The 72,089-nt window shown below is 48.0% G+C and overlaps 2 protein-coding genes and 1 long non-coding RNA gene across 3 annotated transcripts; 1 reads left to right on the forward strand and 2 right to left on the reverse strand.

Moving 5' to 3' along the window:
* Positions 1-26,255: 26,255 nt before the first annotated feature.
* Positions 26,256-28,172, forward strand: LOC109744243 (uncharacterized). Its single transcript, XR_002228267.3, has 3 exons — positions 26,256-26,609; positions 26,721-26,781; positions 27,681-28,172. It is a non-coding gene; the product is annotated as an uncharacterized lncRNA (long non-coding RNA).
* A 314-nt stretch (positions 28,173-28,486) lies between these two features.
* LOC109744238 (NAC domain-containing protein 90-like) lies at positions 28,487-29,824 on the reverse strand. Its single transcript, XM_073498630.1, has 3 exons — positions 29,632-29,824; positions 29,255-29,544; positions 28,487-28,950 (listed from the first exon to the last, which is right to left on the reverse strand). The coding sequence occupies exons 1-3, from the start codon at positions 29,786-29,788 to the stop codon at positions 28,636-28,638; spliced, it is 762 nt and encodes a 253-aa protein (XP_073354731.1). The 5' UTR covers positions 29,789-29,824; the 3' UTR covers positions 28,487-28,635.
* An 8,277-nt stretch (positions 29,825-38,101) lies between these two features.
* LOC109744227 (NAC domain-containing protein 90-like) lies at positions 38,102-39,426 on the reverse strand. The gene is made up of 3 exons (XM_040394735.3): positions 39,205-39,426; positions 38,811-39,121; positions 38,102-38,717 (listed from the first exon to the last, which is right to left on the reverse strand). Exons 1-3 carry the CDS (start codon positions 39,359-39,361, stop codon positions 38,412-38,414), a joined length of 774 nt encoding a protein of 257 aa, XP_040250669.1. The 5' UTR covers positions 39,362-39,426; the 3' UTR covers positions 38,102-38,411.
* Between the last annotated feature and the right edge of the window lie 32,663 nt (positions 39,427-72,089).

Genomic DNA, 72,089 nt, shown 5'->3' on the forward strand with positions numbered 1-72,089 from the left:
TATAGGGGTTACAAGAGTCGATCTACCTCGAGATCGTAATGGCTAAACCCTAGAAGTCTAGCCTATTGATTTGTGATAGCCTCTACGGACTAAACCCTCCGGTTTATATAGACACCGGAGGGGCCTAGGGTTGTACAGAGTCGGTTTACAGAGCAAGGAAACTACACATCCGGTCGTTAAGTTTGCCATCCACGCAAAGGAGAGTCCTATCCGGACGCGGGGGAAGGCCTTCTACCTTGTATCTTCACGGCCCATCAGTCCGGCCCACAGCACACGGGCCGGACTCCTGAGGACCCCTTAGTCCAGGACTCCCTCAGTAGCCCCTGAACCAGTCTTCAATGACGATGTGTTTGGTGCGCACATTGTCTTCGGCATTGCAAGGCGGGTTCCTCCTCCGCATACTTCAAAATAGTCTTCTGAGCAAGAGAACTGTATCCGGCTCTGTATAACAGTTAAAACCCTCAACCACAAGGGCACAATACTCAATCAAAATAAGGTATGTCCGCTGACAGCTTTTTCGGCGAGACGTTACGTCTGGCCTCTTTATTATTTCAAACCGTTTTTTGGCCTCCCGCTTCGCGTTTCGAGGCACAGCCTCCATTGACACATCTTGTCAAAGCAGACATCGTGTCCCCTTATTGCGGGATTCTCATCAATACGGGTTTGGGTAATCCAACCGTGTCGTTCGCACGACCCCTTGGGAATAGGCGAGTTTTAAGGCTAGTGGGGCGGGCACTTGACATTCACTGCCTATATAAGCGGATAAAGACACATCTTTTGACCCCACGCCTTCTTCCCTCCTCAGCCTTCCCATCCTCGAGCTCCAGCGCCCAAGCTTTGATCTCCCCCACCGCCACCAACCTTTCCAGCCATGTTCGGATCTAGTTCTCAAGGCAAGTGGGTGGCCTCCTCCGTCACGGAGAAGGACGTCAAGGAGCTCCGGGAGGTGAGGTACTTGACCGCAGAAATCGCACATAGGCTCCCTGCCAAAGAGCAAGTCATCCCCACTCCAGAGCCCGGCGAGAGGGTTGTGTTCATCCCTCACTTCCTCCGCGGGTTAGGGTTTCCCCTCTACCCCTTCGTCTGTGGCTTGATGTTCTATTGCGGGCTAGATTTCCATGATCTAGCCCCGAATTCATTCCTCCACATCTCGGCGTTCATCGTCGTATGCGAGGCGCTACTCCGCATCCCCCCACACTTCGGCCTCTGGATAAAAGTCTTCAATGTGAAGCCGAAGATGGTCGACGGGAAGCATGCGGACTGCGGCGGCGCCATGGTGAGCAAGCTCTCCAACACCACCTGGCCCAAAGGGGCCTTCGTGGAGACCGTGAAGGTGTGGCAGCAGGAGTGGTTCTACATCACCGAACCCCGTGGTACCAAATGGGCGGCCGCTCCTGAATTTAGATCCGGACCCCCTATCCGACTCGCGTCGTGGACCAACAAGGGTCTGGACTAGGGGTCGACTGACGAAGTGATGATGCTGCAAAAGCGCATCAAGAGTATGATAAACAAGAACACCAGTCTCACCGACGTGATTCAGGTGATGCTCTTTCGCCGGATCCTCCCATGCCAACGTCGGCCTCTCCGCATGTGGGAGTTTAATCCGGAGGGCCCCCGGACCCTGCAGCGCTTCTTCAGCACAACGCATGAAGAGATCTGGAAACTGCTTTTCAAGGCCCAGAAGACGTGGCCGGAGAAGACCGAAGACATCGGTCTCGACAGCGCGAATCCGGCTACTGAGGTAAGTATTTTACTTCCGAACACAATTTCGGTCCATAAGTCAGAGGGTATACTGAGATGTCCATTCCTCATTCAGGGCTGGACAGCGAAGGCGGAGCGGATCAGGTGTACGGCCCCGCTACCCGAAAACCCAGCCACTCCTCTGCTAACGAGGATGCTGGTCCCGGCGCCCTATCAGGCGCCGGAGAAGAAGGCCAAGAAGAAGAGCAAGGAGGCCAAAGGTGGCCTCCACCGTAAAGGTACTTCGGATGCCGTGTCCGGAGAGACCAAAGCTCTCTCCTCCCACGAGGGAGATGAAGATGACGAGGAGGAGGAGGCAGAAAGCAATTCTCCCCCTAAGGGGAGGAAGAAGAAAAGGGCGGACTCCATAGGCCTAGAGGCGGAGGCGTCCAAGAGGGGGAAGATATCCCTCTCGGACAGCTCGGATTCGGATGCCGAAGCCATCCCCGAGTGGCGCCCCAGGTCGAAGCCCCTGGCCGCATCGTAAGTATCCGTGGATGTCTTACATGTATCCGGTCTTTATGATTGTAGTCTAACACATTGTATGGCGTGCTTCAGTCCGTCCCGCGATCTCCCTCAATAATCATCATCGGAGGGGAACTCTCTGGAGCTGGGGATGGTGGAGAGCGAGACGCCCCCGCGAGCCTCCCGCCAACCGCCACGGACAATACCGAAGTGTTGTCCCAAAGGGCCTCTCCGGACCATGGAGAGGTGCGGGAGGCCGCCAAGACGGCGCCAGAGGGTAATGCCTCGGCTTCCGAGAATATGGGGGGCGTAATCCCCATGGAGACTGACGACGGGAGCCCTGAACAGTCCGGCCCCCAGCCGAATACCATTCCGGAGACCCAAGTGGCTCCGGAATCGAATGAGCGACCCCCTTCAAAGGAGGGGGGAGTGGCAACTCCGGCAGCGACCTCCACTAATCCGGAGGCGCCGAATACTCTGATGGAGGCACTGCAACGTGCTTCCGTCGTGGAGGAGCACCGCACCCTGATGGGTGTGGTGGTTGAGAAGGTTCAGTCCGCCAAGAGCGGGCTGAACAAAGCCTTCACCAACCTATTAACAGGCTTTGAGGTATGCGATGTAATACTCTTAGCCACTTTGCATATGCAAAAATATGCCTGTGTATAGATAGTAGCCCCTGAGACTCTGTTCGGCTTTTGAAAAAAAAGGCCGAACAGAGGATCAAGTAATATTCGTAGGAGATAATATACTTGTCTATTTTGATAATCAGGCTTCACTGTTAGCGGCGACCTCCCAGGCGGCCAAAGTATCCGAACTCCAGCAGAAGTTGGAGCGAGCCGATGAGGATCTCGTCCGCATCAACAAGCAGTTTGATGAGGCGCAAGGTATGTTTTGAAAAATTGTTTACACACCTGAAGTAATATGCCCATGCAGAGTCTAATCTCCTGTGTTCCCCTGATCATTATTGCAGGTAGTGCGGCCGAGGTCGAGACCATGAAGGGCGCCCTTTCCCAAGCCAAGGAGCAGGCACGGGTGAGCCAAGCGGCCGCTAACAAAGCGGCCGCAGATTTAAGGGCCGAGCAGGTTGCCCGGCGCCGATATGAGGAGTGGGTGACCGAAGTGGAGCAAGAGCTCAAGGACGCCGCCGACAAGTGCGACGCCTTGGAAGAGAAGAATAAGGCCCAAGCGGCCGATCTTACCAAGGCTCTCCAGGGGGGCCAAGGAGGCGTGGACCGAGTCTCGGGCGGCTCGCAAGGAGATCAAGTAGGCCGAACAGATAGCGGCTGGTAAGCCCTTTCTTTTGCAGAGTAAATTCGGCGGTCAGAAGTATGCCTTGCTCACTCGACTATGGAGTTCTCCGGATGCCTTTGCAGATCTTCCGAAGAGCGCTGCTGACGCCGCACAGTATTTCCGAGCCCAAGAGGGGGACACGACGGAGAAGCTCTTCTGGTCACAGTACCTGGCGCCGGAGCGTCCAACGCTGTTGAACAACCAGATGATGCAGCTGGCAGAGCTGCATAGGATGTCCGTTTTGGCCATGAAGGACGTCATAGTCCGGCTCTGGCCAACCGAACTCATTCCTAGCAGTTACTTCGGCCTGGTGAAGCGACTTGATGACGCGCTGCCCCGACTTGAAGTTGTCAAGCGCTCGTCTTGCATCGAAGGTGCATGGTTGGCCTTCGCCCGCGTTAAGATGCAATGTGCGAAGATGAAGGCCACCGTCATGGCGACCGAGGGCCCGCCCGAAGGCAAGGACCATCGCAAGCTGGAGCGGTATTTTGACGACGTCTTGGAGGGTGCCCGGATAGTAGAGGGCCAATGCTCGAAGGATATCACGTTTGAGTAAATGTATCCGAGTTGTCCAGATGTTGTTTTATGAACTAAGGCTTTGTAATATATTTGTGCCTTTATCTGAAATTATTTTCCTCCTATGCGGCCGTTTTTATTTCTGAAAGTTTACCAGTTGTCGGCTTCAGCCCCCATGTAGATACTACGGGGGTGTTCGGAATAGCACATGACCACACTTGACCCAACGTCTTGGTCCGTAAAGGAGGTGTCAGTGCTGCGAACCAGGCAATCAAACTATCTGGCTTTATCACTCTCACTTAGCCATAGGAGTTTGACAATGGGACTATGAGCTAGCCCCTGGTGCGTGTGCGGCTATCCGAACTTGGATGCCTTAGGCGCGTGACTGGGTGGAGGCCAGTCCTTCGTACAATACGAAAAAAATCGCAAGAGATTTAGTAAGTCACCGAATCGCTGACCATCTCTCGCTGTATCATGACAGTCAGTTTTCGGCTTTCTCTACTAAGGTGTTTGACCGGACGAATCAGAAACACAATCGCAGTAGTTCTCCCTTTACTACCTTAGCCGAACAAGTGGAACGTAAGGTGGTAACCATCGGAGCCGGGCAACCCAACTATTGAACAAAGACATGATTCGAAGCCGATGCATATAATGCAATATTCGAGACGCCGAAGTATACTATAAAAATGTTCGGACTTATTTGTTGAAAAATATATGTGGCCGAATAGAGCCCGTGGCAATTGAAGTTGTACCAGAATGTATATGTGGCAATCTTAGCACAAAACAGGAGTACAGATTATGAAACAAACCAAGACCGAACGAGGGTTGGTGAAAACTGTTTTTATTGTAATCTATTTTAATACGTCAAGGCGTGCTATTACAGACAGTGCCAAGGCTATTTTACATGCCAAAATTTGTACACAAGGGAAAGCTGTATATGGGGCCTAAAAAGTTGGTCTTGAAGATCTCATTGATGCCCTGCCGCACGTCTGCGTCGCTTTCACCTTTGTTGGAGAGATTCCTTGAGAGGAACGGCCCACGGCCGTCTGTACAAACACGGGCTCGGAAAGAGTCCTTGCACGACCTTGGAGTAGCTAGGTTTTAATGCACCTGTGGTATTGAAGAAAAAAAAGATCAAAGGAAAAAGGTCAAGGTCATATAGGGTCGAGCCGTACTATAGACCTATCTGTATTGTGCCTCCGTCGTTGCCCAGAGTATTTTGAGTGCGTAATTATGCACGCACGGCACATGTGCCATGGATGTGTGTGGCGATCGACGGAGGCAAAACTGCTAGTCTAGCTCTGGAGTCGGCGAGCTGTCATCATGCAGAGTAGTCCAGACGTGTTTAATAGTGTCCGGGGGCTTGATGGCCGATGAGGTGTTCGGCCGCAAGGGCCGCGGTATGCTCCTCAATGCGGAGGGAACGCTCCGTGTTTCCATTGACTGTGATAACACTGTGGGGCCCGGGCATTTTAAGCTTTAAGTAAGCATAATGCGGGACCGCATTGAAGCGAGCGAAGGCGGTTCGTCCGAGCAGTGCGTGATAACCACTGCGGAAGGGGACGATGTCGAAGATCAAGTCTTCACTTCGGAAATTATCCGGCGAGCCGAAGACTACTTCCAATGTTATTGAGCCCGTGTAGCGGGCTTCTATGCCGGGTATCACTCCTTTAAAGGTGGTGTTAGTAGGCTTGATTTTAGACGGGGCAATACCCATTTTGCGGACCATGTCTTGATAAATAAAGTTAAGACTGCTGCTGCCGTCCATGAGGACTCGGGTCAGATGGAATCCTTCGATGATTGGATCAAGGACCAAGGCTGCCGAACCTCCATGACGGATACTGGTCGGGTGGTCCTTACGATCGAAGGTGATCGGGCAAGCCGACTAGGGGTTGAATTTTGGGGCGGCCGGCTCTACGGCGTAGACGTCCCTTAGTGCGCGCTTGCGTTCCCTCTTGGGGATATGTGTGGCATATATCATGTTTACTGTTTTCACCTCAGGGGGAAATTTCTTTTGTCCTCCTGTATTCGGTGGGCGAGGCTCTTCATCGTCCTCGCTTGGTGGCCCTTTCCCCTTATGTTCGGCATTTAACTTACCGGCTTGTTTGAAGACCCGAGAATTTCTATTGGAATGATTGGCAGGATTGTCAGGGGTTCCATGAATCTGGCAAGGCCGATCGAGTATTTTGTCCAAACTGGATGGACCATCCTTGTTTCCTTTGAATGGCTTCTTCCGTTGACCGGATTTAGAGCCACTGAATCCGGCGTTGACCGCCGTGTCTTTGGTATCTTCATTGTTGCTTCGACGCTTGTGTTTGCTGCGTCGTGGCCTGCCATTGCCATCTCTGGCTTCGGAGGTGCCAGGGTCGCTGGTACCGTTGCTTCTACGAGCCAACCAACTGTCTTCTCCCGTGCAAAAGCGGGTCATGAGTGCGGTAAGGGCTGCCATGGACTTCGGCTTTTCTTGGCAGAGGTGTCGGGCAAGCCATTCATCACGAACGCTATGTTTAAAGGCCGCGAGGGCTTCGGCGTCCGGACAATCAACGATTTGGTTCTTTTTAATTAAGAACCTAGTCCAGAGTTTTCGGACCGACTCTCCGGGTTGCTGGACTATATGACTAAGGTCATCGGCGTCCGGAGGCCGGGCATAGGTACCTTGGAAGTTGTCTCTAAAGGCATCTTCCAAATCTTCCTAACTAGCAATAGAGTTCTCTGGGAGGCTGTTTAACCAGTGCCGTGCTGGTCCCTTTAGTTTTAGTGGGAGGTACTTGATGGCGTGGAGATCGTCACCGCGAGCCATGTGGATATGGAGAAGAAAATCTTCAATCCATACTGCGGGATCTGTCGTTCCATCGTATGATTCAATGTTCACGGGTTTAAACCCTTTTGGGAACTGGTGCTCCATTACCTCATCGGTCAAGCATAAGGAGTGTGCGGCGCCTCTGTATCGGGCAACGTTGATGTCTACTACGCAACCTTCTTCTTGTAGACGTTGTTGGGCCTCCAAGTGCAGAGGTTTGTAGGACAGTAGCAAATTTCCCTCAACTGGATGACCTAAAGTTTATCAATCCGTGGGAGGCGTAGGATGAAGATGGTCTCTCTCAAGCAACCCTGCAACCAAATAACAAAGAGACTCTTGTGTCCCCAACACACCCAATACAATGGTAAATTGTATAGGTGCACTAGTTCGGCAAAGAGATGGTGATACAAGTGCAATATGGATGGTAGATATAGGTTTTTGTAATCTGAAAAATATAAAAACAGCAAGGTAACAAGTGATAAAAGTGAGCGTAAACGGTATTGCAATGCTAGGAAACAAGGCCTAGGGTTCATACTTTCACTAGTGCAAGTTCTCTCAACAATAATAACATAATTGGATCATATAACTATCCCTCAACATGCAACAAAGAGTCACTCCAAAGTCACTAATAGCGGAGAAAAAACGAAGAGATTATGGTAGGGTACGAAACCACCTCAAAGTTATTCTTTCCGATCAATCCATTGGGCTATTCCTATAAGTGTCACAAACAGCCCTAGAGTTCATAGTAAAAATAACACCTTAAGACGCACATCAACCAAAACCCTAATGTCACCTAGATACTCCAATGTCACCTCAAGTATCCGTGGGTATGATTATACGATATGCATCACACAATCTCAAATTCATCTATTCAACCAACACATAGAACCTCAAAGAGTGCCCCAAAGTTTCTACCGGAGAGTCAAGACGAAAACGTGTGCCAACCCCTATGCATAGGTTCATGGGCGGAACCCGCAAGTTGGTCACCAAAACATACATCAAGTGAATCAATAGAATAACCCATTGTCACCACGGTTATCCCACGCAAGACATACATCAAATGTCCTCAAATCATTAAAGACTCAATCCGATAAGATAACTTCAAAGGGAAAACTCAATCCATTACAAGAGAGTAGAGGGGGAGAAACATCATGAGATCCAACTATAATAGCAAAGCTCGCGATACATCAAGATCGTACCACCTCAAGAACACGAGAGAGAGAGATCAAACACATAGCTACTGTTACATACCCTCAGCCCCGAGGGTGAACTACTCCCTCCTCGTCATGGAGAGTGTCGGGATGATGAAGATGGCCACCAGTGAGGGATCCCCCCTCCGGCAGGGTGCCGGAATAGGGTCCCGATTGGTTTTTGGTGGCTATAGAGGCTTGCGGCGGCGGAACTCCCGATCTCTTCTGTTCCCCGAAGGTTTTAGGGTATATTGGTATATATAGGAGGAAGAAATATGTCAGGGGAGCCACGAGGGGCCCAAGAGGGTGGAGGGCGCGCCCCCCTGCCTCGTGCCCTCCTCGTTGATTCCCTGACGTGCACTCCAAGTCCCCTGGATTGCTTCCGTTCCAAAAATAACTTTTCCGAAGGTTTCATTCCGTTTGGACTCCGTTTGATATTCCTTTTCTGCGAAACACTGAAACAAGGGAAAAACAAAAACTGGCACTGGGCTCTGGGTTAATAGGTTAGTCCCAAAAATCATATAAATGTGCTTAGTAAAGCCCATTAATCATCCAAAATAGAATATAATATAGCATGAAGCAATCAAAAATTATAGATACGTTGGAGACGTATCAAGCATCCCCAAGCTTAATTCCTGCTCGTCCTCGAGTAGGTAAATGATAAAAACAGAATTTTTTATGCGGAATGCTACTTGGCATAATTTTTTTAATGTAACCCTATTAATTGTGGTATGAATATTCAGATCAGAAAGATTCAAGATAAAAGTTCATATTGACATAAAAGTAATAATACTTCAAGCATACTAACTAAGCAATTATGTCCGCTCAAAATAGCATGGCCAAAGAAAGTTCATCCCTACAAAATCATATAGTTTAGTCATGCTCCACTTTCGTCACACAAGAATGCTCTTATCATGCACAACCCCGATGACAAGCCAAGCAATTGTTTCATACTTTAGTCATCTCAAACTTTTTCAACCTTCACGCAATACATGAGCGTGAGCCATGGAGATAGCACTATGGGTGGAATAGAATATAATGATGGGGGTTATGTGGAGAAGACAAAAAAGGAGAAAGTCTCACATCAACGCGGCTAATCAATGAGCTATGGATATGCCCATTGATTGATGTTAATGGAAGGAGTAGGGATTGCCATGCAACGGATGCACTAGAGCTACAAATGTATAAAAGCTCAAAAGAAACTAAGTGGGTGTGCATCCAACTTGCTTGCTCATGAAGACCTAGGGAATTTGAGGAAGCCCATTGTTGGAATATACAAGCCAAGTTCTATAATGAAAAATTCCCACTAGTATATGAAAGTGACAAAACCAGAGACTCTCTATCATGAAGATTATGGTGCTACTTTGAAGCATAAGTGTGGTAAAAGGATAGTAACATTGTCCCTTCTCTCTTTTTCTCTCATTTTTTGGGCCTTCTTCCTTTTTTATGGCCTTTCTCTCTTTTTTTCACTTGGGAGAATGCTCTAGAAAATGATGATCATCACACTTCTATTTATTTACAACTCAATGATTACAACTCGATACTAGAACAAAGTATGACTCTATACGAATGCCTCCGGCAGTGTACCGGGATATGCAATGAACCAAGAGTGACATGTATGAAAGAATTATGAATGGTGGCTTTGCCACAAATACTATGTCAACTACATGATCATGCAAAGCAATATGACAATGATGAACGTGTCATGATAAACGGAACGGTGGAAAGTTGCATGGCAATATATCTCGGAATGGCTATGGAAATGCCATAATAGGTAGGTATGGTGGCTGTTTTGAGGAAGATATAAGGAGGTTTATGTGTGAAAGAGCGTATCATATCACGGGGTTTGGATGCACCGGCGAAGTTTGCACCAACTCTCAATGTGAGAAAGGGCAATGCACGGTACCGAAGAGGCTAGCAATGATGGAAGGGTAAGAGTGCATATAATCCATGGACTCAACATTAGTCATAAAGAACTCACATACTTATTGCAAAAATCTAAAAGTCATCAAAAACCAAGCACTACGTGCATGCTCCTAGGGGGATAGATTGGTAGGAAAAGACCATCGCTCGTCCCCGACCGCCACTCATAAGGAAGACAATCAAAGAACACCTCATGTTTCAAATTTTTTACATAACGTTTACCATACGTGCATGCTACGGGACTTGCAAACTTCAACACAAGTATTTCTCAAATTCACAACTACTAAACTAGCACAACTTTAATATCACTACCTCCATATCTCAAAACAATCATCAAGCATCAAACTTCTCTTAGTATTCAACACACTCATAAGAAAGTTTTTACTAGTCTTGAATACCTAGCATATTAGGATTAAGCAAATTACCATGCTGTTTAAGACTCTCAAAATAATATAAGTGAAGCATGAGAGAATAATAGTTTCTATAAAACAAAACCACCACCGTGCTCTAAAAGATATAAGTGAAGCACTAGAGCAAAAACTATAAGCTCAAAAGATATAAGGGAAGATCAATGAGTAGTTGAATATTTATGCAACTATGTGAAGACTCTCCCATTTAATAATTTCAGATCTTGGTATTTTATTCAAACAGCAAGCAAAACAAAATACGATGACATGATGCTCCAAGCAAAACACATATCATGTGGTGAATAAAAATATAGCTCCAAGTAAAGTTACCGATGAACGAAGACGAAAGAGGGGATGCCTTCCGGGGCATCCCCAAGCTTAGGCTCTTGGTTGTCCTTGAATATTACCTTGGGGTGCCTTGGGAATCCCCAATCTTAGGCTCTTGCCACTCCTTATTCCATAGTCCATCGAATCTTTACCCAAAACTTGAAAACTTCACAACACAAAACTCAACAGAAAACTCGTAAGCTCCATTAGCGAAAGAAAACAAAACACTACTTCATGGTACTGTAATGAACTCATTATTTGTTTATATTGGTGTTAAACTTACTGTATTCAAACTTCTCTATGGTTTATAAACTATTTTACATAGATTCATCAAAATAAGCAAACAACACACGAAAAACAGAATCTGTCAAAAACAGAACAGTCTGTAGTAATCTGTAACTAACACAAACTTCTGGAACTCAAATAATTCTAAAATAAATTGGTGGACCTGAGGAATATTTCTAATAATCATCTGCAAAAAGAATCAACTAAATATCACTCTCCAGTAAAAAGTTTTTGCTAATCTCGTGAGCGCTAAAGTTTCTGTTTTTTACAGCATGATCATAAAGACTTCACCCAAGTCTTCCCAAAGGTCCTACTTGGCACAAACACTAATTAAAACACAAAACCACATCTAAACAGAAGCTAGATGGATCATTTATTCCTAAACAGAACCAAAAATCAAGAAACTAAAATAAAATTGGGTTGCCTCCCAACAAGCGCTAACGTTTAACGCCCCTAGCTAGGCATGATGATTTCAATGATGCTCACATAAGACATAAGAATTGAAACATAAAGAGAGCATCATGAAGAATATGACTAGCACATTTAAGTCTAACCCACTTCCTATGCATAGGTATTTTGTGAGCAAACAACTTATGGGAACAAGAATCAACTTGCATAGGAGGGTAAAACAAGCATAACTTCAAGATTTTAAGCACATAGAGAGGAAACTTGATATTATTGCAATTCCTACAAGCATATATTCCTCCCTCATAATAATTTTCAGTAGAATCATGAATGAATTCAACAATATAACCATCACATAAAGCATTCTTTTCATGATCTATGAGCATAGAATTTTTACTACTCTCCACATAAGCAAAATTCTTCTCATTCAGAATAGTGGGAGTTTCATAAGAGACTTGAATACTATAAATTGTTTCCACATTAAAAGAGTAATGTTCAGAAGAATGGTAATCATAATCATGACAAGTTTTATAAATATAATCATCACTACTTTTTATAGCATAAGTTTCATCACAATAATCATCATAAGTAGCAACTTTGTTCTCATCATAATCAATTGAAACCTCTTTGGAAATAGTGGATTCATCACTAAATAAAGTCATGACCTCTCCAAATCCACTTTCATAAATATTATAAGATTAAACATCCTCCAAAATAGTGGGATCATTACTTCCTAAAGTTGACACTCTTCCAAACCCACTTTCATCAACATAATCATCATAAGTAGGAGGCATGCTATCATAACAAATTTGCATATCAAAACTTGGGAGGCTAATAACATCATCTTCATTAAACATAGCATCCCCAAGCTTGGGACAAACATTAATTGCAGCAAATATATTCTCAAACACGTCATTCTCATCAAACATAGCATCCCCAAGCTTGGGCCTTTTCATATCATTAGGATCATGGGTATTCAAAGAATTCATACTAACAACATTGAAATCATGCTCATCATTCAAATATTTAGTGCCAAACATTTTAATGCATTCTTCCTCTAGCAATTGAGCACAATTATCGGAATCCTTATTTTCATAAAAGACATTAAAAAGATGAAGCATATGAGGCACCCTCAATTCCATTTTTTGTAGTTTTCTTTTATAAACTAAACTAGTGCTAAAACAAGAAACAAAAAGATTCGATTGCAAGATCTAAAGATATACCTTCAAGCACTAACCTCCCCGGCAACGGCGCCAGAAACTGCTTGATGTCTACTATGCAACCTTCTTCTTGTAGACGTTGTTGGGCCTCCAAGTGCAGAGGTTTGTAGGACAGTAGCAAATTTCCCTCAAGTGGATGACCTAAGGTTTATCAGTCCGTGGGAGGCGTAGGATGAAGATGGTCTCTCTCAAGCAACCCTGCAGCCAAATAACAAAGAGTCTCTTGTGTCCCCAACACACCCAATACAATGGTAAATTGTATAGGTGCACTAGTTCGGCGAAGAGATGGTGATACAAGTGCAATATGGATGGTAGATATAGGTTTTTGTAATCTGAAAAATATAAAAACAGCAAGGTAACAAGTGATAAAAGTGAGCGTAAACGGTATTGCAATGCTAGGAAACAAGGCCTAGGGTTCATACTTTCACTAGTGCAAGTTCTCTCAACAATAATAACATAATTGGATCATATAACTATCCCTCAACATGCAACAAAGAGTCACTCCAAAGTCACTAATAGCGGAGAACAAACGAAGAGATTATGGTAGGGTACGAAACCACCTCAAAGTTATTCTTTCCGATCAATCCATTGGGCTATTCCTATAAGTGTCACAAACAGCCCTAGAGTTCGTAGTAAAATAACACCTTAAGACACACATCAACCAAAACCCTAATGTCAACTAGATACTCCAATGTCACCTCAAGTATCCGTGGGTATGATTATACGATATGCATCACACAATCTCAAATTCATCTATTCAACCAACACATAGAACCTCAAAGAGTGCCCCAAAGTTTCTACCGGAGAGTCAAGACGAAAACGTGTGCCAACCCCTATGCATAGGTTCATGGGCGGAACTCGCAAGTTGATCACCAAAACATACATCAAGTGAATCAATAGAATAACCCATTGTCACCATGGTTATCCCACGCAAGACATACATCAAGTGTTCTCAAATCATTAAAGGCTCAATCCGATAAGATAACTTCAAAGGGAAAACTCAATCCATTACAAGAGAGTAGAGGGGGTAACATCAGAAGATCCAACTATAATAGCAAAGCTCGCGATACATCAAGATCGTACCACCTCAAGAACACGAGAGAGAGAGAGATCAAACACATAGCTACTGGTACATACCCTCAGCCCCGAGGGTGAACTACTCCCTCCTCGTCATGGAGAGCGCCGGGATGATGAAGATGGCCACCAGTGAGGGATCCTCCCTACGGCAGGGTGCCGGAACAGGGTCCCGATTGGTTTTTGGTGGCTATAGAGGCTTGCGGCGGCGGAACTCCCGATCTCTTTTGTTCCCTGAAGGTTTTAGGGTATATTGGTATATATAGGAGGAGGAAATACGTCAGGGGAGCCACGAGGGGCCCACGAGGGTGGAGGGCGCGCCCAGGGGGGTGGGCGCGCCCCCCTGCCTCGTGCCCTCCTCGTTGATTCCCTGACGTGCACTCCAAGTCCCCTGGATTGCTTCCGTTCCAAAATTAACTTTTCCGAAGGTTTCATTCCGTTTGGACTCCGTTTGATATTCCTTTTCTGCGAAACACTGAAACAAGGGGAAAAAACAGAAACTGGCACTGGGCTTTGGGTTAATAGGTTAGTCCCAAAAATCATATAAAAGTGCTTAGTAAAGCCCATCAATCATCCAAAACAGAATATAATATAGCATGAAGCAATCAAAAATTATAGATACGTTGGAGACGTTGGAGACGTATCAGACGTCACGACGGAGTTCGGATGACATCCGTGTCCGATTTTCAACCGGAGTGAGATTATGCTTATCGCGTCGGGCCTGATGGCCGTCCTCTCGCGTTTGAGCACGCCCCCTTGATCCGTAGATTGATCTGGTCTGACCGGCTCTATTGTCCAGGTCCTTGCATAGGTCGTAGGTGTATCCCGGAGCCGCTACCTCCTTGCCTCGACGGCGGGGTGGTGCGGGCTGGTGTTTGGCGTAAGTAGCCGCTCTGTCCCGTCCACGTGGTGGTCGGTCAGGTTCGTCATCAGTTTTATACTTTGGTGGTATTGGCTCAAGGGCCTCGTCATCAAATTGTGGTAATAGCTTGCGCTTCGGGTAGCTCTTTGCTGGGCGTTCGAGGCCGTATTCTTCGGCTGCCAGGACTTTAGTCCATCTCTCATTGAGCGTATCCTGTTCGGCTTGAAGCTGATGATGCTTCTTTTTTAGGCTTCTCGCTGTTGTGATTAGCTGGCACTTAAAGCGCTCTTGCTCGAGGGGTTCCTCTGGCACGATGAAGTCTTCGTCGCCGAGGCTCACATCATCCTCGGAGATCGGTAGATAGTTACTATCCTCTGAGTCCTCGTTTCCGACCGGATCGTCGGGGTTAACTTGCCCCTCCTCCCAATCATCCTGTTTGGATGTGGGCTCGACGGGGGCTTCGGGGTCTTCGGCGTTCTCTGGAGTGTTATTGTCTCCGGTGCCGGTATTGCTGTCTTTCTCGCAACACGATTTTGAGCGGCGTCGCTGACGTCGATGCTTCGGTGGTGCCTCAGCAGGCTTGTCCTCAACCGGATCCTTCCTACCTTCGTCGTCATCCTCTTTGGGTGTATCCACCATATACACGTCGTATGTGGAGGTGGTTGTCCAACTCCGGTAAACGGCGGGTCTTGGCCTTGCTTGTCTTCGGCATCGTCGTCCATGCCGTCGATGTCTTCGGAGGCGTAATCCAGCATGTCGGTTAAGTCTTCGACGGTGGCTATGAAGTGGGTGGTGGGTGGGACGTAAAATTCCTCGATTTCAGCCCCTAATCCGGGCAGGGCATAGTTCGGAGGTGATTCCTAGGTAATGGCGAGGGGTCGCATTAAGTCCAGAGCCTCGTTTAAGAGCGAGGTTTGGACGGGGAAGCGAGAGTCCGCGGAGCTAGGCAGGGCAAAAGCCTCCTGGCCATGCTCTCTTGGCGTGGACCTCGATAGTTCAGAGCTAGCGTCCGGGGGTGAGTCCGGCTTTCCAATGATAGGGGGAACCCAGTTTGACTCCGGGCTTGCCGATGAGACAGTCGCCTCCGGATCTCCGGTAGTGAGCTTCATAATTGCAGAGAGTCCGGTGGGCTCCAAACTCCCATCTTCGGACCCGGCAGTTTGCTCCGGATCTAAGGCCAGAGCAGTGGTCGAGGCCGCGAACCCTTCGAAGATCAACTCTCCTTAGATATCAGCGACACAATTCAGGTTCCCAAAACTGATCTGATGACCAGGGGCGTAGCTGTCAATCTGTTCGAGGTGGCGAGTCAAATTGGCACGCATCGCGAAGCCGCCGAACACAAAAATTTGACCGGGGAAAAAAGTCTCCTCTGAAACAACATTGTTGTAGATGATCGAACGAGCCATCGAACCTTCTGTCGACGGCAGAGCGGAACTCTCAATGAAAGCACCAATGTCAGTGTCAAAACCGGCCGATCTCGGGTAGGGGGTCCCGAACTGTGCGTCTGAGGATCAAAGGTAACAGGAGACAAAGGGGACACGATGTTTACCCAGGTTCAGGCCCTCTTAATGGAGGTAATACCCTACTTCCTGCTTGATTGAATTTGATGAGTATATGGGTTACAAGAGTCGATCTACCTCGAGATCGTAATGGCTAAACCCTAGAAGTCTAGCCTATATGATTTGTGATAGCCTCTATGGACTAAACCCTCCGGTTTATATAGACACCAGAGGGGCCTAGGGTTGTACAGAGTCGGTTTACAGAGAAAGGAAACTACACATCCGGTCGTTAAGCTTTCCATCCACGCAAAGGAGAGTCCCATCCGGACACGGGAGAAGGCCTTCTACCTTGTATCTTCATGGCCCATCAGTCCTGCCCACAGCACATGGGTCGGACTCCCGAGGACCCCTTAGTCCAGGACTCCCTCAGCGCCTCTTACCTCGCTATCTCACCTTGACCAAGATGCACCACTCCCGTCGTAGTCCTTGACCCGTGCGGCCCCAGATACGGTAGCATCTGGCATCCCCCAAAGGGATTCTCCTCTAGTATTGCCATCAGTCCCTCCCGCACGGCCTGGTCCACCATCTTACTAGGCCGACATGAGGTTGTTGGTCTTTTAGGGGTGCTCCCGCGAGTCGGTCCACCCGCATAGCGCCACCCAAAGAGCATGATGGTTCGATATTTTGTCACATATAGTAGAGGGTTTTGATGCATTTTTCATTAAGTTTCCCATATTTCTTATATCTTTCTAGAGTTAACACTTCGAGAAAGAAGAAAACTTTTTTTTCTTTGTCATGGAAAAAAATATTTTCGGAAGGAAACCAATCAGGATCCCATCAATTTAAGCCAAATGGAGCAACTTTCATATTGGGAAATTTTGCAACAGCACATCCAGAGTGCAAGATGGGGTCTGGTATGAGTGCAAGCACTCATACCATTGATCGTACCAGGCGCTGCCAGCTCCGTCTCATCTACAGAAACAAATTTGTAAAGGGAAGAGGATGATCAGAGAGACACAACCGTCGCCAAACCATCTAGAATAGAGGGAGAAGAGATTCCGACAGTAAGAAGCACCGGAGGTCCATTACTTCTCGTCCATCTGACTTTGTCCCCATTCACCGCAACATCACCATGGAGAGAGTAATTCTAAGTTGTAAGATTATGGTACATAACTCTGGTTGAATTCATCTTGAGACTAAGACTTGTTTAATCATTCATCTTATTTCCGATCTTCATGACATTATCTATATGATTTCTCTTGAATTATTCTGTGAGATGTTTGATGATTCTCCCCCTATGTGTAGGTAATTTCCCTTAGGCATGGGAGATGGAGGTGATTGTTCAGATTTATATGTGCCCATTCTATATGTCGTCATTTATGATTATAGTTTTATGGGTTTTTTAGTAAGTTGTTTATCTGCAGTGAGTGTAATGTGTGATGTCCAATTTAAGGGTCGTCCGCTCGGTCGTTTGAGGCGCCCGGCTATAGATGCACTTAGTGCTTGATTTATAAACTCCCCCTCCCTCTAGAAAACAATGTACATGTTGTGTTGTGCTGAATGTTTAGGTTTACTCGTACTCAACACTTTCCACATAGAAAGAAACCCGCAAAAAAATCTTGGTCAGCAGGTTTTGTTTTGCTAGAAGGCCAAGGTCATATTAAAATTGTCCGACCCTTAAAAGTCATACTTACAAAAATAAAACATTAACATATGTCTTTGGGTATATTGATGTCATATTCCACCTGCACTCGACAAATGGTGCATCATGACAAAGCTGAGTGCCGACGGATCTCTAGAACACCCTTGGAGCCAAGGTGTCTTTGTTGATGAACGACTAGGAAGTCACCGGTCGAAGCCAAAAGAATCCGATGACATCGAACTGGAGATTAAATCGTCGTCCTAAAGAAAAAACAAAGATGAGGGTTGGCCAATCATCACGATCTATCCGAACATAAACGATGAGGTCTAACCTTACTAGCTCACCGGCGGAGCCAAACATGGTCGTGCTTCGCCAAACAAAGAAGACGGAAGACCAAAACTCGAATGGTCGTCGTCCACTATGTCGAACAACACCATTGGAGACTACCTAGCCGAAACATGGACAAAAATGGGGCCAGATCTGGTCCTGACCAATGCTCCACATGCACTCCACAGACGCTAATCAAAATATTTGTAACTACGATAGGTTTGGGAAAAATTATTCCGTCGAGCTGGTGGCGCCATTATCTCTGGAGGTTAGACACATAGGCTAGGCCAATGCAAACTCCACGGTTGATCTCTACCCCCCCCCCCCCACCACCACCACCACCTCAATGGCGCCGAAGCGCACTGAAAGCGAGGGAACTGATGGCGGCGTCTACGTGTATAAAATCTTGTTGAATAGTTATTGGCGTCTCACAACATCACACCGTAGCAAAACGGTTATGACTCTCGGTAAATAAATACACACCACATCCACATTTTGGTTGGACCTGAATTGTGTAGCATAATATGGTCCAAAATCATGGGGTATAAGTTTCAAAATTTAGAAAAAAAATCATGCACATAGAGGACGGTAAAGCCAAAAGGCCAGTCTTGGGCTTGACTTCTCCGCCCAAAGCCCGGCCCAAAAGCCTGAAATGATTTAAATACATACTCCCTCAGTTTCTTTTTAGCCCGCATATAAGATTTGTTTAAAGTCGAATGTAGTAAAGTTTGACTAAGATTATAAGAAAAAAATATCAACATTCACAATATAAAATCAATATCACTAGATGCATATTTAAATTAACTTTCATAATGTATATCTTTAGTATTGTAGTTGTTGATAATTTTGTATATAATTCTATAATTTTAGTCAAACTTAAGACAAATATTATATGCGGAGTAAAAGAAATGAAGGGAGTATTTTATATGTTGTACTCACCTCCCTTAATATGCTTCACCCAATCACTTGTAATTTGTGGTGTACTCACCTCCCTTAATATGCTTCACCCAATCACTTGTAATCAGCAGATACTAATTGGTATCTTCGCGATATTAATATACTCCCATTGTTGAAAAATCAGCAGATACTTTGATTTGAAATAACCTCCACACGAAAAAAGATTCACATCAACTTTGTAGTTCCATTACCGCAATCAGTTGCTGGTTTTGTTGACTGTAAATCTTTAATTTCATGTTTATGTTTGGAGAATTTTATACATTTTTTGCATATTTGTTGCGCACGGTCGACAGTTTGGAATTTTCTTTAAGGAATAGCTTCATTTTGTTGTTTCACACAAGTTTGCTATAAGTTTTTTGTTAGATAGTCGTAGACGAGTAGATCTATATCTCCCTATTGCACTGTATTAGCGTGTTTATGCGTACATGTTATTTTAGATGAATTTCAGCAAATTCATCGCACACGATCGATCGTTTGATTTTTTTTCACCACTAGCTTCATCTGGTTGTTCAAAACAACTCTCATGTTGTAACTTTTTGTATTTCGACGCTCATAGAAAAGTTGTTCAAGTGTGGTTGCGTGAGGCATATTCACCATGTGATGTGGACAAGAGGTGAAATTAACCATCTATGCACACGTAAGCAAACAACCGAACAATGCATATGGGAAGCACATGTGCAATCACACGTCATGCTTCTGATCACTCGCGGAGCGTCGGCGGGACCAAGGTCCCGGCCCCCTTCCAAGAGAAAAATTGCGAGGATATGGTCCCGCTATGCCTAAACGCCCTGCTAATCTCCAAGCCTCTCTAATCTCTCTAGTTGTTTTGACCCCTCCTTGGATTTCACTCACGCTCCGCCATTGCTTGTGATCCCGCTCTCATACAGCATGGCGCTTTGTGGGCAATCAAACGCAAAGCACAACATGCACTCCCTCTATAAACTAATATAAGAGCATTTAGATCACTACGGAGGGAGTATTTACTTTTTTTCTTTTGCGAAAAAACTTCTGATCTGTTTTTTTAATCATGGCAGTACAATGAATACCAGAAATGATAGAAATTACATCAAATCCCTAGACCACTAGCGGCGATTACAAACACGGAAGTGAGCCGAAGGCGCGTCGCCGTCATCGCTCCTTCCTCGCCGGAGCTTGAAATTTTTTGTTGTAATAGACAGTCGGAAAGTCGTCGTGCTAAGGCCTCATAGGACTAGCGCACCAGAACAACAACCGCCGCCGATGAAGAGTAGCATAGATCAAAATGATCCAACCTGAAAACAAACGAGCGTAGACGAACGACAACCGGATCCGAGCAAATCCACCAAAGACAGATCTACCAGAGACACACCTCCACATCCCCACCGACGATGCTAGACATATCACCGAAACGGGGGCTATGAGAGGATAACCTTATTCCATCTTCATAGAGCCGCCGCCGTCTTGTCTTTCTAAGCAGAACACAAACCCCAACAAAACTTGAAGGAACATCTAAAAATAGAGCCCTCCCACCGGCAAGGGTCAGGGTCCAGCATGACCCCATGACCCTAAGGTCACCGGAGACGAGGCGGACTAGCGGCAGCGGCGGAGGCAAAGGAACCCTGATTTCTTTGGGGAGGAGGCGGCTGCGTATGTGTAGCTTATGACAACTCAACTCATCTGTGTCAGTAATAAATAGAAAAGAACTAGTGCGATAGCATGTATTTACTCAGTCAGGCTCAATCAGCCTACATCATGCAACCTACGATTCACGCCCTTAGAGGATGGGTACAAGTATGCGTGTGTAATTGGATATAATTTTGAAAAATACATCTTACATGAATAAGTTATTTGTACATTTTCTTAATGTTTAAAGTGTATTTTTCAACCGTATAAGGCTATAGGGTTCAGATGACCCTAGGTTCACAAAATTTCTTCTACTCTCACATATGCTAGAAAATCTGAATTTTCTTACGAAGAAAGCACACGAGAGTGTATGTAATCGATGCAAATACATTGCTGAAGTGGGATAGGCTTCAGGTGCTTAATTTAGCATCAACGTCAAAGGCTTATATCAAGCATCGTAGCAATCAACGTAAACCATTCCTTGCCGATAAGATCGAAGATTCATGGCCAACATGCATGGCACCACCATAGCAGCACTGATATATTTTCTTTTGAGGGTTCTATTGCCCACTGACCCCTGTATGCCTACACTTGGGCTACAAAGCATGTCATGTAAATACATGGTTTTAAATAAATTGTACGTATAGTGGACATACAAATTCAGTCTCGTGTGTTCTACTTCCGCAAGGATGGTAACAGTGCTACATATTGTGTTCTGTGTTCAGGTCGTATCTTCAAGGCATTGCACGCAATGATATACTCCTATGAGCATGCGTTCGAGCTAGTGCATCTTTTCTTCCATCTCTCCTAATCATCTAATCATGGCAGTGGTTGATACTTCTTCTGGCACAAGAACATTCTAATTCTAATAACAAAACAATGGAGCACGTGCGCTTTGGGAGCAAAAAGCAGAGCGGGCGGCAGCGCGCGCATGCACGGCAAACACCACGCGCCGCCCACGTCCGGATTCCGCTGACGCGAGCGCCGTACCAGTCGGATCCCCGGCCGGCGGCCGTGGGCCTTGTGGGCCAACGCTCTTCGAGGATAAGATCGCAGCCCGCTAAATTATTTGAGCAAAAAAATTTCCTTTTGCCCTTCCATGTCACGTCGCGCTCGCTAGGACCCAAGAAAGCACGGCCACTTCCGCTAATTCGCTCTCCTCTCGTCTGCCCCTTTTTATTTTATTATACTCGAAAAAAAGGAACTATAGCTTTTGCTCTGGATTCGCCGCACATGAAAATGACCGCGTTCGTGTGCACGCCTGATGCGTCGTCTCGCTGTAGTTTAGCTTATCCGCTAGGATGGTTTGGGCCTACGCATACGTGCGCGCCCCAACCAGCGGCGAATGGCCGGCCAGCCAAATCTCGATCGATCGATCGATCGACTCAGCTCGCTTTGCCTTTACGGCCGATCCTCTCGCGCCTCCGGCTTTCCTTCCTGATCCGAAACGCCTCGCCCTGGTTCGTCCACATGCAGGCCAATAGAAGATCAGATCAGATATTTTCAGCCGAGCCAAAAGGCCAACGGGCACCGGGTCCTCTGGACCGCGGGGATCTCCTTTCCCACTGGCCAGGCCAGGTTCGTCCCCGGCGTTCCTGGTCTGGTCTGGTCTAGTCTGAAAAGAATAACATGAGCACGCGTGCCCTCTCATCCGACCCAGCAGCAACTCAGCTGGGAATCTAATAACGAGCAACCGAGCATGACGGGATGGATTCTCATCGATCCGTCCGAAGACCTCAGGACGACCGTCCGGTGCAGTGCATGGGTCCGTGGATCGGTGGATGGATGAAGAAGAAGCCGTGAAGGTTCGGGTGTGGAAATGCATGCAGGTTCCCCATCATCGATCGGAATCTGATGCTTTGGCTAATGGCTATCTGTGGATAGCGTCTCGTGTGCGAGATTGGTGATCAGAAACCACCAACCAAAACCACTGCGTCTGCTTGCCTGGAAGCTGCGCCGCAGGCACGTACGGGTGCGCGCTTGTTTTGCTAAGTTGAGTCGCTACGTGTCTTGCGGGCATTTGGTTACATTCCCAGCGAAGCCTGGCTCAACGGAGCCTGTTTAAGTGTATACAGGATCTGGGCCATGTTCTGCATGTTGTTTGGTTGGCTGCATTAAACTCAGCTCGTATCCTCCTCGTATTGTAAATTACACTAAGCCCAGTCTGTATGTGAAAAAACGGACATCTGAGCGTTCCCTGCGAGTCAGGCTGAGAGCGCTTTAAGTTTCTTGCGGGCCAATTTCTATGTACGAGCTAGGCAACCAAACAACTCCCTACTTGGTCTGCCAGAGCCTGATTGAGCTTGATGCAGCCTACCGAATGCGCCCTACGTGTGTGTGACGGGCGGGCCTTCGTTAGGGATGGCATGTTTTCATTTGATTGAGAGAAGTATGTTTTTTATTTGTCAATGATCGGCACGGAGTTTTATCTCAAGAGAGTGTTGAGAGGATTTGCGTGGAAATATATATATATATATATATATATATATATATATATATATATATATATATATATATATATATATATATATATATATATATAAAGATACTAAGCTTTTTAGATTTGAAGCTTCCTAGTGCATCAGGGATGTGGGAGAAGCTATGGGCCCTGCCTGCAAGGGCGTTTGTCGCTGGGTCGGCCGGGTTTTTCGGTTTTGAAGGTATTGCCTACTTTTTTGTTTTTCTTTCTTTTCTGTATTTTACAATGCTTTTAATAGTTTTTTATTTGTTTCCTATTTATTTTTTTCCTAGTTGGATTTATATTTATATTTATTATTTTACATGCTAATTCATGAATATTTAAAACTTACGAATATTTTAAAAGACTATAAACATTTTTTTGAATTCATGAATATTTTTGTAGTTCATAAACTTTTTAAAAGTCCATGAATATTTTAAACATTACATACCCAATTCAAATTTGTAAATATTTTTTGAAATTTACTAATATTTTTGAAATTCATGACATTTTAAATTTCCTTTTTTAAATTTTTTTTAAATCCTCATTATGTGAACTTCATTTGATATGATACAAAAAATCAATAGCCATTTTTTCTGAGCTAGCACTAACCGGTCAAAAAAAAATTGAAGCGAGCGAGCGGAGCAGCTGGGAACCGATCTGACTGAGCGAGAACTTCATGGGCCGACCCATGTGGGTGTTATAACAACAATTGCATGGGTTCAACATGGCATAAGAGCTACCAAGGGGCTCACACACCCACCAACGGCTGGCACCGTTTGCCAAAACATGTAAGTACTTCACAACCACACACATAACAACTCCGCTATGCTCTTACAACAAATATCATTGCCTACAGCAGCCCAACACGATATTCAAATGAGAAAAACATTGCAATATCATAATTAAAACCCAAAACCAACATAATAAAATCTAAAGAAAACAACTGACCACAATAACTTGCTAGAGAAAAAATAAATTAATGCCACAAGTGACGAACGGCGCGACGAAGCGCGTATTAGCCTCTAGTTTTAGCATTATCAACCGTGATCTGCACGGTAGCACGGTTTACGCGTACTGCGTTCTGACCCAAAGGCGAAGAGTCCAACTGATCAAGCCCAGCCAAGTTTCATGCAGCGAGATAACATATCTTTCAAGTTTTCCTTTTTCTTAATCAGACTTCTTCCGCAGTGAAACAACACCCTCATGCCACTGTCATCATGTCCTGCTGAAGACAGCCCATACAAGGATCTTCATTCTGAATACCAACACCAACTAATCAAGATTGGAACGTCGACATGGAGACAACACCTTTAACAAGGTGACCACTCAAAGTTCAATGCTGCCTCCAATCAATGAAGGCTAAAACAAAAGTTTTCATCGTGGACAATAAAGTGGTGTTCTAAGCACCATCCATCTTCTAAAAGTTGCATCACCAAATACTCTTGGTAGAACCATTGTGGTGTCCATCGGATGAGGTCGCACGCCTCTCCATACACTCCTCGTAACTATGCACCAAAGAAGCATATGCCTGCGGAGCCACCTTGCCGACCACCTCCCGAGGAGCGTATGGGTGGGACGTCTTCACAAGTATCATTGCCATGACTGTCAAGCAGTTGTCAAAACTCGCGTGGCAGATCTATCCACCATTGAAGTTCAAGTCGCCCATGCCCGGCCCATCCAGAACCACGTCGAACATACAACACGCCGTAGCCAACACACAACTGCCGAGTACCGATCAAGTGTAGGCCCCATTACCAAGCCGGGTCGATACAGCTGCATGGCAGCGCCCGAGGCCACAGCCACCATCTGCAGCAAAGGTCATCCTTAGCCACGGGAGTCCTCCTCCGACGGCCAGTTTCAGGCGAGAATGCCCAAATCAACCGCCATAGACGACCACCATTCTGCCCTTGCAGCCACAACAATGTGTCCATCACTGAAGCCACTGCATCGGAACCTTTCAATCTATGCTTCTCTTCATCGACAACGGTTTCTGTGGGGCCTCAGTACGACGACTTACAACGACGTTTGCCCGTCTCCGATGAGGGAGGGCCAATGACGGCGGGGCGCCTTCTGCTCGCGCCAGTGTTTGTAGTCGTTGCTAGGTGGTCTACAGTTATAACTTTTTTACTTTTGATATTTTTTGTACCGCCAGGAGAGTTGATGAATAGATCAAAACTTTTCTGAAAAAAGGAAATGTGGCAATTAATGAATGCATGACAGATGCATGGACGTGTCAGAAATCAGCCTGACGCACGAGCTGCGCATTTTTTTTTTGCAAGAAAAACGTGAGTTTCTTTTTTCGAATGACAGAGTTACATTCTGCTGACATTAGCTTATCGAGATTACTCCTGACATGACATTTCCAACCACCACAGCATATGCCACTCATTCGGTGAAGACAGGAAAACTCTTTTGCGTTCTATCAGCAAGCAAAGTTCAACGGATAGTCAATCTGCGGATAGACCTACGCCTCTAGCTCGTCATGTAGTCTGTTACGTGTGATTGTACTTTGCTCGCACGCATCGCAATAATAACAGACGTCACGATCGCTGCACTGGAAAAAGGAATCTATGCACGCATGAAGAGAACACAAGCAGTTGACTTGCACATTTTCTTTGGTGAAAAGGAGCTCCATTGCGAAAAAGCAATTTGGCTCCCGGGTCCAGATGCACCCGAAATCAGGACCGACCAGGCACCTCGCGATCCGCGCTAGCCTTTGTATTCCATGCGGTATTATGTGGAGAGAATTCCACCAGTGGGCCCACTTAGCGAATATATTCACAGACGGCGTCAGTTTTGGTCCAGACAGACACGTACGATTCTGGACTCTTCTCCCCCGCCAGTCTACCTCCATCGCCCACGACAAATTTGACCTATAGACGAAATCAAATCACAGAATGAACTGTCCGTGAAACTATTTCACGCGGCTGACCCGTGGCGCCTAGCTCTCAGGCGCTGCACTAGTGCAACGCCTAGGAGCTAGGCGCTGCACACTGACTTAGTAATTTTCGGATCACACGGGTGCGACGCTGGCCGTATAGCGCATATCTGTGAGGCGTTGCCAGTGTAGTGTGGCGCCTTCGTGTCGGGCGTCACACAAAAAGGTCAGCCGCGTCAAATAGTTTCACGGACAGTTCATTTTGTGATTTGATTTCGTGCATAGGTCAAATTTGCCACCGCCCACGACGCTCCCCATTCCCCCCCCCCCCCGGGGGGGCGCTGGCTTCTCTCCCCGTGCTGCGCCGCCGCCCCCCCCCCCCCCCCCCCCCCGCGGCGGCGCTGGCCTCTCTCCCCGTGCTGCGCCGCCGCCGCCTTGTTCCAGATCTGAAGCTTGGATTTTGCGCGGCGGCCCAATGACGCTTCCATCCCCAAGGGCCCCCGGCCATAGCGGCCGTGTCCACATCCACTACCCTCGTCGACCCGGCCTCTTCACCTCGCCATGGCGCTCCCCCTACCCCTGCGCTCCTGACTGCCCGCCTTCGCGCCCCCTCCCTGCCTGGACTTGCCACCTCGCCGTCACCAGCACAAATGAGCAGGAGGCAAATGAGGACTTTGTGGTGGTCACGTACAAGTTGGTGCCCGTCGACGACCCCCACGCACAACTCCACTTCCTGCAGGTCGGTCCACTTCTGCCTTGGGCCATTTAGTTTCAGTTCAGTTCACCAGATCTGGGATATCTGATGAAAGATTGGATTTTTTTTTTACACATTGCATCTCTCCTATACCAGGTTAGGAAGATTACTCGGGTGCTTTTCAGGCTTCTCCAGCATTAACCGGGCATGCTCTCCGGTACGAACAATCATTTATTCATTTACGCTCATTTTTTTTACGGGACTCACGTACACTCAGCTCAGTACCATAACACATTTAGAGCTGCTGATATTAACACAACGACCTGTTAGGATTCAGTACCTTCAGGTTTGTGTCAAAGTTGATGTGGGTGGATTCAGTACCTTGACAATTTTTAGATCTGTTCATATGGGTGGGGTACTAGCTTCAAACAAGATCTCAGCAAAATGACAATGGCAGTTTAACTGAATCATGGAGAGTTGTTTGAAATTGGTACTGCGAAATCAAATTCTAGTGAACCTAGACTGAACCATGCACAAACAGAAATGAATGAAACTTGACAGTCAAGTTTAACTTGTCATTCTGGGCGAAACTTGACTAAATCACAATGTGTGCTGCAAAATCAAATTCTAGTGAAACTTTGAATCATTCAATGACAGTGACAATGACAATGATATGGATGAAACTTGACTGAATCATGCAAACACATTCAGTACTTCACTTGTTCTCATCTCACTTTAATTGCAAAATGACAATTCTAGTGGAACTCAAAAACCTGTATTTTTTTTGCTGGTTTGATAAGCCAGCAGATATTTTATTTTTGCTGAAACCACAATGACAATGACACTTGTGGTTGTTCGATCCCACTATCACTCAATTCGTGTACTGAAACCACAATGACAATTTGGTTCTGACTAACCTCTGCTATATATGTCCAGTAGGATTGTACTCTTGCAAGCCAGAACCAACTCAAGAAGTAGATTTATTAGATCTCGGAATTTTTAGAACCGTATTTTTTTTGTTGTGAGTTCACTAGTTCATTAGCATAAATGCAGTCACTGTTTAACACTCTTGACTGTATATTTGACTGTTCACTATATATTGATTGTATATTTCAGATCATACAATGACAATCTTGACTGTACAACAATAATCGGCGGCGCCGGCAGCCGAATCAGACGAAGTGGCTGGTCCTGCGAGTGGCAGCGGTGGTCGCCTATGTGGCGCAGGTGGGCAGCGGTGGTCGCCCTCATGGCAGCAGCGCAGGTGGGCGGTGGCGCTGGGCCCGAGGGTGGATGCGCTGGTCGCTCCCGTGGGCGGTGGTAGGCAAGGTACGTAGGTGGGCGACGGTGATCGAGCTGCGCGGGTGGCCGGCGTTGGTCGCCTCCATGGCGGCGGTGCAGGCGGGCGGCGGCGTTGGACCCCAATGGTGGCTCGCGCGGGCGGCGGGGTTGTCTAAGTTTTTTTTGTTGTTGCAAAAATCACCATGAACTACGTCTGTGACAAGCTTTCCTTTAGTTTTTATCTCTTGACCCGTACTCTATCATCTTTTTAATTTATTTATTTGAACCAGAAACCGAATCAATATTTCTATCCGTCATCCTTCATTACTTTCACCTGACATATGGGGATGGCTGACATGAGGGCGTCCAAACAAAATATCTGTACCACGTGACCAGGTACAGGTCCAGAGTAAGCCCTTAACAGAGCCAACGTCCGTCCGCTCCCCCGTCGGGAACTGTCAGTACGTACACTGTGGCCTGCAGCGTATACATCGTTTTGAATTCATGTATTCCTTTGACAGTGACCTGCAGAACAGATCTCGATGCTTGCCTGGGCGGCTCAGATTTCGGGTTCACCTGGACCTGAGAGCCAAAACGCCCCGCTGCATTGTTAAATTCCACAGGGGAAATGATAGTACGTACGTAGAAATGGCATCATGGTGACGGCATTTTTTTTAAAGAAATAAAGAATTAAGTAGCTCATCTAAAGCTTTAGTGCAAATCTGTGTTTATTTTTCTAAATGAATCTTTAATGAATCAAATCTTGTTTAAGAGCTTCATCATCCATGTGTTAGACCCAGTCAAAGAGCTCTGCCCAGTCGGTCATGCCGTCGGCGAGCTCCTCATCGGCGCCTCCCTGCTTCTGCTGCTGCTGCACGGAGCGGTAGGCGTCGCTGGACGACGGGACGTCGTTGGCTGCATGCCTTTTCCTCTTCTGACCCTTTCCCACTTCAACATCCTGATTGGGCGACGCAAGCGCGGCGGACGACGACGCCGGGTCCTCAGAGCGGCATCCTCCGGCGGCGGCAGTGCACGGCCGGCGGTCGAACTGCCGCAAGCTGCCTGACCTTGTGTACAGCCGGCACAAGCTGAACTCGCTCCTCACCTACAAACAAGCACAAAAAATGCATAAATAAACATTTAAAGATGCTGTAACTGCTAGTAGCTGATTTGCATATCTCTTCACGTCTCAAATAACCAGTTGACCACGGGCACGTATGTATAGCAAATTAGCCACAGGCAGCTTTCGCAATCAGCATTCGATCATGGCTCTTCACTGCATGAAAGAACATCCGGCATATGGCGAATTGGCGAAAAGAATGGCAACTTGTGATTAACTTGTGATTCTAATATACTACTAGGACTGAGTATCATCATCTAACTAAAACGCGTTTATATTTGTTAATTACCTGGAGCCGAGCGGCGGCATCAGCACCGTCGTCGTCGAAGGCCCTGTACTCGTTCATCTTCCACTTGGTCTTGGCTCCGGCCGGTGCGCGGCCGCGGTAGAACACCATGGTCTTCTTGGTCCCGACGGGGCGGCCATCGGCGGAGTAGACCAACCCTGGCGTGCCCGCCGCCTTCCAGTAGCCTGACGGCGTCGTGCGGCTGGGCCGCCCGCCCCGTGCCTCCCGGTCCTGCCGCGCGCAGAAGTAGAACCACGGCTCCCCGTGCCCTGCACACGCTCCCCGGTGCACCTCTGCACGCACATACACATTCAGTTAGCAATGATAGCAGTTCGCTGCTAATAGCAGTGCATTACACATGTGTATATCTTGGTTCGTGCCTGGGAGCTGCCAGGGGTCGAGGGAGCAGACGTCGGCGACGGGGATGACGCGCTCGATGTCGCCGCGGCGGCGGCCGTCGAGCATGTGCCGGAGGTAGAAGCGCACCAGCTCCTCCTCCGTAGGGTAGAAGCGGTACCCGGCAGGCAGCTCGCCCATGGCACACGTCCAGTCGATATTGTGGAGCTCGAATGGAATGGGAACTGCGTGTGTGGTCTACGTCTGTGGAGCGTGGGGTTATATAGGACGGCGCGAGGGAGAAATTTCTCATGCTGCTGTGGAAAAACGTAGCGAGAGAGAGTGGGGAGTTTGCGGTGTGCGGTGGGGAGGAAGGACTCGGTCAGTCTCAGCCGTGTTCATATTTCACTTTTCTTAGTTATACTTACTTATATAAGAGTCTTAGTTAACGAGTGTTGATTCAGTTTTGGATTTAACTAGCCTGGCTGCCTACACCGGTCACCATCTTCCAAATGACGTGACTACGCGTGGGCGTGGCACGGAAAGAGTAACATGAAAATAATGTAGATGTAGATATTTTTTTTCGAGCCTTGGAACAATTGTTCTAAGGTATATTTTTCATATAATTGTAAAGAATATGCTACATGGGTGAGGAGAAAAGAGAGGAACAAAAAAGGTCCAAAGGGGTAAAACAGAATTATCTACTTCCTGCTCTATGTATGAACTCCATAAGATAGAGATTATTGTCTATCCACTGTGAACAAGGGCGTACCCAAGTTGAGCTACTCGGGTGCACAGGACACTAGGTGCAGGATGTTTTCTTTGTAAGTTTGATGCAAAATATAGTGTGTGACGCCTCATCTTTAGATGACAAATATGAGTGATCATATTGCTAGGACACCTGGTCATCTTCTCTCTAGCTCCGCCCCTGACTGTGAATACAAAAATCTGCATGCTTCTCCTTGATTTTGAATTGAACAAGCTTGAGATCATTTTTTAGAGCTGATCTCCAGTTTTGGATACAGGATTGTAAAGCTCTGAAGATCTTGCCATTTCTCTGAAGCCAATGTTCTCGCAGCCTAAAATTGTGATTTTCATGCCAAAAGCTTTGGGCAGTTGTTCATTGGAAAACATAGTTTCTTCATAGACAGATGTACCTCTCCTTTTTATTTATTTTTTTGAAACAAGGCAAAAGGCTTGCCATTTTCATTGAATAAGAAGAAGGTTTAAGAGTCTTGGCCAAAAGATCAGATTACAAGCATCACTCTCGCGGCATTATATTACACAAATATTTCGCCCCGGCAAGGCACCACAGCGAAATTTCTGCTTTGACGCGAGTCACAAGCACCCCGACCGGAATTGCCGTGCTGCGGAACACACGTGCATTTCGCTCTTTCCAAATTTCCCAAGAGATAAGAAGCATAAGGGAAAGAAGTGCCCTTCGAGATTGTGACCTCCCGGAAGTTATGTTGCGCCACCACTCCTTGACGGAAACCATGCCTCCCCAATTCGTAGGATGGACATCATGTAAACCGAGCCATGTTTTGATCATTCCCCAAACTCTAACCGTGTAACGACATTGGAAGAGAAGGTGAGCTGCTGATTCTGGCGTTTGTTTGCATAGCGGGCAAAGGTTACAGTTGGGCCCCTACGCTGAAGCCGGTCTGCCGTCCAAATCCTATTGTTGATGGCCAACCAAGCAAAAAAATTGCATTTGGGAGGAGCCCAGTTCTTCCAGACCAAAAGAGGCATATCTGAGTCGATAAGGCCAAGAAATTGTGCACGGTATGCCGTCGCCGCCGAATATTGGCCATCATTGGTGAGCTTCCAGGAAATTGAATCAGCCACGCCGGGGTTGAGGTGAATGTGTGATAGCTCACTCCAAAGGTTGACGAACTCGGCTATGTGGTTCACATCAAGGTTCCCACCAATGTCCACTCTGGAGACCCATGAGTTATTATGTAAGGCCTTCTGGACAGTGCAGTTTTTTCTTGCAGAGATCACAAAAATATTTGGCGCGATGTCTTTGGGTCTCATACCATTCAGCCAAGCAGACTCCCAAAACGAAGCCCTTATCCCATCTCCAATCAGAACCTTGGTGGCAGCAGCAAATATGTCTTTATCTTTGTCATCACACGGGTTCCCCAAGTTTACCCAAGGCTTACTTGGATCCGTCCAAGCTCCCCACAACCACCGGATGCGAAGGGCAGTAGCAAATTTTTCCAAGTTGAGAATACCTAGGCCGCCATGCATTTTAGATTTGCACACTTGCTCCCAGTTGATTTTGCATTTTCCACCAGAAATCTTGTCACAACCAGCCCAGAGATATGCACGCCGCAGGGAGTCGATCTTTTTCATGACCTCCACAGGGAGGTTTAGCACCGTCAAGTAATATATAGCAATCGCCGTTACAACCGACTTGACAAGCACAACCCTTCCAGGCGATGCGACGTGTTTGCCCATCCAAGGCGTAAGTTGAGCCGCAATCTTATCCTCGAGGGGTTGGAAGTGGATTCTATTTAATCTTTTGATCGACAACGGCAGACCCAGGTATTTCATAGGGAAAGACGATCGGTTGGCCGGGAAGAAGAGGAGGATATCATTCAGATCCAAGTTGTCACATCGGATTGGGGCCACTAGGCTTTTCGAGAAGTTGGTATGCATGCCTGTAATCTCTCCAAAGTGGGCCAGCGTGTCCACAAAGAACTTGACTTCGGTTTTGATGGGAGCAAGAAAAACAGCCGCGTCATCCGCGTAGAGGGACGCCCTGATCGTCATAGCGTTACCACCAAGAGGGTGCAGCTTTCCTTTGGCAGTAGCCTTCTTGAGAATATGGTGTAGAGGATCGATCGCCAGGACGAAAAGGAGGGGGGATAGAGGATCTCCTTGCCTCAAGCCCTTCCCAAGCTTAATTGGGTTGCCCGGAATACCGTTGAGCAAGACTCGCGAAGATGCCGAAGCCAAGAGAGTCGAGACCCAACCACGAAAGTGTTGGAAATATGCCCTGGAGGCAATAATAAATGGTTATTATTATATTTCTTTGTTCATGGTAATTGTCTATTGTTCATGCTATAATTGTGTTATCCGGAAATCGTAATGCATGTGTGAATACATAGACCACAACATGTCCCTAGTAAGCCTCTAGTTGACTAGCTCGTTGATCAACAGATAGTCATGGTTTCCTGACTATGGACATTGGATGTCATTGATAACGGGATCACATCATTAGGAGAATGATGTGATGGACAAGACCCAATCCTAAGCATAGCTCAAAGATCGTGTAGTTCGTTTGCTAGAGCTTTTCCAATGTCAAGTATCTTCTCCTTAGACCATGAGATCGTGCAACTCCCGGATACCGTAGGAGTACTTTGGGTGTGCCAAACGTCACAACGTAACTGGGTGACTATAAAGGTACACTACGGGTATCTCCGAAAGTGCCTGTTGGGTTGGCACGGATCGAGACTGGGATTTGTCACTCCGTATGACGGAGAGGTATCTCTGGGCCCACTCGGTAATGCATCATCATAATGAGCTCAATGTGACTAAGGAGTTAGTCACGGGATCATGCATTACGGTACGAGTAAAGAGACTTGCCGGTAACGAGATTGAACAAGGTATTGGGATACCGACGATCGAATCTCGGGCAAGTAACATACCGATTGACAAAGGGAATTGTATACGGGATTGATTGAATCCTCGACGTCGTGGTTCATTCGATGATATCATCGTGGAACATGTGGGAGCCAACATGGGTATCCAGATCCCGCTGTTGGTTATTGACCGGAGAGGCGTCTCGGTCATGTCTGCATGTCTCCCGAACCCGTAGGGTCTACACACTTAAGGTTCGGTGACGCTAGGGTTGTAGAGATATGAGTATGCGGAAACCCGAAAGTTGTTCGGAGTCCCGGATGAGATCCCGGACGTCACGAGGAGTTCCGGAATGGTCCGGAGGTGAAGAATTATATATAGGAAGTCCAGTTTCGGCCACCGGGAAAGTTTCGGGGGTTATCGGTATTGTACCGGGACCACCGGAAGGGTCCCGGGGGTCCACCGGGTGGGGCCACCTATCCCGGAGGGCCCCATGGGCTGAAGTGGGAAGGGAACCAGCCCTTAGTGGGCTGGGGCGCCCCCCATGGGCCTCCCCCCTGCGCCTAGGGTTGGAAACCCTAGGGTGGGGGGGCACTTGACTTGGGGGGGGGGGAGTTTCCCCCCCTTGGCCGCCGCCCCCCCATAGATGGGTTCTTGGCCGGCGCCCCCCTCCCAGGGGCCCTATATGAAAGGGGGGGGGAGGGAGGGCAGCAAGGACACAGCACTTGGCGCCTCCGTCCTCCCCTGCAACACCTCTCCCTCTCGCAGAAGCTTGAAGAAGCCCTGCCGAGATCCCGCTACATCCACCACCACGCCGTCGTGCTGCTGGATCTCCATCAACCTCTCCTTCCCCCTTGCTGGATCAAGAAGGAGGAGACGTCGCTGCTCCGTACGTGTGTTGAATGCGGAGGTGCCGTCCGTTCGGCACTCGGTCATCGGTGATTTGGATCACGGCGAGTACGACTCCATCAACCCCGTTCATTGGAACGCTTCCGCTCGCGATCTACAAGGGTATGTAGATGCACTCCTTTCCCCTCGTTGCTAGTATACTCCATAGATGGATCTTAGTGATGCGTAGGAATTTTTTTTAAAATTCTGCTACGATCCCCAACAGAAAGCGCGGAGGAACTCCAAGGTGTTTGAGAAGGTCGAGGAGGTAGTCCCAGCGAACAGAGTCGAAGGCCTTCTTGATGTCAAGCTCCTTTTCATGGGGAGCAAGAAATTCCAGCAATTTTGAGCAAAATTGCAGTCCCAGAGCAGACGTGTAAGAGTTTCTTTAGCATTTTGGCTACAGTTGGGACAATGTGGATCATCTAGGCGCTTTCGTTTTCTTTGCATGGATCTAGTGATGCGTAGGAAATTTTTTAAAAATTCTTCTACGATCCCCAACAGTGGCATCATGAGCCAGGCCTATGCGTAGTTACTATGCACGAGTAGAACACAAAGCAGTTGTGGGCGTAGATGTTGCCAATTCTTCTTGCCGCTACTAGTCTTATCTTGTTTCGGCGGTATTGTGGGATGAAGCGGCCCGGACCGACCTTACACGTACGCTTACGTGAGACAGGTTCCACCGACTGACATGCACTAGTTGTATAAGGTGGCTAGCGGGTGTCTGTCTCTCCCACTTTAGTCGGAACGGATTCGATGAAAAGGGTCCTTATGAAGGGTAAATAGAAATTGGCATATCACGTTGTGGTTTTACGTAGGTAAGAAACGTTCTTGCTAGAAACCTATACAAGCCACGTAAAAACTTGCAACAACAATTAGAGGACGTCTAACTTGTTTTTGCAGCATGTGCTATGTGATGTGATATGGCCAGAAGATGTGATGAATGATATATGTGATGTATGAGATTGATCATATTCTTGTAATAGGAATCACGACTTGCATGTCGATGAGTATGACAACCGGCAGGAGCCATAGGAGTTGTCTTTATTTTTTGTATGACCTGCGTGTCATTGAATAACGCCATGTAAATTACTTTACTTTATTGCTAAACGCGTTAGCCATAGAAGTAGAAGTAATCGTTGGCGTGACAACTTCATGAAGACACAATGATGGAGATCATGGTGTCATGCCGGTGACGAAGATGATCATGGTGCCCCGAAGATGGAGATCAAAGGAGCAAAATGATTTTGGCCATATCATGTCACTATTTGATTGCATGTGATGTTTATCATGTTTTGCATCTTATTTGCTTAGAACGACGGTAGTAAGTAAGATGATCCCTTATAATAATTTCAAGAAAGTGTTCCCCCTAACTGTGCACCGTTGCGAAGGTTCGTTGTTTCGAAGCACCACGTGATGATAAGGTGTGATAGATTCTAACGTTCGCATACAACGGGTGTTGACGAGCCTAGCATGTACAGACATGGCCTCGGAACACACGCAATACACTTAGGTTGACTTGACGAGCCTAGCATGTACAGACATGGCCTCAGAACACGGAGGACCGAAAGGTCGAGCATGAGTCGTATAGAAGATACGATCAACATGAAGATGTTCACCGATCTTGACTAGTCCGTCTCACGTGATGATCGGACACGGCCTAGTTAACTCGGATCATGTTTCACTTAGATGACTAGAGGGATGTCTATCTGAGTGGGAGTTCATTGAATAATTTGATTATATGAACTTAATTATCATGAACTTAGTCTAAAATCTTTACAATATGTCTTGTAGATCAAATGGCCCACGTTGTCCTCAACTTCAACGCATTTCTAGAGAAAACCAAGCTGAAAGATGATGGCAGTAACTATACGGACTGGGTCCGGAACCTGAGGATCATCCTCATAGCTGCCAAGAAAGATTATGTCTTAGAAGCACCGCTAGGTGAAGCACCCATCCCAGAGAACCAAGACGTTATGAACGCTTGGCAATCACGTGCTGATGATTACTCCCTCGTTCAGTGCGGCATGCTTTACAGCTTAGAACCGGGGCTCCAAAAGCGTTTTGAGAAGCATGGAGCATATGAGATGTTCGAAGAGCTGAAAATGGTTTTCCAAGCTCATGCCCGGGTCGAGAGATATGAAGTCTCCGACAAGTTCTTCAGCTGTAAAATGGAGGAGAATAGTTCTGTTAGTGAGCACATACTCAGAATGTCTGGGTTGCACAACCGCTTGTCTCAGCTGGGAGTTAATCTCCCGGATGACGCGGTCATTGACAGAATCTTCAGTCGCTTCCACCAAGCTACAAGAGCTTTGTGATGAACTTCAATATGCAGGGGATGTAAAAGACCATTCCCGAGGTATATTCAATGATGAAATCAGCGGAGGTGGAGATCAGAAAGGAACATCAAGTGTTGATGGTGAATAAAACCACTAAGTTCAAGAAAGACAAGGGTAAGAAGAACTTCAAGAAGGACGGCAAGGGAGTTGCCGCGCCCGGTAAGCCAGTTGCCGGGAAGAAGTCAAGGAATGGCCCAAGCCTGATACTGAGTGCTTTTATTGCAAGGGAAGTGGTCACTGGAAGCGGAACTGCCCCAAATACTTAGCGGACAAGAAGGCCGGCAACACCAAAGGTATATGTGATATACATGTAATTGATGTGTACCTTACCAGTACTCGTAGTAGCTCCTGGGTATTTGATACCGGTGCGGTTGCTCATATTTGTAACTCAAAACAGGAACTGCGGAATAAACGGAGACTGGCAAAGGACGAGGTGACGATGCGCGTCGGGAATGGTTCCAAGGTCGATGTGATCGCCGTCGGCACGCTGCCTCTGCATTTACCCACGGGATTAGTTTTAAACCTCAATAATTGTTATTTAGTGCCAGCTTTGAGCATGAACATTGTATCTGGATCTCGTTTAATTCGAGATGGCTACTCATTTAAATCCGAGAATAATGGTTGTTCTATTTATATGAGAGATATGTTTTATGGTCATGCCCCGCTGGTCAATGGTTTATTTTTGATAAATCTCGAACGTGATGTTACACATATTCATCGTGTGAATACCAAAAGATGTAAAGTTGATAACGATAGTCCCACATACCCTTGGCACTGCCGCCTTGGTCACATTGGTGTCAAGCGCATGAAGAAGCTCCATGCAGATGGACTTTTGGAGTCTCTTGATTACGAATCATTTGACACGTGCGAACCATGCCTCATGGGTAAGATGACCAAGACTCCGTTCTCCGGAACAATGGAGCGAGCAACCAACTTATTGGAAATCATACATACCGATGTGTGCGGTCCAATGAGTGTTGAGGCTCGCGGAGGATATCGTTATGTTCTCACTCTCACTGATGACTTAAGTGAATATGGGTATGTCTACCTAATGAAACACAAGTCTGAAACCTTTGAAAAGTTCAAGGAATTTCAGAGTGAGGTTGAGAATCAACGTGACAGGAAAATAAAGTTCTTACGATCAGATCGTGGTGGAGAATATTTAAGTCACGAATTTGGTACGCACTTAAGGAAATGTGGAATCGTTTCACAACTCACGCCGCCTGGAACACCTCAGCGAAACGGTGTGTCCGAACGTCGTAATCGCACTCTATTGGATATGGTGCGATCTATGATGTCTCTTACCGATCTACCGCTCTCATTTTGGGGCTATGCTTTAGAGACTGCCGCATTCACTTTAAATAGGGCTCCGTCGAAATCCGTTGAGACGACACCGTATGAATTATGGTTTCGGAAGAAACCTAAGCTGTCGTTTCTAAAAGTTTGGGGATGCGATGCTTATGTCAAGAAACTTCAACCTGAAAAGTTCGAACCCAAGTCGGAGAAATTCGTCTTCATAGGATACCCTAAGGAAACCATTGGGTATACCTTCTACCTCAGATCCGAAGGCAAGATCTTTGTTGCCAAGAATGGGTCCTTTCTGGAGAAAGAGTTTCTCTCGAAAGAATTAAGTGGGAGGAAAGTGGAACTTGATGAGGTGATAGTCACCCTTTCCGGCACTTGTAGATCAAAAAAATGTAGATTTTACAGCACTATTTATAAAGTAAGACCTCGTTCATGACAACAAGGTTTTGAATACCGAAACCTGCTAAGTCTTTTGGCCTACACACATCAGACCATTTGAGAAGATGATATTTCTTTTTCTTATCATCTTCCTGCTAGTGTAATCTGGAGCAATCTTAATCTGAAGAAGTTCATTCTCTTATTTACCACCACCGGCAACCCATAAAAGGCCATCATATAAGTTCGGCATACCAGTGAGAGAGCATTGTATCTGAGTAACCCTAATGCCACCAGGCAGCAGCCTACCCTGCTGCATCATCCATCTCTTAGATCCATGCCAAAAGCTCTGCCCAGTCGGTCATGTCGTCGACGAGCTCCTCATCGGCGCCTCCCTGCTTCTCCTGCTGCTGCTGCACGGGGTGGTAAGCGTTGCTAGACGGCGTGTTGACGTTAGCTGCATGCCTTTTCCTCTTCTGACACCTTCCCACTTCAACATCTTCATCCGGCGATGCAGGCACAGCGGACGACGACGCGCGGCTGCCTCCGGCGAAGGCAGTGCACGGCCGGCGGTCGAACTGCCGCATGTTGCCTGAACTTGTGTATAGCCGGCACAAGCTGAACTCGCTCCGCACCTACGAACAGACACAAACAATGCATTATTTTTTTATTGTTGTCTGGGAGCACTGAGTATAATCTAACAAAAACGCGTTTAGATAGTTAATTACCTGGAACACAGGGTTCGGTGCCGGAGCGGCGCCATCGGCATCGGAACCGTCTTCCTCGAGGGCCCTGTACTCGTTCATCTTCCACTTGGTCTTGGTCCCGGCCGGCGCGCGGCCGCGGTAGAACACCATGGTCTTCTTGGTCCCGACGGGGCGGCCGGCGGCGGAGTAGACCAACCCTGGCGTGCCCGCCGCCTTCCAGTACCCCGACGGCGTCGTGCGGCTCGGCCGGCCGCCCCGCGCCTCCCGGTCCTGCCGCGCGCAGAAGTAGAACCACGGCTCCCCGTGGCCGGCGCAGGCGCCCCGGTGCACCTCTGCACGCACATACGCGGTCAGTTAGTAATGAGATGGCAATGCATTCCATGGCAGCATTGGAATGATCGACATGTATACGTGCCTGGGAGCTGCCATGGGTCGAGGGAGCAGACGTCGACGACGGGGATGACGCGCTCGATGTCGGCGCGGCGGCTGCCGTCGAGCTTGTGCCGGAGGTAGAAACGCACCAGCTCCTCCTCGGTAGGGTAGAAGCGGTACCCGGGAGGCAGCTCGCCCATGGCGCACGTCCGATTGGTTTGATCTCCCTTCGCGTTGCGCAACTGATCTTGATGGCTGAGCTCGAATGGAGTGGGAACGCCTGTATGGTGTACGTCCGTGGTGCGGGAGGTTATATAGCAGGGCGCGAGGGAGGCGTCGCGGTGCTCAATCGTGGAGAATTTTCTCATGTTGTGGTGGAAAAACTTAGCGAGAGTGGGGAGTTTGTTGTGTGTGGTGGGGAGAGAGGACTCGGTCAGTCTCATCCGTGTTCGAATTCCCATTTTCATAATTATAAGAGTCTTGTAGTTAATTGGTGCTGATTCAGTTCTGGATTTAACTAACCTGGCAGCCTGCACCGGTCGCCATCTTCCATATGACGTGACTACGCGTGGGCGTGGCACGGCAACAGTGATGACATGGCGACATGCAGATCGACGCCGGTTTGAGGATGCTTTCACGGTAGGATTATTGCCTTATTGGTTGGGTGATGAGACAAGTTGCTGTTTTGTTCATCCACGCTCGTTGGCAAAATATGCATGGGGTGGTTAGTTGTGCATTTGTAATTAACATGAACGAGAGAGTATCAGGTGATACCGGAGCTTTGGTGCTCGCGTGATATGGGCTCTCACGAGTTGTTGGATATGAGGGCAGGGCTCACGCAACTTTGCGAAAAAGCCCTGCTTGAATCTCAAATTTACGCGCAAGTCTTGGAGCTAGGCTGTGACCCTAAGGTTATCTACAGTCGGGCACCCCAAACCGCACCCAAACGCCCGGGCGGACAGTCCGGTCACTGATCGGTCGTGAAAAACCGACCTAGGCGGGCGTCTTAAACCGTCCTCAAACGCTCGGGCCGTCCATGGCCCCTCATATCTAGCTAAATATGGGGCGAATATGAGGTGCCCCGGGCGCGTCCGCCACGTAGGCTTGGCCCAGCCTGGCCCACCCGTGCCCCACAAATATCCCCATCTGGAAAACGCTAGACACCGGTCAATCCGAACTCCACTTCACTCCCCTCTCTGTCCACTCCACATTCGATCACCTTCGAACCCATTCGATGGCCGACGACCGAAGCAGCGTTGCCTCCGGTGGGGAATCCGGCTCCAATCACGACTAGGCGAGCCTGTTGCGTGGGTAGAGCCCGATGATATGGAGGAGGTTGCCCTTCGCATCGCGTTGTAGTGTTCGCTGCTCGACCAAGGCGAATCTGGCAGCGGCGGATCTACTTCGTCAGCGCCCGGCGCCCATCGACGCAGCATCGGCGACGTCGGCAGCCCTTCCCGCCTGGCGCACAGCTCCGGGTGCTCCGCTCTGCTCCTTCAGGTATGCCGCCCACCACCACCACACTCTGGTCCGGAAGTGGTACCCGGCCACCGCTGGGTCCTCATGCCCGCGTCGGGGCTGGAGCGCATGAGGACACCCGAGTTCGAGGCACGTGCAGCCTGGCGCGAGCGGTAGCGGTCGAGGGATAGGGCAGCGGCAGGGAAGGCGCTGTCCGCGTGAGCGCGCTAGTCAATCTCGAGGCTGCGCTCCTCGCGTCAGTCCTCCGCCGCCCTCTCACGACAGCGGAGACGGATGCGCGGTGCCTTCACCGCAAGAATGCCAAGGCGCTCCGACTCGCCATCAACTTGTCGGAGCGTGAGGCAAACAAGGACGCAGCGGCGAAGAAGAAGAAGGCCCGCCATGCGAAGGAGCAAGACCGCCTGCTCCGCAGGCTGTCGAGCAAAAGGTGCAACTCCGACTCTGATCTGACGGACGGCTCCACCTCCAGCTCTGACGACGTCGCACCTCCGCACGCCGACGCCTACATGGAGGAGGGGCACAGCCGCGCCGACGACCGGAAGGGGAAGGGTCGGCGAGGAAATGGTGATTTCCTCGGCCCTTCTCCGTTCTGTTTATATGTTATCTATGTTTTAAGTACTTTGTAGTATGGATTTGCATTGTTCGCCGTTGAACTCCGATGAACTGTGCTCCTTTTGTTCGATGATGAAATGTTGATCCGATGAACTGTGTGTTGATCATGTGTTTACGTAGTGTTGCATGGTTTTGAGATTTCGGATATGAGTAACATGGGTGTGAAAGCGAAAAATATGATGTGTGCCCGCGGATGTGCTCGGGCGCGTTCGTTGACGTTTGAGGGCCTGGATTTGCTATGTGTTGCTGTAAATGCTCTTAAATCTGGGCCCATATTATAGGAGCACCAGAGCTTCTATATCACCTAATGCTCTCTCTAACATGAACCTACCGTGCACTTGGATATTGAACTTCCCTACTAATATGAGAGCACTCATAGTAGTAGAAGTCATCTGCGGATGCAGAGGCCAAGGGCTATTCTCATTTTCCAAAAAAAGAGAGGAGAGTACAAGTTAGTGCAAGTATTTCAGGTAGCTTTCTATTGCCATTTGGTTTCTAGTACAGCTTTGTACTCCATTAGTTTCAAAATAAGTGTTTCAGTTTTGTACTAACTTTAGTACAAAGTATTAAAGTTGAGACACCTATTTTGGGACGGAGGAAGTATTTATTTCTATAGAAAGTCATTGTTTTATTTAACAAATTATTGAAAGTCACTCTAGTGAACTTTGTGGATGGTAAGGGTGAGCTTTGGTGAGGTTTTAGTTTTTGTTTCTTGGCCTCTGAACTTATCAGGCCCTGTTATAACTTGAATTTGGTCGATCCTTTGGGTCACCTCACTCCTGATGTATTATCAGTTTTATGATGAATAAAATTGGGAGCGGGTGCTCCTTAATTCGAACAAACAGGAGAGAGCTTTGATGATTCGACGGTTTTGCTAAAGCTAGTGACTATTTTTAATACTCAGAGTAGATTTGTGAGCCACTCAATTTTGCATAGAGATTCATGCAGATCTTGTGAATTTGTAGAGAAGGAAGAACCAACAAAAGTATATTCCTTTTTTTTGGAACTAACAAAAGTAGATTCTACTTGTATACCAACTGCATAGACATTTCGTATTTCTATTTGTATATGCTTGTATTTCCATAGAAACATAGTAACTTGTTTCTTGACCTCTTCAATGATCCATAATACTTTTTCATGAATATTCTATCTAATCGGGATGTTCTTTAGACAAGTGAAGCGTGTGGGGCCAATGAAAGAGACAATCCGTCATCCAAGCTGACCGTGGGACCTTGCAAACAAAACAAAAAAACATCGTAAGTGCTCCTACTTGATTGCAATGGTTAGTGAGAAAACGGGTAGGTGGCAGACTTCAAGATTTGAAGTGACAACTGATTATTCGAACTCAACCATACTCGCTTACTTTTCGTGTAGAACTAATGCCTTGACAAATTCTTATGGAGAAATAGTTTTCCTTGGCGGTACAATGGTCAATGAGGTGCTCTCGTCCAAATCATCAACCAATAAGGCCAATTTTCCGTTCTACAGAGGAAGGTTAGATATTTGCCATTCCAAATCGTGAAAGGGGACATGATTTTTAATCATGGATTAGCGAGTTTTGCACAGGACCGTACATCAACGTTTTTCCCATTACACCTATCTCTGCATCAAAGATGCTTATAGTCAACTTTTTTGACAAAAACAATATATTAGCATCAAGAGACATGACCTCTACATCAATAGGATCACAAGAATGTAACGCCCCGAGACCGACGCTCCAGAAAACTTCCATGTTTTTTTCGAGTTCGTCGTGTGTTTTATTTGTTTGTTGCATTCATCATCGCTTTGCATCCGCATGTTTTCAAAAAACTTGCATCCGTTCGTAGTTCCCGCTTCTCCCTGTTGCCTTCGTTATCCCTTTCGAGACCAACCGTTTTTTTGTTGTCCGACCGTTTGAGCCTCTCTGCACAATGCACAAAACCCCTCCTCGCGCGCGTCCGAAAATTGTCCCGAACCCGACCCGGGTTGTTGTTATCGATGGGTCCGGATCATCCCCTAACATCCCTAAAACATCTCCGTTTTATTATTCGGGCTACCTAATCTATTTATTTACGACCGCCCGATTATAATCGGACGGACCGGATTAACCCCTACCTAATCCCCTACCTATATAAATAGTCCAACCCTAGACCAATCCCTAAAATCTAGCCCCCTTGTCCCGTTGATCCCATCGCGCCGCCGCCACTCCTCCAGACCCCTCTGCCTTGGGATCCCCTCATTCCTTCCCGAGCCAACCCAGCGCCGCCACCCACCTTCCTCGATCGGCACGCCTACCCGATCCACCACCGCACCAAGCCGCATCAGCAGCTTCAGGAACCCATCGCTCCACTCCCTTTCTCGCCTCCCGCGGCGCCCGAGCACCGCCTGGAGCCTGACCTCGTGCGCCACCTCCTCGCTCCCCTCGTCAGCCAGGAGCTCGAGTTCCTGCTTCGTTCCCCTCCGTCCTCGCTCGTCCTTCGCGCGCGGAAAGCCGCAACACCACCGGAGCTCCCTCCGCCGGCGAGCGCCACCGCCGAAGCTGCTTCGTCCCTTCGCCATCGAGCACCAGCAGGCCGCTGCACCTCTCCTTCGTCTCCTCCTTCCTCTGGCTCTCTCATCTCTCTCTTACCCGACTCCCCTCCCTCTTTGTTTGCCCACAGAATGAGTCCAGCCCCCGGAGCTCCTCGACGCCGGCCGGATCCGACGCCCTGGAGACCCGCGCCCCCGCCGGACCTCCTTCCTCCAGCGCCAAGTCCTGCCTCGAGCGTGGAGCCATCGCCGTTCCTCCTTCGCCGCCTGGATCCGGCCCCTTCGTCCACCCTCGCCGGAGAGCGCGCCAAGTCCACCGCCGTCGCCAAGTCCGGCTGCGGCCGTCGCCCCTGCATCCTCTGCTTCGAGCAGGAGGACGAGCGCGCCGCCGCTGCCGCGTTGACCGCGCCAATCGCCAAGACCCGAGCGCCCGCTTCCGTTGACCGCACCCCTCTGCATCGTGGGTGTTACAAGTTGGTAATCAGAGCCATCCCCGACTTAGGAGCCCCTGCTTGATCGAATCGCTGGCGTTGTTGAGTCTAGAACAAAAATGTTTCGAGTCTTAGGATTATATATATTGGAGAGTAGGATTCTTTTTACTCCTCAGTCCCTTCGTCGCTCTGGTGAGGTCTCCTGACGTAGAAGTTTTGACTTTTCTCTCCTCAAATTTCACTAAATTTTTTTAGGATCACGCGGGTATCTTCGAATCATTCCGATGGTTTTGTGACGAGAACATTGTTCTTGGTGCCTCCTGACATTTAGGGGTTGTGGCAGTGTCCCGGGGAGTTGAGCTCCGAGGTGTTGTCGTCACAATTTTATCGTTGCAGTTCTGGAATACCTGAGTTTCGCCGACATCAAAATCTCTTTTATGCAGTTGTTGGTGAGATCACCTCGACGCCACCTAGTACTGGGGCAGGAGTTCGGGAGTATTGCCATAACTCGTATAACGGATGCTTTTCGAAGGTTGAGGTAAACGATTTCCGAAGGTTTCTTGGTTATGTGTTGACGGATGGATACAGCTGGATCTAGGGATTGTTAGTTTGGGTGATATATTTTGTGTCCCCTGTATCCCCAACACCAGATTGCATAACCAGAAAGTTTCGGGAGTTTATAAGTGGGAATTCAAGTAGCTCCTAGGATATCTTTCCGACAGATGCATGATATGAGATTGGGGTTCGACGTCTAGTGGTCCGCCTTTCCACGGTAGGTTTTACAGTGGTCTCGTAGTGTCTTAAAGAGTCCTTGGTTATGCCGACTTGGGGACGCTTCGTATGTCATGTGCACTGCCTTGTACATGATGGTGCTGTACGATCGAGCCCGTGTGGGCCCCACCACGAAAACTTCGGACGAAATCTCTATCATATGTTTGCTCCGGCTTATTCTGCAAGCCAATCCTTTGTTTTGTTTTAAGTTGTGGTATTGGAGTTGCTTCGAAGTCAAGTGTTGATTCCATACCATATTCTAAGCGGTGTTCTCATATTTCTATGTGGTTGCTAATCCTTTCGATCATCGAGGTTGTCATATTAATTCTTTTCAACCGGTGTGCTTCTCTTCAAGTGGATCCAATCATTTTCAATATTCGCAAGATCAATTCTAAGTTTTCTCAACGGTATCCATTCCATCAGCCCCAAGTTGCATTTGTTTTCCCGCCCTTTTTTCTTCAAGGACTTAGATTTCTTAATCAAGTTTCCTTTTTATTGATGCGAAGTCTCTTTATTCTTTTCTTTCAATGTTCTTATCCGGTGATTTCCCATGAAGATACTAACGGAGCTTCAAGTTTATTATTCTTCGTTCTTTTTCTTCTCCGGTGGACTAAATTCAAGCCTTCAATGTTGGTCACATTCCTTTCCTTGTTTCAAATGCATTCTCATGCCGGTGTACCTCTTAATCATCCACTTCTCGCCATTCATTTGTTCTGGAGTGCCGAAGATATCTCAGAAGATTTGTGTCTCCATTATCAATCCGTTCAAGCTATTTCGAGGTTGTTATCTCTTTTGAGCCATTTAATTCAACCGGTGCAATCTCCTTTTTCAAGTAATTTTTTTTTCAACGGTGTTTCTTTTGAGTGGGCCCTAACCCACAGGTCTTTTTCCAGGATCTTACCTGACTCTTCTAATTTTTCTGGAGTTATTCTCAAATTCATTTCAAAGTTTGACGTAAGAACGAGTCATCATCAGTCAAATGTCTTTCTCCAAGATCTTCCAAATTCTTTTCATTTTTGGTTCAACCTTTCTAATTTTCATCCCGGAGTATCTCAACAATTCATGGTGGTGTTTCTCATCGTCATTCTCTGCATTTGAAGACCGAAGAAGAGTTTTCCTCTAAATCATTCCTCTAAATCATATCCGTTCTCTTAAAGATTCATGGATCTAACTTCTTGCCATCCTCTCATAATTGTTTTCGACTGTGAGAATTCTTTTCACCCATCCGGGGCAATTCATGAGTCTTTTCAGTTTGATTCTCCGAAGGCCATCATTTCAGAAGAGTTATTCGTTCTCAACATTCAGCTCTCGTTCTCCAAATCTTCCGGTGCATCGTTCAAGTATTCTCTAATCAGCTCGTGATCTCTTCGTTCACTTGTATCTAAATTCTCTCAAGTATCTTCGTTCATTTTCTAATTCTTTCGGGTGTTTCTTTATCTTTTCTTCATTCATTTTCAATTCTTACGGTGGTTCATTCAAGAATTCTCTTCCGTTGTTATCGTATCAATTCATTCGTTCTTTTCCAAATTCTCTTCCGTTGTTACCGGTGGTTCGTTGAAGTCCTTCTCAAGGTTGCGCTATATCTATCTTAATCCTTTCTACGGGAATAAGTAGTATGCCAAAATCCATTGCTTGTCATCAATTTAAATTGGTGAAGGATACGCATAACATAATTCTTGTTCTTGTTTCATCCAAGTGATTAATTCCTTCTTCCGGAGTTCGTAATGGTATCAATTTATCAGTTCTAAGTTGTTCATCTCTTCTTTCTGGAGTTTGTTCATCATATCACATTCTCGGTTCCAAGTTGTTCATCTTTTCTTTCCGAAGCTCCAAGTCATTTCAATTATATCATTTCAAAGCTTCATCTAATCATTGCAAGGCTTCTCTCGGAGTTCTTTTCAATTTTCCCTTTCGTTTGATCATTCTTTTATTATCGGAGTTCTTCATGGAGGATCAACATGGTGGCTCATCAAGGATTCGTTTCATTCTTCAATTGTTCTTCAAGATTTCTCTCGGAGTTAAGATCCGCCAAGCTATACTTTAAAATAAACATGGTGTTCAACACATGTTTTGTTTTGAGGAGTTCAAGCATTCTTCATCTTGCATTCCGAAGTGCAATTCTCTCTACCTTATCTTTTGGGATGGTGTTATGTCATTTTTGACAATTTCCTTCATGTTTCATGATTCAGAAGTTGTCAGGAATGAGATAATTAAATCCATCATTTTCTCTTCGTTCAAGAGATCTTTTCGACCAATCAATCTTTTTGTTGGAGTTGTATTGGGTTATATTTCACCTATAGCCTTCCCTAAGGAATGTAGCTATTTGTGGTGTTTATCAATGATCAAGTTTTCTCCTTCTCATCTTGGTGAAGAAGTTTTCATCTCCTTGTTGATCTCAATCCAATCAACTGTTTCCGTTAGTGGCGGGTTGTCACCTCATAATTTTGAGATGTGTTCCATAAGCCCTCAACAAGCTTGTTCTTTTCGTTGTTGATTTTCCAACAACTCCGTTATAACCTTCTTGGAAGGGTGCTTTCCAAGCTCATTTGTGGCAGAAGGTGTCATTTTCTTCTCCATCCGTTATTCCAAGGATCTATCTTCTTTTACTTATTTTCTTCCGGAGGCATGGTGATGTTGCTCTCTTCGCTTATCATCTCGAATCGTGAAGATCGTGTTCTTTTCGTACTTATCCATTTAACCGGAGTGTTGTGTCATCTCCTCAATTTCTTTTCATCTTATCAAGTTTTCCTTCTCTTTTCAACCGGAGTGCTGTCAAATTATGTCATTCTTGTTCCTTGGCTATCTCGTTATACCGGTGTGGTTTCATATTCTTTTGGTTCGTTAAGCCCTTGTTTCATGTCTTTCAACCCACAAGGTTCTTGTAATGTTCCTTGTTCCTCTTGCTGAACGGAGTGTTTTAAATTTTGTTCACCTCCGTCGTGTCATTTCTTCAAGCTTTGCAACCTCTCAAGGTTCAATGGTTTCACTCGTTTGTCAAGAAGCAACTTTGTTTCACCTCTTCCTCTTCCGCTTCTCTCCGGTGCCATCCTAGATCTCGGGACGAGATCCTCTTGTAGTGGTGGAGTGTTGTAACGCCCCGAGACCGACGCTCCAGAAGACTTCCATGTTTTTTTCGAGTTCGTCGTGTGTTTTATTTGTTTGTTGCATTCATCATCGCTTTGCATCCGCATGTTTTCAAAAAACTTGCATCCGTTCGTAGTTCCCGCTTCTCCCTGTTGCCTTCGTTGTCCCTTTCCAGACCAACCGTTCTTTTGTTGTCCGACCGTTTGAGCCTCTCTGTACAATGCACAAAACCCCTCCTCGCGCGTGTCCGAAAATTGTCCCGAACCCAACCCGGGTTGTTGTTACCGATGGGTCCGGATAATCCCCTAACATCCCTAAAACATCTCCGTTTTATTATTCGGGCTACCTAACCTATTTATTTACGACCGCCCGATTATAATCGGACGGACCGGATTAACCCCTACCCTAATCCCCTACCTATATAAATAGTCCAACCCTAGACCAATCCCTAAAATCTAGCCCCCTTGTCCCATCGATCCCATCGCGCCGCCGCCACTCCTCTAGACCCCTCTGCCTTGGGATCCCCTCATTCCTTCCCGAGCCAACCCAGCGCCGCCACCCACCTTCCTCGATCGGCACGCCTGCCCGATCCACCACCGCACCAAGCCGCATTAGCAGCTTCAGGAACCCATCGCTCCACTCCCTTTCTCGCCTCCCGCGGCGCCCGAGCACCGCCTGGAGCCCGACCTCGTGCGCCACCTCCTCACTCCCCTCGTCAGCCAGGAGCTCGAGTTCCTTCTTCGTTCCCCTCCGTCATCGCCCGTCGTTCACGCGCGGCAAGCCGCAACACCACCAGAGCTCCCTCCGCCGGCGAGCGCCACCGCCGAAGCTGCTTCGCCCCTTCGCCATCGAGCACCAGCAGGCCGCTGCACCTCTCCTTCGTCTCCTCCTTCCTCTGGCTCTCTCATCTCTCGCATACCAGACTCCCCTCCCTCTTTGTTTGCCCACAGAATGAGTCCAGCCCCCGGAGCTCCTCGACGCCGGCCGGATCCGACGCCCTGGAGACCCGCGCCCCCGCCGGACCTCCTTCCTCCAGCGCCAAGTCCTGCCTCGAGCGTGGAGCCATCGCCGTTCCTCCTTCGCCGCCTGGATCCGGCCCCTTCGTCCGCCCTCGCCGGAGAGCGCGCCAAGTCCACCGTCGTCGCCAAGTCCGGCCGCGGACGTCGCCCCTGCATCCTCTGCTTCGAGCAGGAGGACGAGCGCGCCGCCGCTGCCGCGTTGACCGCGCCAATCGCCAAGACCCGAGCGCCCGCTTCCGTTGACCGCACCCCTCTGCATCGTGGGTGTTACAAAGAGCTACCGAAGAAATCGACCGTATACAGAACCAAATTATCAATAATGAGAAAAAAAACGACGAACGGAATAACCGCATCAAATAAAGTCTGTACTGTGTTAGAAAACATCAACAACCATCAATAATGGTAACCCCAAGTAGTAGGATAGGTGATCCAACAAGGATGCCTTCAGAAAAGAAATGAGGCACGCGTGCTGCCATCTTTGGACCCGATTATGGGTTTTCACCCTGGGAAGAGCCAAGTAAACTCAATACAATACCTTTAGCAAAGGATCATTGTGGCAGGTTCAACTATATGAAGGTCAAACCCAATTCTAGAAACGATGAAGGTCAGAAGTAGAGTTTTTACCCCTGTGACTCATGCCCCTAAACTCAACGAGCACGATCTAGCCAATGCCACGTTGTGCCACCACCATCTGTCGATCCATCATCACACAACCATGCAAATACATAGTTCTGATGGACATAACCACACAATTAGAACCCTACCGCTCAAACTCACTCTGCCGAGCAGCGCATAGGGACGCCCACCATCTCCATTGATTTCGTGCCATCGAGAATCCAGATTCCAGACTACCGATGTAGATTCAATTTAGGCTAGTCACATGGCGCACCTCAGACTAGAGGAAATTTTCCCAAGAGGCAATAATAAAGTTATTATTTATTTCCTTATTTCATGATAAATGTTTATTATTCATGCTAGAATTGTATTAACCGGAAACTTAGTACATGTGTGAATACATAGACAAACAGAGTGTCACCAGTATGCCTCTACTTGACTAGCTCGTTGAATCAAAGATGGTTAAGTTTCCTAGCCGCCATAGACATGAGTTGTCATTTGATTAACGGGATCACATCATTAGAGAATGATGTGATTGACTTGACCCATTCCGTTAGCTTAGCATTTGATCGTTTAGTATATTGCTATTGTTTTCTTCATGACTTATACATGTTCCTATGACTATGAGATTATGCAACTCCCGAATACCGGAGGAACACTTTGTGTGCTACCAAACATCACAACGTAACTGGGTGATTATAAAGGTGCTCTACAGGTGTATCCGATGGTACTTGTTGAGTTGGCATAGATCGAGATTAGGATTTGTCACTCCGATTGTCGGAGAGGTATCACTGGGCCCTCTCGGTAATGCACATCACTATAAGCCTTGCAAGCAATGTGACTAATGAGTTAGTTACGGGATGATGCACTACAGAACGAGTAAAGAGACTTGCCGGTAACGAGATTGAGCTAGGTATTGAGATACCGACGATCGAATCTCGGGCAAGTAACATACCGATGACAAAGGGGACAACGCATGCTGTTATGCGGTTTGACCGATAAAGATCTTCGTAGAATATGTAGGAACCAATATGAGCATCCAGGTTCCGCTATTGGTTATTGACCGAAGATGTGTCTCGGTCATGTCTACATAGTTCTCGAACCCGTAGGGTCCGCACGCTTAAAGTTCTGTGACGATCGGTATTATGAGTTTTTGTGTTTTGATGTACCGAAGGTAGTTCGGAGCCCGGATGTGATCACGGACATGACGAGGAGTCTCGAAATGGTCGAGACATAAAGATCGATATATTGGAAGCCTATATTTGGACATCATAATAGTTCCGGGTGAAATCAAGATTTTACCGGAGTGCCGGAGGGGTTACCGGAACCCCCCCGGGGATTAATGGGCCTTGTTGGGCCCTAGTGGAGAGAGAGAGGGGCCGGCCAAGGCAGGCCGCACGCCCCCTCCCCTTGAGTCCGAATAGGACAAGGAAGGGGGGCCTTGCCTTCCCCCTCTCCCACTCCTTCCTTCTGCCTCCTAGTGGGACTAGGAAAGGGGAGTCCTACTCCCACTAGGAGGAGGACTCCTCCTCCTGGCGCGCCCTGCTAGGGCCAGCCGGCCTCCCCCTTTGCTCCTTTATATACGGGGGCAGGGGGGCACCCCAGGACACAACGATTGATCATTGATCTCTTAGCCGTGTGCGGTGCCCCCCTCCACCATAATCCGCCTCGGTCATATCGTAGCGGTGCTTAGGCGAAGCCCTGCGTCGGTAACTTCATCAACACCGTCACCACGCCGTCGTGCTGACGAAGCTCTTCCTGGAAGCTCTACTGGATCGTGAGTTCATGGGACGTCACCGAGCTGAACGTGTGCTGAACGCGGAGGTGCCGTACGTTCGGTACTGAGGATCGGTCGATCGTGAAGACGTACGACTACATCAACCGCGTTGTCATAACGCTTCCGCTTAACAGTCTATGAGGGTACGTGGACAACACTCTCCCCTCTCATTGCTGTGCATCACCATGATCTTGCGTGTGCGTAGGAATTTTTTTGAAATTACTACGTTCCCCAACAGTGGCATCCAAGCCAAGTTTATGCGTAGATGTTATATGCACGAGTAGAACACAAGTGAGTTCTGGGCGATACAAGTCATACTGCTTACTAAGGGAGTCCTAGATTAGGGGGTCCTCGGACAACCGGACTATATACTTTGGCCGGACTATTGGACTATGAAGATACACGATTGAAGACTTCGTCACGTGTCCGGGTGGGACTCTCCTTTGCGTGGAAGGCAAGCTTGGCAATTCGGATATGTAGATCTCCTCCCTTGTAACCGACTCTATGTAACCCTAGCCCCTCCGGTGTCTATATAAACCGGAGGGTTTAGTCCGTAGGACAACAATCATAATCATAGGCTAGCTTCCAGGGTTTAGCCTCTACGATCTCGTGGTAGATCAACTCTTGTAATACTCATATCATCAAGATCAATCAAGCAGGAAGTAGGGTATTACCTCCATCGAGAGGGCCCGAACCTGGGTAAACATTGTGTCCCCCGCCTCCTGTTACCATCCGCCTTAGACGCACAGTTCGGGACCCCCTACCCGAGATCCATCGGTTTTGACACCGACATTGGTGCTTTCATTGAGAGTTCCACTGTGCCATCACGATAAAGGCTTGATGGCTCCTTCAATCATCGGCAACGATGCGATCCAGGGTGAGGTTTTTCTCCCCGGACAGATCTTCGTATTCGGCGGCTTCGTACTGCGGGCCAACTCGCTTGGCCATCTGGAGCAGATCGAGAGCTACGCCCCTGGCCGTCAGGTCAGGTTTGGAAGCTTAAACTATATTGCCGACATCCGCGGAGACTTGATCTTCAACGGACTCGAGCCCATGTCAGGTGCGCCACACAGTCACAACGAGCACGACTTAGCTTTGTCGTCGGACGGTGTTCGGAAGATCACACCTGTGGCTACTCCGGCCCTCAATCCGGAGCAGATCGCGCCGTCCGAGGACGGGCGGATGGACCCCGCCACGGAGGCCGCACACTCAGTGGCGATAGAGCCGAATACTGACTTCACCTCCTATGAGACATGTGTTGCCGGACCCTTGGATTCGTCCCCGGCCACGGACTCCGAACCGCCTGCGTCCGTGCCTATCAAATCTGTTTGGGCACCGATCATGGAGTTTACCTCCGCGGATATCTTTCAACACTCGCCCTTGGGCGACGTGCTAAATTCATTAAGGTCTCTCTCCTTGTCAGGAGGCCCTTGGACGAACTATGTCCGGCTTGAGTGGGAAGCGGACGATGAAGAAATTCGTTCCCCACCCACCACCCACTTAATAGCCACTATCGACGACTTAACCGACATGCTTGATTTTGGCTCCGAAGACATCGACGGTATGGACGACGATGCAGGAGAACAACAAGAACCACCGCCCACAGGGCGCTGGACTGCCACCTCATCATACGATATATACATGGTGGACACCCCCAAAGAAAGCGATGGCAATAAGGCAACGGAGGATAATCCCCTCGAGAAGAAATTTAAGCACCGGCGTCATCGGCGCCGCTCTAAGCCCCGCCATAGCAAAAGCAGCGATACCGGCACAAGAGACAATAACGCTGCGGATAGTGCTGAAGACAAAGACAATCCCCTCCAGCCAGGCTTCGAGCGGGAGGATGGGCAAGCTAGCCCTAAGGAACAGGCGACAGACGGAGAATCGGAGGATGACACTTACATGTCCCTCTCCGAAGACGAGGTGAGCCTCGGCGACGAAGAATTTATCGTGCCTGAGGATCCCATCGAGCAGGAGCGCTTCAAGCGCCGGCTTATAGCCACAGCAAAAAGCTTGAATAAAAAGCAGCAGCACTTCAAGCTGATCAAGATCTGCTAACGGATAGATGGACCGAGGTCCTGGCAGCCGAGGAATACGAACTCGAACGCCAAACCAAAAGTTACCCAAAGTGCAGGTTGCTACCCCAAATCGAAGAGGAAGCATTAAAGCCTACACTACCAACGTATGATGCGGCTGACCGGCCACCTCGTGGCCGAGACAAAGCAGCATATCAGCCCGAAGTCCAGCCCGCACCCCGTCGCCAGTCAAACAAAAACACCAAGGCCCGAGGCAACACGCAAGACCTGCGAGACGTATTGGAAAACAAAGCAGGACATAAAAGACCGATCTACGGATCACGGGGGCGCGCCCCAACGCGTGACGGCGACCGTCACGTCGGATATACTAAAAGCAAATCCGGCCGGGCCGAATACAGCAGATAAGACTCGTATGAACTGCGTCGTGATATAGCTCGGCATAGAGGCGCCGCACACCCCCTATGCTTCACTGATGAAGTAATGGATCATGACTTCCCGGAAGGGTTTAAACCCGTGAACATTAAATCAGATGATGGTAGTACAGACCCCGCGGTATGGATAGAGGATTTCTTCCTCCACATTCACATGGCCCGCGGGGATGATCTACACGCCATCAAGTATCTCCCCCTAAAACTCAAAGGGCCGGCTCGGCATTGGCTGAATAGCTTGCCGGCAAACTCCATCGGAAGTTGGAAGGACCTGGCAGACACATTCCTGGACAACTTCCAGGGCACTTATGTGCGACCACCGGATGCTGATGATTTAAGTCACATAACACAACAGCCCGGAGAGTCAGCCAGGAAATTCTGGACTCGGTTCCTAACTAAAAAGAATCGAATTGTCGATTGTCCGGATGCCGAAGCCCTAGCGGCCTTTAAACATAACATCCGTGACGAGTGGCTCGCCCGACATCTCGGCCAAGAGAAGCCAAAATCCATGGCAGCCCTCACGACACTCATGACCCGCTTTTGCGCGGGCGAGGATAGCTAGTTGGCCTGTAGCAACAACATAGCAAGCAACCCTGGCACATCAGAGGCCAGAGATAGCAACGGCAAACCCCGACGCAACAAACACAAGCGTCGCAAAAATGGTGAAAACGCCGAAGATACGGCAGTCAATACCGGATTTAGTGTCTCTAAGTCCGGTCAGCGGAAAGGGCCATTCCAAAATGACAATTTGGGTTCGTCCAGTCTAGACTGCATACTCGACCGTCCATGCCAAATTCATGGCACCCCAGGAACACCAGCCAATCATACCAACAAAGAATGCTGGGTCTTCAAACAAGCCGGCAGGTCAGGCGCCAAAAACAAAGATAAGGGGTCTCAAAGCGATGATGGCGACGAGGAGCCCAGATCACCGAATACAGGAGGGCAAAAGAAATTTCCCCCGCAAATCCAAACGATGAACGTGGTAAACGCCACCCACACTCCCAACCCAGACCGGATGCGCACCCTCAGGGATGTCGACTTAACGGAACCAGTCGTCCCACAACAACTAGGGCCGATCACCTTCAACCACACGGATCATCCGGTTAACACCAATCAGGGCAATCTAGCCGCACTAGTCCTCGACCTAATAATTGACGGGTTCCACCTCACACGAGTCCTTATGGACGGAGGCAGCAGTCTAAACCTGCTTTACCAGGACACAGTGCGCAAGATGGGCATCGATCATTCGGTGATCAAGCCCACTAAAGCCACCTTTAGAGGTATTATACCAGGTGTGGAGGCCAGCTGTACGGCCTCCATCGCCCTTGAGGTAATCTTCGGATCACCAGACAATTACCGTGCCGAAGGGTTAATCTTCGACATCGTCCCCTTTCGCAGTGATTATCAGGCACTGCTCGGACGAACCGCGTTCGCTCGATTCAACGCGGTGCCACATTATGCCTACCGTAAGCTCAAGATGCCCGGTCCGCGCGGCGTCATCACGGTTAATGGCAAGGCCGAACTTTCCCTCGGTACCAAAGAGTATACCGTTGCTTTAACAACAGAAGCAACGAGTGGCACCTTTCAATCGAACCTCGAGTCGACAGCCAGGCTCCCGGACACCGCCAAAGGACTCCGAACTACTTCGCGGCAGGATAGCCCGGCTCGTCCAGAGCTCAATTAAACACTCCGGCGAAGGCCAGGACAGGCCACATACCGCGGCTCAACCGCTCTGCGGCACACAAACATTTCTTACATTTTCTTTGCAGGTTCACCTTTGCGCAGACCAGGACTGGCGATATGGAAGCAGCTCGAACGCGCAAGGGAATCCTTAGATATTCCCCGCGATGACCATCCGACTATACTCCGGATCCGCACACAGCTTCTTCCCCCTGGTCTCAGCAGTGGCATCCGTACACCGCGATATGCCTTAAATATGCCAGGGGCTTTGTTTTACCCATAATACGGCAATAAAGTCCGAACACCTTCATCGAAGTTCGGCACCCCGAACTTATTGTATTATATGCATCAGCTCCGAATTATGTCTTGGGTCAAATGTTGGGTTTGCCCGGCTCCCATGTTTTGCTGCCTTACGTTCCGCTATATCGGCTAAGGCGGCACAGGGAGAACTACTGCGATTGTGTCCCGGTTCTTCTGGACGAGCACCTCCGTAGAGAAAGCCGAAAACTGACTGTCATGATACGGCGAGAGCTGGTCAGCTGTTCGAGAGGTTGTAAAATCTTTAAGGATTCTTCCCGCATAATGCCATAACCAATGCAGCGTGCGACGGATCGGCTTTTCTTCCGATCATGTGCTTATAGAGCCCCTCGTGCGGTCTTCCGACCACCAGGGGCTGCGCCTACCTTCCTTTTCTAAAGCTCCTATGGCTAAGTGAGAGTGATAAAGCCCTATAGTTCGATTGCCTGGTTCGTTGTGCTGAACACCTCCTTCGAAGGACCCAAAACTGGGATAAAGAGTGATCAGGTTTATCCCGAACACCCCCGTACTTCCTACGTGGGGGCAGAAGCCGACGACTGGCCAACTCTCAGGATTAATATATAAAATGGCCGCGCAGGAGGATAAACTTTTATATAACAGGCAATAAATAATGGAAATGACCTTGTTCAACATTACAAAGGACAACATGATTGTATTCATGGAAATATAATGTCCTTGGTGCATTGCTCCGCCGCAAGGCAGGATCCCTTCAGGACACTTTCATAATATAATTCGGGCTTGCGGTGCTCCTTCCCCTCTGGCCATCCCTCGGTCATCAGCTTTTCAGCATCCATCTTCCCCCAGTGCACCTTTGCGCGGGCGAAGGCCATTCGCGCACCCTCTATATAGACCGACCGCTTGATGACGTCAAGTCGAGGGCAGGCACTCACAAGCCGCTTCACGAGCCCGAAGTAGCTGCTTGGAATCGGCTCGGTGGGCCATAGCCGGATGATCAAATCCTTCATGGCTAGTTCGGCCGCCCTATGTAGTTCGATCAGCTGTTTCAGTTGATCGGCAAAAGGCATCGGATAATTCGGCGCTAGATACTGCGACCAGAAGAGCTTATCCGCAGTGTTCCTTTCTTCGGCTCGGTAGAATCGGGCGGCATCCGATATGCTGCGGGGAAGCTCCGCAAATACCCCTGGAGAAATCTGAACTCAAAATTAGAAACATGATTTTCTCCTCAAATACTTGCTTTACATGGAAAAAAGCCCTACCCGCCGCAATCTTCCTCGCCTCTTGGATCTCCTGCAGGGCGCCTTGGGCTTCCCCCCGGGCATCGCGCGCGGCCTGATGAGCCCTGGTGAGTTCGGATTCTTTCTCCGTTAAACTCTGCTCCAAGGTCTCGCATTTCTTCACGGCCTCTTGAAGCTCTTGCTCAGCTTCAATAACCCTGGCCTCGTGCTTCTCACGAAGAGCCTGCTCTACGGCTGCCTTTTTCTCGGCCTCGGCCACAGCCTTCTTAAGAGCCTCGATTTCGGTCATCGTCCCTAGCGCAAATCATGAAACATATTTTATCATACTGAAAATTCGTTCGCACTGAACGCGAACAGGGCTTGTGCATACCTTGTTTATCTTCCAACTGCCTTTTCAACTGGCCAAGTTCTTCTTTGGCCCGCTCCAGACTTTGATTCAGTCTGGAGACCTCCGCAGTATGAGAGGCAGCAGTCGCTACAGACGCCTGCTTATAAAAGAAGAGAGATAGATGTCATCAAGTGAGTCTTCCTGCGAACATAAATTTGATCCTCTGTCCGGTTCTTTCTTTCACCAAACAGTGTATCAGGGCCTACTATCCATACTATGACACTCTTCGAAACCTCATAAAACATACCTCAAAGCCTCTTATAAGGCTGATACAGGCTTCATTCAGTCCACTCTCAGCAGACTGAATCTTCTCAATCACAGCACCCATAAGGGCACAGTGTTCATCGACTATGGAGGCGCTCTTCAGCGCCGCCAACAAAGCGTCCGACACCTCTGGTTGGACAGAGGTTGCCGGTGGAACAGGCACACCCCCTCCAGCCGAGGGAGGCCGCCTGCTTGATTTTGGAGCCGTATTGGTCTCCGGAATTGTGTCCGGCTGAGGGCCGAATTCAAGATGGCCCCCGCCGTCGACCCCCATGGGAACCTTCTCCCCCATGTCTCCGGCCCCTGAAGTTTGACCTCCAGGCGCCGCCTTCACGATATTTCCCCCCTCCTTGGCCTGGGTCCTTCTGGGACGAAACCTCGGTGTTATTCACATATTTGGGGGAAGGGGCCTTCGGGGGCGTCCCGCTCTCCATAGCATCTGAGCCCAGCAAATCCTCCGACGAGGATTGTTCGGTGCGGGACATCGCCGGACTACAAAAAGTACGGCTCAGGTTAAAATATTATGCCATGATGAGTCTGGACACATAAACGTGTTCGGATTTTATATACTCACGAGTTCACCAGGGGCTGGACCCTGGGATCCCACTCCGGGCTGCTGTCGGCGGCGGCAGTGGACTCCTCCGGAAGAATAGTTTTTCCCCTTTTAGGCGACTCGGCCTCCAAGTATATGGAGGCCGTCCTCTTCTTTCTTCCCCCCGCTGGGGATTCGTCTTCCTCCTCCTCGTCGTCCTCTTCGGAGGCAGAACATGCATTGGAGCCTTCGGATATTGTGTCCGAAGTGCCGCGGCGACGAAGGCCGCCCCGGGTCTTTTTGGCCTCCTTCTCGGCCTTCTTCTTCGGCGCCTTGTAAGGCGCCGGGACCAGCATCTTCGTCAGAAGTGGGCCGGCCGGTTCTTCTGGCAGCGGGGCCGGACAGTGGATCCACCCCGCCTTCTTCGTCCGGCCCTAGGAGAGTTGTGGAAAACACATTAAGCATTTCCCTTGGGTTATGCGGATAAAACGTATAATGACTTACCGAGCTTGCAGGGCGGGACAGTTGGTACCCGCGGTCCTCGGGTGAGTCCGGCCATGATTTGCTGGACTTGAAAAGCACCTTCCAGATGTCTTTGTGTGAGGAGCCAAAGAGCTCTCGCAGGGTCTGGTGTTGGCCGGATCGAATTCCCATAAATGGCAAGTCCGGTGTTGACAAGGCAGGATCCGGCGAACTAACATCACCTGGACTACATTGACAAGTTCGATATTCTTGTCTTCCATATCCTTAACGCGCGTCTAGAGCACCGACAGTTCGTTGGACGAAGACCAGTTTAGGCCCTTCTTGGGCCAGGACGTAAGCCGCAGAGGGGCTCCGGATCGGAACTCGAGAGCAGCGGCCCATTCCGTGCCGCGCGGCTCAGTGATGTAAAACCGCTGCTGTCGCCACTCTTTGACGGAATCATTAAAAGTACTTGTTGGCCATGTGACGTTGGGCATCTTGCTCACCATAGCGCCCCCACACTCGGCGTGCTCGCCGCTCACTACCTTGGGCTTCACATTAAGGATCTTCAGTCGTAAGCCGAAGTGTGGCGAGATGCGGAGAAAAGCCTCGCACACGACGATGAATGTCGAGATGTTGAGGAAGGAATTGGGGGATAGATCATGAAAATCGATCCCGTAATAATACATGATGCCTCGAACGAACGGGTGGAGGGGAAACCCTAGCCCGCGGACAAAATGAGGGAGGAATACAACCCTATCGTGCGGTTCCGGAGTAGGGACGACCTGCCCCGCCATCGGGAGACGGTGGCTGATTTTCTTGGCCAGATACCCGGCCTCCCGAAGCTTTTTGATATCCTTCTCCCGGACGGTAGAGGCCATCCACTTGCCTCCTGCTCCGGATCCGGACATTTTCGGAAGACCTTTGTGGGCGGAGAAGACGAACGCTCGGGTGCTGGAGCTCGAGCGATGGGGAATGGATGAGGAAGAAGAAAGCGTGGGTGCAAAAGGGAGTCCTTATCCCCTTATAAAGGCAGCAGGGATTCTGCGCCTCCCCACTAGCCTAGTAAACTTGCTTATTCCCCAAGCGCCGTGATTGATGGCGCGGTTGGGTTACCCACACCCGTATTGATGAGAATCCCGTGATAAGGGGACACGATCTCTGCTTCGACAAGACGTGCCAAGAAAACCGCCTCGCAATATGTGCAGTAGCTAGTTGAGAAAAACGGTTCGAATAATGACAGGGCCGTGGCGTGATGTCACGCTATGAAATTTGTCAGCAGATTAGATTTGTGGGATATTGTACTCTCTATGGTGGTATGTGGAATTTGTTTTGCAGAGCCGAACACGATCCTTGTGTTCAAAATCTTCTATGGAGTATTCGGAGGAGGAACCCGCCTTGCAATGCCGAAGACAATCTGTGCGCCGGACTCATCGTCATTGAAGCCTGGTTCAGGGGCTACTGGGGGAGTCCTGGATTAGGGGGTCCTCGGACAGCCGGACTATATACTTTGGCCGGACTGTTGGACTATGAAGATACAAGATTGAAGACTCCGTCCCGTGTCCGGGTGGGACTCTCCTTTGCGTGGAAGGCAAGCTTGGCAATTCGGATATGTAGATCTCCTCCCTTGTAACCAACTCTGTGTAACCATAGCCCCCTCCGGTGTCTATATAAACCGGAGGGTTTAGTCCGTAGGACAACAATCATAATCATAGGCTAGCTTCCAGGGTTTAGCCTCTACGATCTCGTGGTTGATCAACTCTTGTAATACTCATATCATCAAGATCAATCAAGCAGGAAGTAGGGTATTACCTCCATCGAGAGGGCCCGAACCTGGGTAAACATTGTGTTCCCTGCCTCCTGTTACCATCCGCCTTAGACGCAGAGTTCGGGACCCCCTACCCGAGATCCGCCGGTTTTGACACCGACACTTACCAGCATGTCACACTTTGATTCGGCGGTATTGTTGGATGAAGCGGCCCAGACCGGCATTACGCGTACGCTTATGTGAGACTGGTTCTACTGACGTGCTTAGCACACAGGTGACTGGCGGGTGTCAGTTTCTCCAACTTTAGTTGAAGCGAGTGTGGCTACGCCCGGTCCTTGAGAAGGTTAAAACATCACTAACTTGACGAAATATCATTGTGGTTTTGATGCGTAGGTAAGAACGATTCTTGCTCAGCCCGTAGCAGCCACGTAAAACTTGCAACAACAAAGTAGAGGACGTCTAACTTGTTTTTGCAGGGCATGTTGTGATGTGATATGGTCAAGACATGATGTTATATTTTATTGTATGAGATGATCATGTTTTGTAACCGAGTTATCGGCAACTGGCAGGAGCCATATGGTTGTCGCTTTATTGTATGCAATGCAATCGCCCTGTAATTGCTTTACTTTATCACTAAGCGGTAGCGATAGTCGTAGAAGCAATAGTTGGCGAGACGACAATGATGCTACGATGGAGATCAAGGTGTTGTGCCGGTGACAATGGTGATCACGACGGTGCTTTGGAGATGGAGATCAAAGGCACAAGATGATGATGGCCATATCATATCACTTATATGGATTGCATGTGATGTTTATCTTTTATGCATCTTATCCTGCTTTGATTGACGGTAGCATTATAAGATGATCTCTCACTAAAATTCGAGGTACAAGTGTTCTCCCTGAGTATGCATCGTTGCCAAAGTTCGTCGTGCCGAGACACCACGTGATGACCGGGTGTGATAAGCTCTACGTTCATATACAACGGGTGCAAGCCAGTTTTGCACACGCAGAATACTCGGGTTAAACTTGACGAGCCTAGCATATGCAGATATGGCCTCGGAACATTGAGACCGAAAGGTCGAGCGTGAATCATATAGTAGATATGATCAACATAGTGATGTTCACCATTGAAAACTACTCCATCTCACGTGATGATCGGACATGGTTTAGTTGATATGGATCACGTGATCACTTAGATGATTAGAGGGATGTCTATCTAAGTGGGAGTTCTTAAGTAATATGATTAATTGAACTTTAATTTATCATGAACTTAGTCCTGGTAGTATTAGCATATCTATGTTGTAGATCAATAGCTCGCGTTTAGCTCCCCTGTTTTATTTTTGATATGTTCCTAGAGAAAACTAAGTTGAAAGATGTTAGTAGCAATGATGCGGATTGGATCCGTGATCTGAGGATTATCCTCATTGCTGCACAGAAGAATTATGTCCTTGATGCACCGCTAGGTGACGGACCTATTGCAAGAGCAGATGCAGACGTTATGAACGTTTGACAAGCTCAGTATGATGACTACTTGATAGTTTAGTGCACCATGCTTTACGGCTTAGAACCGGGACTTCAAAAACGTTTTGAATGCCATGGAGCATATGAGATGTTCCAAGAGTTGAAATTGGTATTTCATACCCATGCCCGTGTCAAGAGGTATGAGACCACTGACAGTACTTTGCCTACAAGATGGAGGAGAATTGCTCAGCTAGTGAGCATGTGCTCAGAATGTCTGAGTACTACAATCACTTGAATCAAGTGGGAGTTAATCTTCCAGATAAGATAGTGATTGACAGAATTCTCTAGTCACTATCACCAAGTTACTAGAACTTCGTGATGAACTATAATATGCAAGGGATAACGGAAACGATTCCCAAACTCTTCGTGATGCTGAAATCGACGAAGGTAGAAATCAAGAAAAGCATCAAGTGTTGATGGTTGACAAGACAACTAGTTTCAAGAAAAGGGCAAAGGGAAGAAGGGGAACCTCAAGAAGAACGGCAAGCAAGTTGCTGCTCAAGTGAAGAGGCCCAAGTCTAGACCTAAGCCTGAGACTAAGTGCTTCTACTGCAAAGGGACTGGTAACTGGAAGCAGAAATGCCCCAAGTATTTGGCGGATAAGAAGGATGGCAAAGTGAACAAAGGTATATTTGATATACATGTTATTGATGTGTACTTTACTAGTGTTTATAGCAACCCCTCAGTATTTGATACTAGTTCAATTGCTAAGATTAGTAACTCGAAACGAGAGTTGCAGAATGAACAGAGACTAGTTAAGGGTGAAGTGACGATATGTGTTGGAAGTGGTTCCAAGATTGATATGATCATCATCGCACACTCCCTATACTTTCGGGATTAGTGTTGAACCTAAATAAATGTTATTTGGTGTTTGCGTTAAGCATGAATATGATTTGATCATGTTTATTGCAATAGGTTATTCATTTAAAGTCGGAGAATAATTGTTGTTCTGTTTACATGGATAAAACCTTCAATAGTCATACACCCAAGGTGAATGGTTTATTGAATCTCGATCGTAGTGATACACATATTCATAATATTGAAGCCAAAAAATGCAAAGTTAATAATGATAGTGCAACTTATTTGTGGCACTGCCGTTTAGGTCATATTGGTGTAAAGCGCATGAAGAAAATCCATGCTGATGGGTTTTTGGAATCACTTGATTATGAATCAGTTGATGCTTGCGAACCATGCCTCATGGGCAAGATGACTAAGACTCTGTTCTCCGGAACAATGGAGCGAGCAACAGACTTGTTGGAAATAATACATACTGATGTATGCAGTCTGATGAGTGTTGAGGCTCGCGGCAGGTATCGTTATTTTCTGACCTTCACATATGATTTGAGCAGATATGGATATATCTACTTGATGAAACATAAATCTGAAACATTTGAAAAGTTCAAATAATTTCAGAGTGAAGTGGAAAATCATCGTCAAGAAAATAAAGCTTCTACGATCTGATCGTGGAGGAGAATATTTGAGTTACGAGTTTGGTCTTCATTTGAAACAATGCGGAATAGTTTTGCAATTCACGCCACCTGGAACACCACAGCGTAATGGTGTGTCCGAACATCGTAACCGTACTTTATTATATATGGTGCAATCTATGATGTCTCTTACCAATTTACCACTATCGTTTTGGGGTTATGCATTAGAGACAGCTGCATTCACGTTAAATTGGGCACCATATAAATCCGTTGAGACGACACCATATGAACTGTGGTTTGGCAAGAAACCAAAGTTGTCGTTTCTTAAAGTTTGGGGTTGCGATGCTTATGTGAAAAAGTTTCATCCTGATAAGCTCAAACCCAAATCGGAGAAATGTGTCTTCATATGATACACAAAGGAGACAGTTGGGTACACCTTCTATCACAGATCCGAAGGCAAGACATTCGTTGCTAAGAATGGATCCTTTCTAGAGAAGGAGTTTCTCTCGAAAGAAGTGAGTTGGAGGAAAGTAAAACTTGATGAGGTAATTGTACCTTCTCCCGAATTGGAAAATAGTTCATCACAGAAATCAGTTCCAGTGACGCCTACACCAATTAGTGAAGAAGATTAATGATGATGATCATGAAACTTCAGATCAAGTTACTACCGAACCTCGTAGGTCAACCAGAGTACGGTCCGCACCAGAGTGGTAAGGTAATCCTATTCTGGAGGTCATGTTACTTGACCATGACGAGCCTACGAACTATGAGGAAGCGATGATGAGCCCAGATTCCGCAAAAATGGTTTAAGGCCATGAAATCTGAGATGGGATCCATGTATGAGAACAAAGTATGGACTTTGGTTGACTTGCCCGATGATCGGCAAGCCATAGAAAATAAATGGATCTTCAAGAGGAAGACGGACACTGATAGTAGTGTTACTATCTACAAAGCTAGACTTGTCGAAAAAGGTTTTTGACAAAGTTCAAGGTGTTGTCTACGATGAGATTTTCTCACTCGTAGCGATGCTTAAGTCTGTCCGAATCATGTTAGCAAATTGCCACATTTTATGAAATATGCCAAATGGATGTCAAAACTTAATGGATTTCTTTAAAAAAAGTTGTATATGATGCAACCAGAAGGTTTTGTCGATCCTAAAGGTGCTAACAAAATGTGCAAGCTCCAGCGATCCATCTATGGACTGGTGCAAGCATCTCGGAGTTGGAATATACGCTTTGATGAGTTGATCAAAGCATATAGTTTTATACAGACTTGCGGTGAAGCCTGTATTTACAAGAAAGTGAGTGGGAGCACTACAACATTTCTGATAAGTATATGTGAATGACATATTATTGATCGAAAATAATGTAGAATTTTTTCGAAAGCATAAATGAGTATTTGAAAGGAGTTTTTCAAAGAAAGACCTCAGTAAAGCTGCTTACATATTGAGCATCAAGATCTATAGAGATAGATCAAGACGCTTGATAAGTTTTTTCAATGAGTACATACCTTGACAAGATTTTGAAGTAGTTCAAAATGAAACAGTCAAAGAAAGAGTTCTTGCCCATGTTGCAAGGTGTGAAATTGAGTAAGACTCAAAGCCCGACCACGGCAGAAGATAGAAAGAGAATGAAAGTCATTCCCTATGCCTCAGCCATAGGTTCTATAAAGTATGCCATGCTGTGTACCAGATCTATTGTATACCCTACACTGAGTTTAGCAAGCGAGTACAATAGTGATCTAGATCACTTGACAACGGTCAAAATTATCCTTAGTGGAATAAGGATATGTTTCTCGATTATGGAGGTGACAAAAGGTTCGTCGTAAAGGGTTACGTCGATGAAAGTTTTGACACTGATCCAGATGACTCTAAGTCTCAATCTGGATACATATTGAAAGTGGGAGAAATTAGCTAGAGTAGCTCCGTGCAGAGCATTGTAGACATAGAAATTTGCATAATACATACGGATCTGAATTTGGCAGACCCGTTGACTAAATTTCTCTCACAAGCAAAACATGATCACACATTAGTACTCTTTGGGTGTTAATCACATGGCGATGTGAACTAGATTACTGACTCTAGTAAATCCTCTGAGTGTTGGTCACATGACGATGTGAACTATGGGTGTTAATCACATGGTGATGTAAACTATTGCTGTTAAATCACATGGCGATGTGAACTAGATTATTGACTATATAGCAAGTGGGAGACTGAAGGAAATATGCCCTAGAGGCAATAATAAAGTTATTATTTATTTCCTTATTTCATGATAAATGTTTATTATTCATGCTAGAATTGTATTAACCGGAAACTTAGTACATGTGTGAATACATAGACAAACAGAGTGTCACTAGTATGCCTCTACTTGATTAGCTCGTTGAATCAAAGATGGTTAAGTTTCCTAGCCATAGACATGAGTTGTCATTTGATTAAAGGGATCACATCATTAGAGAATGATGTGATTGACTTGACCCATTCCGTTAGCTTAGCATTTGATCGTTTAGTATATTCCAATTGCTTTCTTCATGACTTATACATGTTCCTATGACTATGAGATTATGCAACTCCCAAATACCGGAGGAACACTTTGTGTGCTACCAAACATCACAACGTAACTGGGTGATTATAAAGGTGCTCTACAGGTGTATCCGATGGTACTTGTTGAGTTGGCATAGATCGAGATTAGGATTTGTCACTCCGATTGTCGGAGAGGTATCTCTGGGCCCTCTCGGTAATGCACATCACTATAAGCCTTGCAAGCAATGTGACTAATGAGTTAGTTACGGGATGATGCACTACGGAACGAGTAAAGAGACTTGCTGGTAACGAGATTGAGCTAGGTATTGAGATACCGACGATCGAATCTCGGGCAAGTAACATACCGATGACAAAGGGAACAACGTATGCTGTTATGCGGTTTGACCGATAAAGATCTTCGTAGAATATGTAGGAACCAATATGAGCATCCAGGTTCCGCTATTGGTTATTAACCGGAGACGTGTCTCGGTCATGTCTACATAGTTCTCGAACCCGTAGGATCCGCACGCTTAAAGTTCTGTGACGATCGGTATTATGAGTTTTTGTGTTTTGATGTACCGAAGGTAGTTCGGAGTCCCGGATGTGATCACGGACATGACGAGGAGTCTTGAAATGGTCGAGACATAAAGATCGATATATTGGAAGCCTATATTTGGACATCGGAATAGTTCCGGGTGAAATCAGGATTTTACCGGAGTGCCGGAGGGGTTACCAAAACCCCCCGGGGATTAATGGGCCTTGTTGGGCCCTAGTGGAGAGAGAGAGAGAGAGAGAGGGGCCGGCCAAGGCAGGCCGCGCGCCCCCTCCCCTTGAGTCCGAATAGGACAAGGAAGGGGGGGGGGGGCGGCGCCCCCCTTGCCTTCCCCCTCTCCCACTCCTTCCTTCCTCCTCCTAGTGGGACTAGGAAGGGGAGTCCTACTCCCACTAGGAGGAGGACTCCTCCTCCTGGCGCTCCCTGCTAGGGCCGGCCGGCCTCCCCCTTGCTCCTTTATATACGGGGGCAGGGGGGCACCCCAGGACACAACAATTGATCATTGTTCTCTTAGCCGTGTGCGGTGCCCCCCTCACCATAATCCACCTTGGTCATATCGTAGCGGTGCTTAGGCGAAGCCCTGCGTCGGTAACTTCATCAACACCGTCACCACGCCGTCGTGCTGACGAAGCTATTCCCGGAAGCTCTACTGGATCGTGAGTTCACGGGACGTCACCGAGCTGAACGTGTGCTGAACGCGGAGGTGCCGTACGTTCGGTACTGAAGATCGGTCGATCGTGTGAAGACGTACGACTACATCAACCGCGTTGTCATAACGCTTCCGCTTAACGGTCTACGAGGGTACGTGGACGACACTCTCCCCTCTCATTGCTGTGCATCACTATGATCTTGCGTGTGCGTAGGAATTTTTTTGAAATTACTACGTTTCCCAACACAGACAAGGGCAAAACTCACGTGTCAAGCATAAGTTGAGTTGCCAAATATGTTGCCACCTCCGCCATCTTTGGTCATGTCGAGCACATCAAACCTTTGTGTCGAACGGGGGACATCCAATCATCAGAGCACGCTCGCAGGAACCACCAATATGGAGGCTAAAACCCGTTGACCACACCATAGAGACAATAGTAGGCCATCAGGAGCAAAATAACCAATGCGCACACAGCCACACAAATCCGTAAATTGCCTACATACATGGACCAGGAAGATGTGTCATCGCGTCCTATGGTAACAGAAAACCAAGGAAATTCAATCACGGAAGAAAAAGCCTCCGTCGCAAATCACCAGTGTTGTCGCTGACACCGCGACCGGATGTGGCACAACCCTCGTAGCCTCTGCGCGTGGCCACTGCCGAGATGCCACGGGGCCGCTGCCGCGATACCCAAACTCCGCCGTGCATGTTGTTCAGGGCTGCCACAAACGCTCCAGCATGAGAGCTCCTGTAGCGCAAGGAGATGACCCTGCCGCCGCAGTCTGCTAGGCAAGCTTTGCCTACTGGCTTCCTCCGATGGCAGAGAGGTTCATCTGATCGCCCCCGAGAGCGAGTCGGGCATCTATGATCACATATTGTAAAGTCCATTACAATCATGAAACAAAGCATATCATAAAAGGTATTAGATGAGTAGGGCGTTTTGGAGCTCGGCCTCCATTGAGGCCGAATTTAAAAAAAAAAAAAAAAACTTCTCGGTTTCGAATCTAAAAAAGTTATACAAGTATACAAGAATGCGATGTGCATGTGTGTAAAATTTTAAGATGAAATACTCTGAAATGTGAGCCATACAAAAACCAAAATCATGGAGCTTGAGGATGAATAGTACATGTACTAAAAAGGCACATATTTTTTTGTGTAGCACCCATTTTTAATGTATTTTGTCCTGAAAATTTACGCACTTATACATTATGTCTCTAAGTATATGTGTATTTTTTAAAACAAAATTGAAATGTATAAATATAAATTTTGACCATTTCAAATTCGGCCTTCATGGAGGCCGAGCCCCGTTCAGCATTTTCGGTGTTATAGGCCACACATTAATAAAAAAACTTAAATAGGAGCGGTGTATCCAAATCAGGACATAAATTCTGGGGGTCAGATGGTTTTCATTCTAAAGCTCCACTGCACTGCAGGTCAGAGAGGTCGGAGTTCGGGAGGGACGCTGCTTCGGTGTTGTAACTTCACCTGCAGTTGGGTCAGTAACATGTGTGCCAGCCGTCACTGAAGCTCAGTCCGTTCGGGAGCCGATGGCCGCGGTGGAGAAATGTTGAACGATAAAACGCATTACCGAAGCACCGCAAGTCCAAGGGTGTTTACCCGAGGAAGCGCGTGCAGCTACGGTCTGCGTCCAGCCTAGCACTCGGATGTGCAGCACTCAGGTAAACTGACTCCAAGCCGAAGAACGTCTCCTCCTCTCTCCCGGTTTTTAACAAGTCAGTCAGACAGATAGACAAGATAGCATGTTGCCCAGATCAAAGTAGTGGTAGTATGTGGAGGCCATCAGGGGCACTGTTGGCCCGCACCACAGGTACAAGTGACGCGGGGCGTCTCTGTCAGGTACGTAGCTAGCTAGTAGACCAGCCAGTGGCATAATACAAAGCGAGACACCGTTGCAGTCAGTCAATCGATTGGCTGTGCGGATTGGGCATTTGGACCTCGACGTCGCCGTCGCAATCGCCCGGATACGCGAGTCGCGAGAGGCGCGACGACGACGGCGGCGGCGACGGTCTCCAGCCCGTGCCCGTCATGCTCGGCTGCTGCTCCCTCTTCCACCGGGAACAGCTGGTTACAGCGGGCAGGGCGACCCTCGACGCCGCGACCCAGTCACGTCTCACCGGGGCCTGCTAGTGAACGTTTCCTCCTAGGCATTTTCTCCGGTAGAGTAATGATTGATTAGCATGCAACAGCTCACCCTGGATTGCGACCCGGCCTCGCTCGTCACACGCGGCAGCGCACCAACTACGGGAGGGAAGCGTTCGCCTGGATCCGTGGGGGTCGTAGCGTCCCTGCACGCCGTGGACCCGTCACCCGTGGCCGTGCGGTCGTCCGGGTCTCCGGCTGTGTTGCCGTGCTTCATGCCTTCATCACCTCGTTTTTTTCTTGTCTTCTCTCTTTTCTTGCAAACGCTTTCACCTCGTTTTTACCTTCTTTTGTTACAAATGCTTTCACTTTTTCTTTGCAAATGTCTTCACCTCTTATTTTATTTTTGCAAATGTTGGTGAGTGGGAGAAAATCCTACACTTATGGAAAGTGTGTTACGGACTGATTTCACGGGGAGATGTGTCCTCCTCTCCACCATGAATTCACCCCTCTTGATTTTATCTGACCCCACCCCTTGATTTTAACTGGGCCATGTTAGTCCGTAAATTCCTTTCCGTGAGAAATGGCCTGTAGATGTAGCAATAACTCGTTGAGTGGGTATATATAGTCCTGGCCATCTCAGGCCCGGCCCTGTCGGCCCACCCAGGCCCGGCCCTAAAATCTAGGGCCTAGGCCCTATGGGCTTGCCCGTGGGCCGGGCTTGGGCCTGAGTTTTGAGCCCATCAGCAGGGCCTGAACGGGCTTGGGCTTTGGCATATTGGCATTTTAAGGAAGAGGCCCGGCCCACGGCCCTAAACCCTAAGGGCTTTTCAGGGCTTTTTACCAGATGGGCCGGGCTTGGGCTTGAAAAGTAGGCCCGCTGAAAGGGCCTGGGAGGGCCTGGGCCTTAGTTTTCTGCCGTGGGCTTTTTTAGGCCCGGCCCGGCCCATGGCCAGATATAGGTATATACTATGCCACCGAGGACATCACGAACACGGATCCTTAAAACGCTCACAAAATTCAGGACCAACGTATCCGGCCACTGAAAGCCATCCAACATGTGCATCATTGGTCTGTGGACACTTTCGCGTGTCCGAAATCTCACAAACCAAGGAAGTTTGCGGCAGTTTGCATCTGCCATGTATGCATCCTGGCGACCACGTGCTATCCAAAACCCCCTCCACACGAAAGCCCTCTTCGGGCGAAGTGGTTGCCGTGCATTCATGTCGGTCAACCTGCTTCAGAGCGGACGTCTTCACGACATTGATGCCGGTCAAAGCAGTGCGACCGAACGAGCAGATGGGGTTGCTACAACGCTGACGCGACAACCGAGAAGCCTACTTCGGCCAGTGCGCCGCGCTGACGCCGGCTGCCCGCCCGTTCACCTGGCTGCGACTATTTAAGCATGACTTTGGTGCCGTCCACACCACACCTCACATCCTTTCCTCTCCGCTCACCAAGATCCGCTCCTCTCCATCTTCGCTCACTGTCGTCAACGATGCTGAAGTCCTGGTTCTCCGCGTAGATAGGTGATGGCTCCGGATCTCCTTCCTGATCCAGATCTTAGCGTTGTCGGAGTTGTTGCTCTCCGAGGCCATCATCCATCATGGTGTCCGGATCCTCCCACGACAAGGAGTAACAGCCATAATCGCGCCTCCTCGTGGAGGCCGCAGTGACCAACGAGGTGTGCCGGGCGCACCTTGAGCTCCTTCTGAAGCGGTTGCTCAAGGACTACAGTCCGGTGCGGCCCTCACCATCGCTCCACCGCGTCAAAGCGAAGCCGCCTCTCTGGCGCTTCAAGGCATAGCGTCCTTGCCACCTCTCTGACGAGTCAAGGCGGAGCCTCCCTCTCCCGACGCATCCGCCACCCTTAAATCGAACGTCGTGTGAAGAAGTCGATGTCGCCACCACACAGCCGGTACGCACGCATCGATGAGTTGGCATCGCTACCATGCCGCGTCTGGCGCCGCATGGCCGTGAAGGAGGAGGTGCCCCGGCGACCGCAAAGGTGCACGGGCGCCTCCTCCACTACTTCAGCCGCGACAATGGCGGCTCCTTCTCCTCCACGGAGGAAATATCACCCAGTTTATGTAAATTATGTCAAAATTATATCTGTTTGCATGAATTATGTCGTCTGAATTTATTTGTATCACGGGCGAAGGTTCGTGGCAAACATTGAAATAATCGACTCCCGTTCACTGTCCGCGGACAAATAATCTGTCCGTATTGGGGTCGGCGTAAGAGATGCCGTGAGTGGAGAAATGAGCATGTCGTACGTGCCCGTGACCCAGTCTGCCTTTGTTTTCCTGTCTTATACGGTCTGGGGAGTGCGTGCGTGCACTTGATTAGGATTATTCCATTCCATTCCATCTGTTAACGCGGATACGAACCGAAGCCACATGAAGAAAGAAAAAAGAGTACGTACCACTGTTGATTTGTATGTTCGATTATATATATGATGGATTGACCTGGTGCCCGTGCTGTGTCCCAGGTCGTTTTGGGCATCTTTCACCGGACGCCAATCATAGACAACTGGCACTCCGGTGAGTAGTCAAGCGGTTGACCTCGGCGGGCTGACAAACCATGGAAAATAAAAGGTGCTGCCGCAGAAGGTCTTGGCAGCTGCGCGTCCCGGATGGAACTCCCAGTGGCTACGATCATCTCTATTTTTGGACCGCATGTAGTAGAAGTCCAAGGCAACTTTAAATTTCACAGCAGTGACAAGGACTACCCGGATCAAGCAATCAAAACTGGTGGAAATTCCTCAGCCGGCGGCCCCTGCATCTAACCAGA

Source organism: Aegilops tauschii, chromosome 1 (genome assembly GCF_002575655.3).
Source record: "Aegilops tauschii subsp. strangulata cultivar AL8/78 chromosome 1, Aet v6.0, whole genome shotgun sequence".
NCBI classification, from domain to species: Eukaryota; Viridiplantae; Streptophyta; class Magnoliopsida; order Poales; family Poaceae; genus Aegilops; species Aegilops tauschii.

Bases quoted from the DNA above. Each gene is read 5' to 3' on its own strand.
- LOC109744238 (XM_073498630.1), bottom strand. From the start codon at position 29,788: ATGGGCGAGCTGCCTGCCGGGTACCGCTTCTACCCTACGGAGGAGGAG. The intron at 29,545-29,631 runs GCACGAACCAAG...ATGTGCGTGCAG, and splicing joins CGACCCCTGGCAGCTCCCAG to AGGTGCACCGGGGAGCGTGT. The intron at 28,951-29,254 runs GTAATTAACAAA...GCTTGTTTGTAG, and splicing joins ATGCCGCCGCTCGGCTCCAG to GTGAGGAGCGAGTTCAGCTT.
- LOC109744227 (XM_040394735.3), bottom strand. From the start codon at position 39,361: ATGGGCGAGCTGCCTCCCGGGTACCGCTTCTACCCTACCGAGGAGGAG. The intron at 39,122-39,204 runs GCACGTATACAT...ATGTGCGTGCAG, and splicing joins CGACCCATGGCAGCTCCCAG to AGGTGCACCGGGGCGCCTGC. The intron at 38,718-38,810 runs GTAATTAACTAT...GTCTGTTCGTAG, and splicing joins CACCGAACCCTGTGTTCCAG to GTGCGGAGCGAGTTCAGCTT.